Source organism: Stenella coeruleoalba (genome assembly GCF_951394435.1).
Source record: "Stenella coeruleoalba genome assembly, chromosome: 20".
Lineage (NCBI taxonomy): Eukaryota > Metazoa > Chordata > Mammalia > Artiodactyla > Delphinidae > Stenella > Stenella coeruleoalba.
In genome coordinates this window covers 35122930-35194819 of record NC_137166.1, presented here as the reverse complement: position 1 = coordinate 35194819, position 71890 = coordinate 35122930, and the positions used below count along the sequence as shown (strand labels likewise).

General features: G+C 45.8%; 1 protein-coding gene across 1 annotated transcript; it reads right to left on the bottom strand.

Annotated features, from left to right (window-relative positions):
* Positions 1–13966: 13966 nt before the first annotated feature.
* On the bottom strand, positions 13967–62160 carry N4BP1 (NEDD4 binding protein 1). The gene is made up of 7 exons (XM_079907204.1): positions 61723–62160; positions 33575–35268; positions 26170–26300; positions 24504–24600; positions 22302–22409; positions 20556–20663; positions 13967–18748 (listed from the first exon to the last, which is right to left on the bottom strand). Exons 1-7 carry the CDS (start codon positions 61918–61920, stop codon positions 18391–18393), a joined length of 2694 nt encoding a protein of 897 aa, XP_079763330.1. The 5' UTR covers positions 61921–62160; the 3' UTR covers positions 13967–18390.
* Positions 62161–71890: the final 9730 nt, after the last annotated feature.

Sequence of the window (71890 nt, the reverse complement as noted above, 5' to 3'; positions counted from 1 at the left end):
ATGGGGCGGGCCCTGCTGCCAAACGTCACCCAACCTCAGTGATGCCATGTGCTGGCCAGACTCCCACCAGCTCGGAGCCCTGACAGCGACATGGAGCATCCCACCCCAGCTCCCCGCTCCAGAGCCGTCCTCGGTTCCCGGCTGGATTCAGGTCTGCTGGGGTCCCTAAGGACGCCAGGGAAGGCAGCTTCATCTGGCATCCGTGCAGGTGGTTCGCAGGGGCAGCCAGGCGGCTGGGAAGAGCCTGTTGGGTTTTGGTTTGGATCGCATGCGGGAAGACAAGAAAAGGCAGCCTTTGTTTGGGAGGCGAGCTCTCCCTGGGCGGTGGCTATCTGCCATTTTGGGAGCCTCTGGAGAGGCTGTCTGTCGGGTCCTGCCCAGCAGCCTGGGGGAGGGGCGCCCTCTGATGCCATTGCTGATGCAATTGGCTCTCTTCACCCAAAATCTCAGAACAGCAGGGCTGGAGGGGCCCTCCAAGATCAGTTGGGCCAACCCTTCCCTCCACCGCTGGGGAAGATGAGGCCTCACCACGTGTCACCTGAGGGCAATGCAGCAGGATGATGTACTTAAACATGTAACCTGGGGTCTACCCTCCACTGCTGTCAACACTGCAGGATGTCCAAGCATCCCCAGAAGGCGGAGGTCAGGCGTGTGGCTCACCTGAGACCCAGGGGAGGAAATGAGTGGCCCGTCAGGTTTCCAAGCCTCAGAGAGGCTTTGTGGATGAACAGGGGGCTCGTTGGCAGGGCTGCGCTGGACGGCCGAGGTGGGGAGGGGATGGGCTGTGGGCTTTGAAGGAGGAAGAGGGAGGGGCCCAACCCTGGAAGCTGGACTCCCAGAAGATGGCATTTTCCCCATGGTGGAGACACAGCTCTGGGAAGCAGCTGGCCCTCGGGTGGCCGTGGTGTTGGGCCGTCCTGTCTCTGGCGGTCTCAACCACACCCCGTGGCAGACCTGGGTTTAGAGACATCTGTCTTCAGCTGGGCCTCACCATCCTAAGCCAGGGGCCCCAGCACGGGACACCTCAGCTGAGCAGTCAGACCTCGCCCCCGTGGATCCAGACGGCAACGTTCTGGAGTATTCACACAGCTCCAGGCAGGGGAAGAAGCCCCAAGACGTGGTGGGTGTCGGGTCTCTGCAACCCTGGCCAATGGGGGCTCCAAAAGGATTTCACTTTATTTAGAAAGACCAAGAAGTGTCATTGAGAATGCCTAGAAGTACAGCCTTCCTTTTACCTGGGGTGCCTCGGGCGGATCTGTACCTGTCATAGAGATTTTACAAGGTTCGTCACCAGGTCAAGGGGGTTCTCGGGGCAGCTCTTAGCTCACATCGCCTCGAGTCTCCTTCCGGGACACCTCTCCCTCTTTGCCTGGCACCTCCCTGTCAGTCCCACCCGCCTTCTCTGGGGCCTTTTTCATGCCCCTGAATGGGACGAGTCTTCGCTCCTCTGCCCCCAGGCAGGTGGTTCTCAGACCCAGGGGACACTGACGCTTCTCTCTCCATCCACTCTTACCCCATCCAACCCATCTCCACTCAGCAGAAGATGAAGTATTTAGAACATCTGTTTGGGACTTCCCTGGTGGCACAGTGGTTAAAACTCCGTGCTCCCAGTGCAGGGGGCCTGGGTTCGATCCCTGGCCAGGGAACTAGATCCCACATGTGTGCAGCAACTAAGACTTCGCATGCCACAATTAAGAGGAAACTGCCTGCCACAACTAAGACCTGGCTCAACCAAATAAATAAATATTAAAAAAAAAAAGAACATCCGTTTGATCAGGTCACTTCCAGCTTCACAGTGCCCTCAGGCTCAAAACCTAAACCCACACATGGCCCCAGAGCCCGGTGCTCTCTGGTCCCCCACCACCATTCCAGCCTCACTTTCTGTTCCCGCAAACCCTCATTCTAGGAACACAGGGCTTCTATTTAGTGCTCACACACACCCGACTCCTTCCCACCGCAGAGGAGTCCCTATGATCTGCCCTCTGCCTGGAAGGCTCCTGGAGCCTGGCTCACTCCAGAGCATCGCGCAAGGCTTGCTTCTGGGACCGTATTCACTATTTTCCAAAGATGGCTGCACCTATATATATTATGTATGTGTGTGTATATATATATATCCCTTCTCTCAGGCTCTTACAAGATGGCATTGATGCTCCTCTGCCAAGAGGGAGAGTCTCTGTTTCCTACACTTGGACCTGGCTCCATCCTTATAACTGCCTCCACCAATAGAAAACGTAGAAGTGACACCGTATGACTTCTGAAGCCCTTACAAAGCAACGTGGCTTCCTTCCGGCTCTTTCTCTCTTGGGCTGCTTACTCTTAGAACGTAGGTACCGTGTTGTGAGGAAGCCCGGGCCTCAGAGGGAGGTCGCATGAGTGTCCTAACTGCCAAGACAGGCTCACATGGGAGTGAGTGAGCTTTCAGATGGTTCCAGCGCCCAGACTTCAAGTCCTCCAGCTGAGTCCCCAGGCATCATAGAGATGGGCCATCCGCACTGGGTCCTTTCTTTCTACAGTTCTGATCCACAGAAACCGTGAGAGACAGGGAAAGATTATTGTTGTTTAAGCCACTGCATTTGGGGGTAGTTTGTTATGTAGCAACAGATCCCTTGACCAGCCCCCTGCTCCTGTCCTCCCTCTTGCCTTATGCGCACAGCACCCTATACGTTTCTTCTTTGCATCTATCTCCACTGTCATTATGTCTATTTGCAAGTTTATGTGAGTACTGTTTCATTTCCCCACTGGATGTAAGCTCCATGAGGGCCAGAACCCTGTCTTGCTGTGTCTGTTTTGTCCCGGCAGTGAGCAGTGTGCCCAGTTCTGTGTTCAAAACACGAGGCTCAAACGAAGCTGGTGAGAGGCAGGGGCCAGCAACCTCCAGCAACCTCAGGGCTGAGGCTGCAGCAACCTCAGGGCAGAATTCCAATACTTCCAGGAATCCCTTGGGCACCAGCAGGTGACAGGGAGTGAGGAGGTGCACCGGGATGGCTGGGGACCTTGTGGGTGGCAGCAGATCCTGACGGCCACTGGAGCTGATGAACTTCAGACCCTGGTCCACTTGGCAGCTCCTCCCCCTGCCTGAGGATCCTTTGGTCTCTTCCCAGGCCATTGGACACAACTTGCTAATTCCTGCAGGGGCCTTGGTGGCCCCCACCACCCGGAGCGCTCTGTCCTGCTGCATGCTCCCAAGGTCCAGGGCGGTTAGAGCCTGTCAGACCCATTCCCACATGTGTCTCCTCCAGGAAGCCTCCCAGGATGGAGCCCTTTATATTTTGGATCACCCTTGTCACCTGACACAGGAAGGCTCCATTACGCGGTGGCCCTTGGTCAGCGCTAGGGGGAGGCTATGTAAAGTCCGCAGACCACCTCAAATGAATATAAGTTGACAAAGGCTCACGGGGTTCACAACAGAACAAGCAAACGCCCCCAGCATCTTCCCTTGAGACCTTTTCCCAATCTCCTCTGTTGGACCTTTCCTCTACCCATCACCATGGCAACCTGCATCTCATGACAAGCAACAGAAACATCGCAGGAGGCACGGGAGTCACAGGCCTTCGCCTCCACCCATCCTTGGAGGTTTTCGCCCTGTCTCTTACCTCTGAGGTCTTCTCCCCACATCGTGAACTGGTTGGATGCCTGCTTGGCACCTTGTTTGGGGTCAGGGAGAGCCCGCTGGGTGACCCCTTCTCCTGCATAGTCCCTGTTTTCTTTCTTCTACTTTTCTATCTTGATGAAGATGTTGGCGGCTTTACGAGCCCACAGGAAGAAACAAACCACGATTTGTATTTTGTGATTCTTGAAACAGCTTTCGTGTCCTTGGGACACTCTAGGAGTCACAGTCCCCACCCCACCCTGCCGCCAGCCACTGCCTGTTGGGAGGCCAGCTAACCCTTGTACTGTGTCCTGCCAAGACGGTGCTTATGCAGACATGACTGAACTCTACGGACCAGCCTGGGAGGGAGGACGGCGGAGTGCTCTGAGAACGCTGGGGGCTCTGGGCACGAATGAAACTACACGGCAGGGGGTTGTTGGGGGCACCGCATCAGGGACTGACTGGGGGTTAGTCAAGGCAGCGTAGAACTCAGCCCCTCTTTCATCTGGGGCCCAGCGCCCTCCACCTAACTCTGCTTTTGTAGGACCCCTTTGTTCCTCCCTCCGCAGATGTTGACGCTTGCTTGGCTCACAAGCCACTCTGTTCAGCTACTTGAGAGTCTCCCCGTCTCCTGGTCTCTGGCACGCAGAAGTGCTGGTGAATTTGCTCTTCCTGGAGGCCCCTCGGTGCCCGTTGTTACTGGTGACTCAGGGCCGCGCTGCCCATTTCCCTGGAGGAGCGTCTTCTTAGAAAGGGATGGGCTGGCACTTCCCAGGTAGCTTTCTGCACCAACCCCGCCCTGGCAACTTCTAACACCTGTCTTGGTGGAATGGCTTCCCAGCCTTCTCAGATGGGGCTTCCGGGCAGCTGCAGCTTGCCTGAGCTTGCAGCCCAGCAGCAGCGCGGGCGTGGAGGCGCCAGAGGGCCACGGGATCCCTGGCCTGCGGTGTGTCCCTCTCCAGGGAACCTCAGACGTGGGCACAGAAGGGACTTAGCGCCTTGGTGGGCAGCAGAGGCATCGAGGCACGGAGATGTGCCTTTCTGATGTGTCAGTCACGGCATCTGTATGATCCAGTGTCCCTCCTGTGGCCCCACTGGGAGGTGGCAGTGGCTGGCCGTGCTCAGGGGAGGAAACTGAACTAGGGTGGGCACTGAGCCAGGATTGTGCGTCCATAGGTTGGTCAGCCAATGATGAAGGGGCCTGGGGCAAAGAACGCTGACCCGTTGGGGTGGCGTTAGCCAAACCAATCAGATTTGGACCAGATTAGAGAATACCGAAGGACTGGGCAGTTGAGAGCCAGAGGAGACCAGAGACGCCGCCAGGGAGATCCCAGGGTCGAAGCTGCTGCTGTTCCCATGCCACCTTGGGCAGCTCTGGACCTTGAGTCCTAATGGGTCACAACTGTGCGTCCCTCCAGCACTGCCTCCGCCCTGCCCCATGGCTCCTACCTTGGCCACTGTCTGACCAAATACACCTGTGTTCAGTGTTTTTGTTTTTTTCTCTAAGTTTTATGGCTTCACACTGAGACCTATGGTCCACTTTGGGTTAACTTCTTTTGTATATGATGTGAGATATAGGTAGAGGTTTTATTTTTTGGCGAATGGATTTTCTACGTTGCATCATAAATTATCACAACCTTAGCGGCTTAAAATGAAACACATTTATTATCTCACAGTTTCTGTGGGTCAGGAGTCTGAGCACAGCTTAGCTGGGTCATCTTAGGGTCTCACTGGGCTTCAATCAGCGTGTTGGCTGGGCTGTCTTCTCATCTGGAGGCTTGACTGGAAAGAATCTGCTTCCATGCTCATCCAAATTGTTGGTGGAATTCATTTCTTTGCAGCTGGAGGACTGAGGGCCTTGGCTTCTTGCTGGTGACTTTCAGCTCCTAGAGGCCACCCAGTTCCTAGAGGTCTCCTGCAGTTCCTTGTCATGTGGGCTTTCTAAACACAGCTACTTGCTCCATCAAGCCAGCAGGGAGAGGCTGTGGAGCAAGTTGCCACAGGATGGAGTCTCATGCAACATAATGTAATCAGGGGAATGACATCCCTTGTCACTTTGCCATATTCCGTCGGTTAGAAGCAAGTCACAAGTCCCACCCACACTCAAGAGGACGAGTTTACACCAAGGTGTGAACACCAGGAGGCAAGGGTCATGCGGGGCCACCTAAGAGTCCTTCTGTCACACGGACATACCAGTTAATGAAAAGAACATCATTTCTTCATCGACTTGTCTTTGCACTTTTGTGAAAAATCAATTGACTATATTTGTGTGGTTCTATTTTTGGACACTCTTCTGTTCCACTGATCTATGTGTCTATCCTTTGCCAGAAACATAATGTCCTGATTCTGTAGCTTTCTACTAAATCTGGAAATCTGGTAGTACGATTCCTCCAACTTTGTTGCTCTTTTTCAAGATTGTTTTTGGATATTCTAGGTTCTTTAGCTTTTCAACATAGGTTTTAGAATCAGTTTGCAAATTTTTACCAAAAAATCCTGCTGGAATTTTGATTGGAACTGCTCTGAATCTATACAAGTGATTTAAAAATTTGAAGGTTTGAGGGCTTCCCTGGTGACGCAGTGGTTGAGAGTCCGCCTGCCGATGCAGGGGACACGGGTTCGTGCCCCGGTCCGGGAAGATCCCACATGCCGCGGAGCGGCTGGGCCCGTGAGCCACAGCTACTGAGCCTGCGCGTCTGGAGCCTGTGCTCCGCAACAAGAGAGGCCGCGATAGTGAGAGGCCCGCGCACCGCGATGAAGAGTGGCCCCGCTTGCCACGACTAGAGAAAGCCCTCGCACAGAAACGAAGACCCAACACAGCAAAAATAAATAAATTAATTAACTCCTACCCCCAACATCTTCTTTAAAAAAAAACAACAAAAAACAAGATATAAGACAAGTTCTATCGTCCCACATAGTTCCCTCTGGGCCTCCCCTTGCCACCACTTTCTGATTGCTGTTCCCATAGGGTAGTTTTGTCTGTGCTAGAACTTCCCATACACGATTCATGCAGCGTGCACTTTTCGTCTGGCTTTTCTCACTCCATGTAACGACTGTGGGATTCATCCATACTGTTGCGTGCATCGTCTGTACAGCCAGAATAGTACTGTCTGAGTATCTGCTGAGTAATATTCCACCATATGGATGTTCCACAATTAGTTTGGACACTTGGGCTGCTTCCTGTTTCGGCGATTAGAATAAGACTGCTATAGATGTTCTTGTACAAGTCTTTGTGTGGACATATGTTTTCATTTTCTTCAGTAAATACCTAGGAAGAGAACTGCTAGGCCATAGGGTAGATACTCATCTAACTTTATAAGAAATTTCTGCTTGTTTTCTAAGGAAGCCTCAGTTTGTTCTTCCTGGTCTTGACCTCCTTTTCTCTGGATGAGAAAAAGAGATTCCAAGAATCAGCAAAGATTGGAGCTGTACAAGTCTTCAGAGGTCAGCCTCCGACCCCTCATCCTGAGATGGGGATCCAGGCCTGGGGAGGGGTGAAGTTTGTTCAAGGAACTCCTGTGAGACCTGGAAGAGCCAGAACTGGGACTGGTGGCTCCCGATAAACTTGCTCCTGGCTTCAGCCAGGTTGAGAGGGTGTCTGTTCTTGCAACCAAGTTTCTTGACAGAAACATATAAGAGAAGTGCAATCTCAGCCCCTGTGTACTACCCACATAGACTCACCCCAGAAGGAATGGGAGATGCCAGCTGGGTAAGGGACCCAGGCCACGGCTCCCTGAGGGCAGAGGCTACGCCACCTTGTTCACAGCTGTGTGCTCCCTGTGCCGCAAGTAGAAGCTGCTAAATGAATGGACGGTACAAGCTGCCAGAGGCTGATGTGCTGAGGGGCAGGGGGCCTTCCTGGGAGACTTCCTGGAGGAGTGGCCTTGGAGCTGATGCCTGGAGAACTATCCCTCCCAAATCTCTCAGTGCTCTTATGTCCATGGGTCTGTCTCACAGGGGGCCAGACCAGTAGCAGTGTGGGCACTCACTGGTTTTACATACTGGGACACTGACACCCCGACAGGGGAAGGAACGGGCCTGAGGGAGGCCACAGCAGAGCTGGGACCAGAACTGGCGGGGGGCAGTCCTTGACCTGAGAGGAGATGGGCTTGGGGGCGGGAGAGATGGGGACTTCTGCCCTTACAGCCACCCAGATAGCAGCCTGCATGGGCCTGGAAGCGTGAGCTTCCGCTCTGGACAGCTGGTTGCAATTACCAAGTGCAGGAGGACAGGCAGGCAAGGGGGGTGCTGCCTCCAGAGAGGGGCTAGGGAAGGCAGGGCACTGAAGAAAGGCCCTGGAATGCAGGCCAGCTGGACGGCTCTTCCTTGAATGTTCCAGCTTAAAAAAAATGAAACTTCGCTACTTTTCTCTGGTCCACCAATTGGGCATGTGATTCTGAAGACCTCATACAATTTTTAAAGATAAGAAAAAAGTGTTCTTTTTCTTGGAAAGTGATGGACAAGTGCTCCTCTGTAGATTTGCTCTCCGGAGGTGTCTCCTGGGTTCCCCTGGGCAGGGCTGGCTGGTAAAGCCCCGGGGCACACAGGGTTCCACCCAGCTCCAGGGCTCAGGTGTGCACAGGAGTCCTGGAAGCCGGCCCTTCTGATCTCTCTTTCTCTCCCCCACCCTTTTTTTTTTTTTGCGGTGCGCGGGCCTCTCACTGCTGTAGCCTCTCCCATTGCGGAGCACAGGCTCCGGACGTGCAGGCTCAGCGGCCATGGCTCACAGGCCCAGCCGCTCCGCGGCATGTGGGATCTTCCCGGACCGGGGCACGAACCCGTGTCCCCTGCATCGGCAGGCGGACTGTCAACCATTGCGCCACCAGGGAAGCCCATCCCCCACCCCCTTTTTTGAAGGGTCCTGGTCTGCTCTGTACAGAAGGAGGAGGGTGAAGCCTTCTTAAAGCCCATGGGAAGTCAAGGTCGTGGTTACCTTGGTGGGGTGGGGTGGGGGCACAGGGGGCTCCCGGAAGCTCACGTGCTCCGTTCCTTTGTCTGGGTGCTGGTGACATGGTATGATGGGTTTGGGAACACTCAGTGAGCCGTCTATTCATGATGTGTGTGCTCTTCCCAAAAAGTTGAAAAAAGGACAAAGGAACTAAGCCCACTTAATTAATAAGGGGCAGACAGCAGGCATTATCTTGCCAAACGGGGGTGACCGAGTGTATGATAGGGGAAACTGAGGCGCAGAGGAGTTAAGGAGTTCATACGCTGTCATGATTAGGAACGAATCTCTGCCCCTAGAAAAGCCACCTCGCCCCTTTCCCAAAGAGGAGCCAGTGGGTCTCCCTGATACCAGGGAAAGCCCTGGAACTCTGCGGTCACAGGCGGCAGGACGGAATCACTCCTTGGTCCTGGCTCTTCAGGGAGGAGACAAATGGAGGGCCAGAGGTGTTGCCGCAGAGGAGACCCAGCTCAGTCTTCGGGAAGATCTAGTCGTGACCATTTGGTGACAGACCACCACATGCTGTTGACTGGTGGGCCTCCCAGGAGACACCCTGGGGAGCCCAGCAGGGATTCCTCAGGCAGTGCCCTCCCTCCGCCACTCCCTTTACCCACTGCAGGAATGGAGCTGGGTTAGCCAGAAACTTAGGTCACGTTCCCGTTCCAAGAGCCAGGGAGGGCTGGAGCGAGGGTTGTCTGCAAGGTGCAGGAACAGGCTTGGAAAGGGCTTTTCCAAAGAGCAGAGCGTGCACCCCGGCTGGCCCCCCGCGGGCCCCCAGTTCAGGGAAAGAAGGCAGAACACATCCCTTAGGACGCAGCAAACCCTCTTCCCTGACCTCTCCAGCCTCTGCTGTGGCCTTCCTCTCCATGTGCTGTTCCTCTGCCAGGAACGCTCTTCCATTCACAGCCCCACCCTCTCTTCGTGGCTGATCCCATTTACCCCATTCGCACTTCTGTCTCTGGTCTCCTCGCCCAAATAGGCTGTCGGTCCCCCACCGTTGCCCATCCCAGCAGAAATGCAGTACTCAGAAGGGACTAGAGGTTGACATCAATGAATGCATGCATGGACACCCAGCTGTGGCTTCCTGAGTCATTCAGTGGAGGGACGGAGTGTGGACGCCTGGGTTCAAGTCTTGGCTCTGCAGGTCACAGGGCGGGCCTGCCTCAGGTTCCACATCTGTAGAGTGGGGGAATCATTCTTGCCTGTCCCACTGGGCAGCTGCAGAGACTCACCCAAGGAGGAAGATGGTGGGGCGCTGTGGCTGGGACTGTGACGGACGCCTGGAAAGACCAAACAGATGAGGTCTGGGTTCAGTCTGGAGGGGGCTGTGGAGAAGGGAGGGGGTCGAGGCTCGTGTTGTCAAGTCACTTCCTGTTGCGAGGGTTCTCAGGGCCAGCCCCAGGCCGCAGACTTTCCTGGGGCTCACCACGACCCTGACGGGGGCTGCAGAGCCCCAGGGGTGGTTTAGGCTGGGACGATCATTCCGCTAAGCCTCAGATGGCAGCAGCAGATGGCCCCAAGCTGGTGGCAGGGGGCGGGGGAGTTGGGACGTCTGAGGTAGGCAGCCCCTCTGCGGCCGCCAGCTCTGTGGCAGACGAGGGCCTCCTCCCACCAGCTGTGCCAGCAGTCACCCTCCAGTGTCCCCACTCAGCACGACCTCCATCTGCGCGCGATGCTCAGGCTGGTCCTCAATGCCCACGTTCCTGGTCGGGGGCGAGAAAGCTGGAGGTGTCAGGCGGCTGGAAACGCTCTGAGAGGAGACCCCGCGTCTCCCAGGGGGGCAGTGTATGAGATCTGGACGCAAGGCTTGCCTCACCTAACGGCTGAAGGTCCCTGGAGCCCAAGCCTGCCGGCCTCTGCCCTGTGAAACAGGAGGTCTCCGCGTGGCGGACTCTTCCAGTCCTCAACGGCGTGCGCCGATCCTGCTGGGCTCCCAGGGCCCACCAGTGCCATGCAGGGCAGTGACTGGGGTCTGCGGGGCAAGCGACGGGCTGTGGGAAGACCCTGGTTTGGTGGAAAGAGGCCCGTGTGCCTGGTGGGCGGCGGGCGCTCCCTTCCCTCTGTCCTTGTTCAGAAGTGTCCCAGGTAATTAGAGCCAGCTTCTGCCCGGCAGTGAGGACGCACAGCTGGGCTGGGGGTGGGGAGACCAAGCCAGTCCCAGCCGCTTGTCCCAGGAGGGAGGGGTCCCCTGGCTGCCCAGCTCTGCACTCTTCTGCCTCTGTGGGGCTTGGGATTTGGAAAACACTGAAGGTCAGATGAAGCCTGGAGGACAAGCCCTTCCTGGAGCCACTGAAGGGGGGTGTCAGGAAAGGGAGGGACTCGCAGGTGCCAGGCCCTTGTCTTAGGATTTTATCCTGGTGGCAACAACTCTTCATAGGGTGTCGGTGTGTTGAGGGCACCCCGGGATCCCCGGGGGTTCCAGACGCTGATCTCCCTAGTCTGGGGCGCGGCCTGGGCACAAGCATGTTTACAGCCCTTCCTCCAGATGACTCTGATGTGCCTCAGGATTGAAAGCCGCCAGCTGTGAGGGCAACATCCTCACTTCATTCACAGATGAGGGGACCAGCCTCATCTGAGAGGTTGCGTAACTTCCTCAAGGTCACACAGCAGGAAGTGCCAGAGAAGGGTCCACGCCCTCATCGCCAGGGCGGAGGAGCATGGGCGCTTTGCAAAGGCCCCTTAGGGCTGTTTCTCGCCTCCCCCAGCACTGTCCCAGGCTCACAGCGGCGGCTTAGGGACAGGGGAGAGGGAGGCATCACAGAGGGGCTGGCAAGAGAGCACGCAGAGGATGCGGGTACTGGGGCTCCAGCTCTACTCCTGCCACTCACCGCTGGGCCTCAGGTTCCTCAGCCTTAAAATGGGAAGAAGCGCCAGTGCCCTGCCCACCTTGGTGGGAAGGGGGCACGTGTTGTACCCTCAGGAGGGGCTGGCAAGGGGAGAGGGACCCGCTGTCGTTGAGAGACCCTCTAGTCTGGGGAGGTCATGTGAGCAAAGCAGCTTCTGCAGCTCCTCAAGGCCAGCTGCGGGAGGCCCTCTCCTTCCTGCAGCCTTTTTTGGTGGCTGAAACCCTAGACTGATCCCGGAGCCAGACAGGCGGGCAGACAAGCGCATTCTTTTCAGGGGAGGCCCCCTCCTTCTCTCTCTGGAAGCCGGGAGCGGGGAGGGCAGGCCTGCCCAGGCCTGACCCCAGACTGGGTTTCAGATTGTGGGGCGAGTAGGGCTCCCTGGGGACTTGTGGGGCGAGCGGTGGGAGGGAAAGGCCCAAAGGCCCTAGTCTGCGGCTGGGAGTCGTGTGGGAAGAGGTGGCAGGGGGCTGATTCCAGGAGCCCTGGGGCTCCTGGGCTGCAGCTCCAGCACTGGCTGTGGGCACTGATGCCCAGTTTCTGGGCAAATCCCTGCGTGCCCAGTCTCAGTTTCCCCGATGACTGTCACCAGCCCTGGAACTACAGATGTCACAAGACTGGAAACTGAGCTGTAAAAAAGGCTGCTTTCAGTTTTCAAAACCCATCAAAGGTCACTTTACTGCTGTGCATCCCCCTAAATGAAGAGGAAGGCGGGTATGACGTGCACACAGGCATACTCTGGACGGCGCTTCTGCAGTGCTGGTCAACTTAAAAAAAATAACGTGTTCCTGGCGTCCTCCCACAGGAACAGGGCTGGACACGGGCCCCACTACTCAGGAAGGTGGGAGGTGGGAGGCAGCTTCCTTCCACAGCCTCCCTCTGCCCAGCAGGCTGACAACCTTGACCCGGGTCACGAGCCCTCCATTCTGCTCCCTGGGTGGGGGAGGGGGTCCATCTCGGGCGCCATTCTGGCTGCTAAGTCGCCCTGGCACAGCCTGCCTCTCGGGGAGGTGGAATGGCTGCGGGAATTCAAACCCTGCATCCTGGACACACGGGCTTTGAGCAGTGCGAGTCTCAGCATCGCCGGGCCTTGTCTCGTCTCCTGCAATATGGAGACCTCAAAGCAGCGGCGTAAGGAGCAGATGAGGCAAGACCCGGCCTGGCGGGTGCTGTGTCAGCCAGGGATCAGCTTTCCCGCGCATCCTGTGGCCAAGCAGCGGCTCCGCTGGTGTCCCTCTGGTTCCCTCTCTGCTGCGACACCAACGGGCTCTCCAGGGAGCCGAGCCTGTTAAGGGGAGCGATGTCCTCTCCAGGTCACAGCAGGACCTCTCTGCAGCCCTGCCGAGGCTCTGAGGAGGGTCTGGACCACACTCTGGGTGAGCCAGCAGGGACAGAGAAGAACATTCAGAATCCAGAACACGAGATCGCTGAGCTTTTGGAGACACAAGATCTCTACCTTTGGGATGATCTGTAAGGGTGTGAACAGTTCCATAAGTGCCCACAGCGCTGCTGGGCAGAGCCAGTCACCACAGTCACTGAGCGGGCTCTGTGTCAGGCAGTTCCTGGCCCATTTCTTCCTCACAACAGCCCTGGGCTAGAAAAGAGGATCCCATCACCGATCTCTTACCGGTGAGCACGCGGAAGGGTACAGAAGGTCTAACTCCGACGAAGCAGGCCTGGTCTCTGCCCAGCTAGGCAACGGAGCAAGGAAATTCACATCAGGGCATTTGTTAAGGCACAACCTCAAGAGGACGGAGGATGGGCTTCCCTGGTGGCGCAGTGGTTGAGAGTCCGCCTGCCGATGCAGGGGACACGGGTTTGTGCCCCGGTCCGGGAGGGTCCCACATGCCGCGGAGCGTTTGGGCCGCTGAGCCTGCGCGTCCGCAACGGGAGAGGCGCCACCCTGCGTGAGGGTGTGGGTGGAGCCTCCTGAGGTTACTTGGAAACCGACTGGGGGGACGCTCCTGCAGTGCTGATGCTCTGGTCTTTGGGATCTTCCTAACGATACAATGAGATTCCCTCATTTGATCTGCCAAGTGTAAGGACAGTGATATGTATGTCACTCAAGACTCTTGGTAAACCCAACTTAAGGAAAAAGTGAAGTGTGTCAGGATAACAGGCACCTCAACATCTGAGGAAAGGCATGAGAGCCCTCAGGTTTCCATGACAACAGGAACCTGGAACTCATGCCACCAGGAATCATGCTGTCATGCTTCTGCTTCTCTCCCACTATAGACCAGCTCCTCCCCTGACCCAGGGCAGGAAGCAGCCTCCAACAGACCTGGGTGTGACACTCTGTAGCCTCCCCCACCACTACCAGAGGGGACAATTCCAAGGAGTGGTCCTGACTGGCCTTAGCTTGGCCAGGTGTCTGTCCCGGCCACCTGTGGGCAGGACGACAGAGCACACTGCTTGGCTCAGCCTGGGGCAGGTGCCCATCCCTAGACCAGGTGGTGTTAGAGCCTTGACGTGAAGGGAAAATGGAGAGTAGTGGGTTCCAGGAGTGACTGCTGAGAATCTGATTTCCGAAGGCCTTGCTGGCTGCTAGAGCCGCTGTCAAGAAGGCACCATCCTCCAGTTCAATTGAGCAGACTTTATTCAGCACCTATTAAGTGCAAGGCACTGTGCTAGGTACTGTGGGAAATACAGAGAGTGAACACAGACAGCCCTGCCCACGAGGAGCTCACAGTCTAGAAAAGGAGGTAAGACACGGTACACAATCAGCTGCGGTGACACCAGCCAGAGTGGCAAGTGCCGAAAGCAAGACACAAATGCTATGGGGTCACAGAACACCATGAGGCTGCTTCTGTCGGAAGCTTTAGGCGAGGGTACAGAGGACGCAGGGCTGGGCCTTTGAGCGGGGAAGCCATTTGGGAGAAAGGGCATTTCTAGCAGAGGAGAGATGCACTCAGAGGTGGGAGCTCACAGGTAACAGAGGAAATTGGGTGGCTGCAGTGAGTGGGCAGGTGGGCTATACAAAGTGGGCAGTCAGGTACAACTGGGAGGTGGACAGCCAAGGATACTAAGCTCAAGGAGGTCTGAACTTGACGCTCTGGTCAAGAGAGCCACTGATCACTGAACAAGAAGAGGGGTGTGCAGAAATGTGTTCTTAGAAGATAAATCTAGTGGTTGTGGAGTCTGGGAGGGAGAGGGGGAAAGCTGAGAGGCGGGCTGACTGGTCAGAGGCTGACGCCCACACGGAGGCCATGAGAGCGTGACTGGGCGGCAGTGGTCAAAAAGGGACAAGAGTGGGCAAGGAGATCTTGTGGCGGGGGGGCGGGAAAGGAGAGCAAGGAACAGACGCAGGCCCAGTGTCTGGGGGACAGTGGGTCTGAAGATGTCCCAGGGCTTCTAGGTAGAGCTAGAAATGAACTCGTGAAGGGCAGGGCTGGAGCTGGGACTGGAAGCCATTGCAAAGAGGGGCGGTGGGAGTCAGGGAAGTGTGCTGGCCCCTAAGGGTGAGGGCTTCTCAAAATGTGGTCCCTGGGCCACCCGCATGGGAACCATCCAGGGAGCTTGCTGAAGCTGCAGATTCCCAGGCTTTACTCCAGAGCTACTGCATAAACATCTCTGGGGGTAGTGCCCAGCAGTCTGCATTTTTACTAATAGCTGCCCTCCCTGCTGTGAGTCCCATAGCTGGTCCAAGGTTTGAGAATCACCTGTTGAACTGGCCTTTAGGTAAAAGAAGGAAGAGGAATGAAGACGTTTAGGAGTGAGGGAAATCTCAGAAAATAGGGAAATAAGGTCAACGATGTCATGCTACGGTCACTGAATGTGGACACGGAGATTAAGGATTGGGAAAAGGCCTCTGAATTTGGCAACTGGGCGGTCTCCGATGACTTTCCTAGACTATTCCCACGTGGTGGGGTGCAGGCCAAGTTTGCAGACAGGGGAGTGAAGAGTGGCAAGCGTGTGGGGGGGAAGTAGTGACAAACAGAGTTCCTTTCAGGTTATTTTAATCTCAAGGATCTGGAGGACATGGGGAATGATGGAGAGGTAGATAATGCAGAAATGGAGTCTGAGTAACTAACCAAACTACCGTTGGGAGATGAGAGGAGATGGGCCCAGGGATGGATGGACGGACGGACGGAAGGAAGGACAGGTGGGGACGTGGAAGGGCTGGTGGGGAGGCGGAACTGGGGAGGGACCTCCAAAGGACGCGGTGTCTCAGAGGTGTGTGGGAGGCAGGCTGGGCCTGAGAGGGGGTGGTGCCTGGGCCCAGGGCCTGGGGGGAGGGGCACGGACCTGGCGGTGGCGGGGTGCGCTCAGAGCCTCAGGGGCTTCTATGCGTGGATCATATTCCCCACGTGCCACAATAAGCCCAGGCAATAAAGCAAAACCACCCCTCCTGTCACGGACACCAAAAGCTGCAACAGGCCCCCAGAGTCCCTGGAGACACAGCCATGGCCCGCTACGCCTGCCAGAACAATGCTGACCCTTCATCCAGGATGGCTGAGAGGCCTTCTTACTGTTCTTCCAGCTGGCAGCCTACAGGGTCTCAAACACCGGCTACTTGACAGAAAGGTCAAACCAGTCTTTCTTCTCCCAGAGGCGGCAGCCTGGGGCCTGGGGAAGAATGCAGGCCCAGGAATCACTCCGCATCACCACCTACTTATTCTTTAACCCTGGACAACCTCTCTGAGCAGCAGACACCAGTCTGCTGAATGAGGGTGGCATCCTCTGCCCTGCCACCTACTTCATTCATTCCATGGAATGCCATGGAATACGGGATGCAGAGCCACCGCACACGACAGCCCCCTACAGCCCCAAGGCGTTACAGGAAGCACTGCTGCTGACACTCCCAAGGTGGTTTAGAACTCTTCCATGGGAGGCAGACCATCAAGAAATAGTTTACAGCATCAACACTGAGCCTAGTATTAAGAGGAGCCTGGGAACAAGTAACGGACTTCTTTTAATAATCGTTTGAAAATTGAATTGTAAAATATTAAATTTAACTAAATTTGATAGATTTAAGAACGAACCATGAATTGTTTCATTTACCAAGGTAAGTAAGTAATGCTTTTCTGACACTCCTCCCACTTGGTCTTCTATGTTCTTCCTTCCTGCAGCCGAGAAAGTGGAAAGGGGCAGGTAGAGCTCTCAGAAACAATACTAAGACCACAGAGGCTTACACAATTCATAGGTCAAAGGTCAAGTCACTTCTAGAGCCCAGAAAACTCCTGACCTCTAGGCCTAGCCAGCTCTACCTGGCATCAGCGGAGGCTCAGCCCCCTTCCAGGACTGGCAATCAAGGTATGCCCTCTAGGTCCTTCTCTGAAACAGGAGAAGTGCTGGATTGGCAAGGCTGCTGGACAAAACCCTGACCCCAAAGGTCAGAGTCACCGCAAGACCCAGCCCTCACACCTCTGCTGTTATTTTTAAAAACCACCAGTTGTGAAGCTGAGGCACAGGGGCTGGGACTAATGTCGCCTTCCGGCCTGCCTCGAGTCTTCTACCTCCACGTGCATAGCTGGGTGACTCGGGCAACCTGCCCCCTTGCTGACAAGCAGTTCCACAGTAGGATGCATCTTAAAGGCATCCAAGAGAAAACATGATTGAAGGATGACTTTGGCCACCTGGAGGACTCTGGACTCACCCCTCGAGGGATGCGGGGGTCAGACACGCCTGGAGGGAGCACTAGGGGGAGACACCTAGGTGTGCTCATGGCCAGCTAAGTCCCTTCACCGTGAAGAACGAACCAGCACCGAGTCCTCGGCAGCTGTTTCTGGGGACCGGGAGAGATGTGATCTACAAGGCAGACGTGAGACTGACCACGAGCAGCCTACGGAGAGAACAGGTATAAAATACGAAGCCCTTTGAAGGTCCAGAGAACAATAAAGATGTTAGGAATTAATTAGCCAGAAAAAGTATTTCACTGACACAGAATTTAGGCAACACTGAAAACACAATACTAAGATATCAGTTCTGAGAAAGACTCACAGACAGGAAGGGCAGCTTAGGAGGACACTAGAGAGACAAACACAGGAAAAATAAATATGGGGCTCTGGGTCCCCACAGAAGCTACTAATGCTGTTTACTGGCTTGGGTCATTCTTGAGAATAGAAAACCATTTTTTTGGCAAAGCTGCACAAACTTCACATGGCGGGTGGTCTCCCAAGGCTGTGGGCACAAAATTACTATAATGATGGGGCTCCTCACTAAACTTTCTCACATCCCACTAGTATCTTCAGAAGCTAATATGTGACTTCTAGAGTCAGTCAGGGACTGGCTGGTGAGTGTGTCTGAGCCCAGGACGAGGAATCCGGTCCACGGCTGTGGACTTGGGCGCGTCCAGACAGAGGGCACTCTGAGCCTCAGTTCCCTCTTCTGCAGGGTGGGAGGGGAGGAAGGGCTAGACTAAGTGAGCTCTCAAGTTTCTTCGGCTTGGATGTTCTGTGCGTCTAACTTTGCCCTGGTCATTAACAGCGGCTAGGCACAAGGTGCCATCTAGCGGCGCCACTTTTCACTCTCACAAATGGCTCCAATGAAAGACTCCAGAGGAGCAAAATTAACTCCTCGGGACTCTAATGCCAGGGCTGAGGGCAGAGGAGCTGGGAGGGGTGAGCACACTTCATGCTAGCGGATGTGACATAGTCATCTCAAGAAAATATAAGAGGTCTTGCCTTCCCTAAGAAAGCAACTCTTTTTTTATTTAGAAAGGCTAATCATATCCATTTGTCAATATTTTCAGCGTTAAGGAAAATAGTTTAAAAAACATAAAAATGTAAGTACACTCAAGAGTAACTGCTATTAAACAGTTCTGAACAGGCAGAAAATGTAGACTTTCCTTTTACAGAAAATGTTAAATCTGTAATAGCAGCATAATTTATATATAGAAAAAAGCTGGTTTTGAAAACCCAGATTTTTTTATACACAAAACATCTGTTTTTTTCTATACACTACAACAGCATTTCCACTGGGAAATTGGTTTCTTCACATTTTGTCACTTCCTGCTGCCATGTGCAGATACTAGACTGAGTGCATCTTCAGCCCGGAGCCCCAGTTCCCGACGGCCTTCAGTCCAACACCATGGCGGAAAGCGCGTTCAGGTCTTTCATGTATGGATGAGCTGCCAAGATCTGGTCGATTTTCAGTCTTTGCTCTGAGTCAGGGAAGATCTTCAGAAGGGCTTCCCTTAGCTCGTTGGTTTCCGCAGAAGATCTCTGTGCTGGCATGGGCAGATTCTGCTGGATGTTGGGAAGGTTTTGCAAAAGTGGGAAGCGGGACTGCTGAGGAAGCCAGTGGCTGGGTGGGGTGCCCTGAATCCGGGCTGGAGGCTGGTGGCCGGTGCTGGCTGCCTGGGTGCCAGGGACTCTGAAGTTGGGGTCAAACATGCCCACAGTTGGCAGGGCATTGAGTAGGGGCTGCATATCTCTGTGAACGGAAGCAAGTCCTGGTGAGCTGGGTTATGAGATAAACAAGAAATCTGTCTAAACATCTGCTGCTGACACCAAGGCTCAAGGAGCTGCTTGCTCTCTGGCCTCTGAAGGCAAGATAGAAGACTGCAGCCAAGGCAGGGATGGCAGCTGTCCACAGTGGGGCCCATGAGGATGCCAATGACACCAATTCCCCATCAGTCATGACAGGGAATGCTAGCTCTTCATGAGCGACTCCACCTCCCTGGCCTGCTGCTGTGAGGACTAACCAGCTGCTTGGCTCTAAACCAGGGTGTACCAGAATCACCTGGAAGCTTTCAAAAGAACTGGAAACACGGCCCTACTCTCCTGCAGGTTCTGATTCTCTGTGGAGCCTGGTTGACAGGGCTGAGAAAAACGAAACCACTTTGGGCAGAGAGGCTGCCTCCCCAGCCCCCCAAGTCTGAGTGAGACATTGGTGCCCACAACTTGAATGCACGTGAGTGTGTATACAGCGTCTGTACTGTTAAAAAGCCTCCCACTTGACTCTGCCTTGCAGCTGAGAAATGGGGCTGCCTGAACACTTCTCCCAACTTCAAAAGCTCAGTCCCTCTGTGGGGGGGGCTATTACTAACTTCTTATTCAATTAATTAACACTTTTGTGAAGAGCCATTAGGTGAGCAGGCAGGACTGACCCTGCTGCTGAGGCTGTAGAAGGAGCCGGAACTCTCCTTCCATTGTTTGACCCATGGGCCTTGATGCTTGCACACAGGCCTCAGGTCTTAAAGCCTAGCAGAGGATTTCCAAGTTCAGACTTCTGAAAGAAAATGAGACATGTGGACATTCAACAGGTGTTAAAAATGGCTGCCGTTCTCTTGGTGTCGGTAGAGAAGCAGGACCTTTGGGAACTAAGTCCTCATCTGTGTAATGAAACCCAAAGGTTCAAAAGAGAAATGATTCACAAGACCTGGGAGCTGAAATCATGCTGGTCTTGTGTGCAGAAGACAGCTCTGTGTGAACCACCCGTCCCCCCAAAGGATCCTGTTATAAATGGAAAGGATCAGCTATAGTCTCACTGCCTTAAAAAGCTGGGGGAGCTGTGCGTCTGATTCCTTTCAGTTTAGACCTCCATAGCATCCCTGTGCAAACATCTGTTGAGAAATACACAGAAATGTAGCCTGTTTTACTTTAAAAAAGGGAAAAGGTCTATCACTGGGGAATATGATCTGCCACTCAGGCACACAGGACACTTTAGTTAACAGCGTCCATTACTTGAGAATTCTGAAAACAGAAACAACCACTAGCAACATGTCTTTAAACACAAACAAACAAAAAACCCAAATCCACAACAAAGAAAACCTAAGCTATCAAATCAATTTCGGATAAATAGAGAATACTGGCTTCTCTATTGAGGTAGAAAGTAACACTTCCCCAGGCAGTGATTCCTGAAGAGTAAATAAATTAATATAAGCATAAAATATTCAAAGCAAATGATTTGGGAAAATGAACTTAAAAAAGATATTCAGACACACACCATGAACCCAAGCAGCATTCACTAATAAGTGACCACTAGCAAAATCTGCTTTGTCTTCTTAGACCTACAGAAAATCTGGCTCCCCATCCTCTCCTGGGATTAAAACCAAAAGGACCACAAATGAAGATTTGGTCTTTGGGAGACATTCCACATATATTTCACCAGCACTAAATCTAAGGCTATTTTAAAAAAGAAAACACCATTTTTAATCTTTAGAGAGAGAGTACTCACCCTGAAGCACAAAGAACTGAAACAAACTTGTAAATGCAAGACAATCTGGAAAAGGAAATACCTAAGGAAGACTTCCTTCCGAAGAAATTCTTCTAATCGAGGTCCACTTCTTCCCAGAGGATCATCAGGGACCATAAATATGTCCCCCACAAAGGTATACTGGAGCAATCTACAACATGGAGAACAAAATTAAAGGCTGCTTAACTGCCTAAAGCAAAAAACAAATACACCCCAGTTAAACCATTTTAATTTCTCTTTTGGATACAAATATTGGTCAATACAATAGAGTAAGAAACTTTTACCCTATTGGCTCTCACATTTCTTAGCAAGACTTTCAGATTTTTATCTGGGCCTGGGAAGCAGTTCCTTCTCCTGACTTTCAATGTAACTTTGAAAAATAAGACTGAAAGACTGTCTTAGGATACAACAGGTGCTTAGGATACAACAGGTGCTCAACCAAGGTTTAATTTTTGAATAAATGAGTCCATAAGCAAACCCACTGATGTTCTTTTAAAAAAGGGAAACAGTGTATGAAGAAAGAATATTGAAGGTCAGTTGAGCATGATTTATCAAGTCTACAAAAATGTTTAAAAAAGAAAAAAGTCCAAATGGCTGGTTTTCTGCTTGGACTTTGGTTTCTGCCTTGTTTTATGAATTCTGAAGGCAATGGGTTGGTGTGTGACTGAGTCTTGACTCATTTAAACCTTCCATGCATACACAGATGAGTGTCCAATACTGACAACCAGCCCAGGGCACAGATCCAACAGAAGCACATACTGTACCCAGGTCAAAGACCAATTCTGAGTTCAGCTATCAACAACAGTTTTTTCAGTCAAAATGCATATAGTAATTAACTTTCACCTGGGCATCATTTTCTAGAATGATGAACCAAAGAATCATTTTCTAAAATCCTCCACAAAATATAAATATCAGACAAGTGGCAACTGTGAAACCCCTAAAGAGGTAAGTAGGTAGTTACACTAGTTATAGAATAGTTATACTAGATATACACAGCCTTGAGGTATGTTTTTTAGATTTGTGGCATTTATGACTCATCCCTGGCACTACCATAAGAATATTGCTTTTTGTTAACTTGTCAGACGATGCTTGCTAATGGAAAGTCCTGGAAGCTTGTGTTCACTGATCTTAATGCAGCTGAACACATTCAGAGTGTCATTACAAACAAAAAACTTACAGTAGTGACTGCAAACTCCTGACTTCGTTATTTTGGATGATATTCAACATGTTTTCAATACAGATGACTAAACTTGGTAAAATGATGGTAAAATGCTCAAGAAAAGCATCAGATAGTAAAAAGTAGAAACACTCTCTCCTCTCCCAAAAGTGAAAGCCCAATCAGTATATTGATTTTGGTCCTACCCTCTTGATGAACTCATAGTTGTCATTGAACCCCAACCTTCATATTTCATAACTGAGTAAAGTCAGGAGGCCCAATGACTTGCTCAAGTATCCCTCGGCATCAGGGCAAGGTGAAGTCAGGTGGCCATTTCTGCTCCATCACAGTTAACAGAGAGTTAACTGTGCCACAAAGATGTGCCTCTTGCCTCCTGCCAGGGAAAACTGATCTACAGAAGACACCTGTAGGCACAGAGCATGCTCACACATCACCTGCTGGAGCTACTGCTTTGTGTTGCGCCCTCCCGCTTACGGAGAAGGGCCAGCCATCCTGTGGACTGGGAGCATAGTCTTATACTTTAGGCCCCCGACACTGCTTCCAAGGTGGACGCAAAACAAATAATAAACAACAAAAGACATCTCTGACCAAAGACAAAGAAGAAAATATTACCTTTTTGTAATTATTTCTCTCCAAGAGGCTGACTCAGTCACAAATTCTCTGAAGTTATCATTTGTTACAATTATGCCCCCAGTTTTGTCCGCTAAGTGTAGTAGAAACCTATGGTAATATAAAAGCGGTTAAAACGGGCAAGGAGGCAGGCATCCCTGGCTCAGAGAAGCTGTGTTATAAGAAAACAGAAGGATTTCCTCTTCACAGGAAAATCACCAAAGAATTTAACCAAGGCTGGGAAGCAGAAAGTTAAGCCCTTGTCAACTGAAGATCAATCTGAAATACTGAACATCTGAAATTACTAGAATAATTATAAATGAAGATCTGGTTTTCATACAATCTAACTCTTTTTCAAAATAATCTCAACCATAATTTATACATCTTTCTAGAGAAGTTGTATTATCAATAAAGGGTGGTAATAAGATAATGCATGAGGACTAGAGCAGAGAATGAATAAGGGTTGACAAGCCTGTGAAATCACTGTTAGGGTTTTGGTTGATAAGCTACGGTACTTTGGTTCTAAGAGGAGCTGCTTGACACAGTTGGCCTCGCAATGTTTTTTTCAATGCCTAAATTCACATTTTCTGCTCTGACTTAAGAAGAGATGTCCAGAACTGCCATTCAGTTTAGTCCAAGTTATAGATCCACTCAAATGCAAATTATGAAAAGATACATGGTAATCAAAAAGTTTAAGAATTAAATATTAAGGAGAATTCTATTTCGTTGTTGGAGATTATTCATGTTCAAGCCCTCTTAATGAGAGATTTGTGAGGATAATATGAGTTTTATCTCCTAATCAGGATAACCGCATTTGCCTGAGGCAATGTAGACAAAGATAATGAAACAATAAAGTAAGAGAATCACTACTAGAATTAAAGGTGCAAACAACTGCTTTTATTAATAGTAGTGAGTACTTAAAAGAAGATTAAAAAACAAGCCTCATTAGTTTCAGAAATCTTAGGAAACCTTGGTAAGTAAATATGATTTAGCATTTTGGATTTATTAATAAGTATCTTAAATTATTTCTAACTGGCATGAACTGTAAGTGGTAATATCTGCCCAGACGTATTAACAAAAATAGGTAGTAAGGGCTTCCGTGCATGTACTGTGAATCAGGACTCATATTCACATCTGCTAAAAACCCAGAGAGCCATATAAATTAAGCAAAGGCCTAGCCTACACACTTGCGTATGCATTCAGTTTCTGCTGGTGTGAGAATGAAGCTGCAGCGTTAGAGCATCTGAAGGTTCTTCACGAGCCTGGCGGTCAGACCTGCCTTTTCACCTGAGCACTCCACGGTCCCTACCCAGTATATTAGAGCTGGAGCAAAGGTGGGCCCTCCATCCCACTCTCCCAGTACCTTCTCACCTACGCCCCGGCCCAAAGGTGCCCCCTCCCACACTCTTCTTCATGCCACCCCTGACTCTCCCCATCAGATCTGGTCTCTCATACCAGCCTGGTGAAGGGTAAGGGGCTGTCAGTGAGAAGGCCCCCCTTGCTACGCCCCTCTTTTCAGCTCTCACCCATCTGACCATCACTCACTACCTTGGGTTACAAGCTAAGCACTGTCTTCAATGTGGGGGAGCACTGTGGTAGAACGCTGAGGCTAAACCACTAGGGGGCTTAAGTGCTAGAGGCCAGAGAGAAAGAAAGAGGGTGAGGGCAGGAGAGGAAAGAACAGGCAGCCACTGTTTAGGTTCCCAGACACTTGTCATCTCAGCACCTGTTCTCTGAGCAATGTAACAACCTAAGAAATGCAGCTTATTCCTATAACATGAGGGGCAGCTGAGACCATGTTCTATGATGTGGAAGAAATACTGAGGGCTCAGGCATCACAATGACAGACTAAGTCACTGGCCAAGTATAATCAGCAGGAGACAGAGGAATGTTTGAAAACCACTCTTGAGGCTGCCACACTAGGACAAGACAAACATTACTTTTAGGAAGTATCAAAAAGACTACAAACTCAATATCTGCTTTTACTTATAGATTCTAAGTCATGTTTTATTAAAAATTCTAACTCAGCAGCTTCTTTGGTAATCTCCTAAACCGTACAGCAAAGACCACTGAATGTATAACCTTAATGACCATAAATGTTAAAATTCTCAAACCCGAGCCAAGCGTGTCCACCGTCCGGTGGAGGAGGTGGTTGGCCCCTCACCACCCCACACCCACTTTAGAAAGGAAACCAGCCTTTCATACCTGTCATCATGAGAAGCAATTCTTTCTCCAAAGACCATCCGTGCAGGAGTTAAAGATAATATTCCGAGCTCCTGGAGCTGGGTTAAGAAGTGCTGTTCTGTTCATGGAATAAGTTGAATACACATTCAGAAAAAGGCTATCTTCCCAGATATTTAAATAAATGAAAGCACTCCCAAATGTTTCACCTGAAGAGTTGTGGGAAACCCTTTTTCTATTGACTCAAGAAGACTCAATGTTACTAACTTACTGGGACGGAAGGGAAAAAAAAAAATCAAGCAAGACATATATTAAGACAAATATAACATAAAAACTGACTTTAGCTATTTTTTAAACTTAAAACTGTTCAACTCATTTGCTTCTTAAATTAAGAAGAGTAAACCATAAACTTATATTTAATGGATCTTACCATTAAGAACTTTTTCACAGCCACATTACAAGCAGTAGAGGACAAAGAGAGTAAGGGCAAGAGTCCCTGGGAGGGAGGGCAGGGGTGGGAACAGGAAGAGTGATGGCAGTAGAAGCAGACAAACTGTTCTGTCCCGATCCCAGGAAGGGCAGGCTTGGTCTCTATTCCAAGAGTTTGTCAAATCTCCCTCTGGTTGGCATCCTATCTAATCTCTCTCTGTTATCTGTACAAATATTTACTGATTTTCATGGGAGTGGGTTGTGACAGAAGATAAAGGAGGGCCAAAGCCACAAACGAGTAATGGGCAAAAATGAAGCTAAAAGCTCAGAATCTAAGATCCCCACACCTACATTCCCTACAATGGTACTCACCACTGACTTAAGCTGAAGTGCCCAAACATGGTGTCTTTATGATTCTAGAAATGCACAGCACATAAGGCTTACAAGACTCTTACGGGGATCTTACTGCAAAAATAACTGAAATGAGTGGATCTGCCTCATTTCTCAAGTACCTTCTGTTAGGACCAATACATTCCCCTGAGTGAGGCAAATTGGGATACTTGGGAAATGTGGTTTTACCATTTCCACCTCAACAGTGACTAAGTTTTACTTCCTGCTGTAAATGTGTTGGGGGAGTCCTGTTCTCACGCTTCCTCCTCCCAATCTACCTTTTATTTCCAGGTAATCTGATGTGTTAAGCTGCCTGGCATAGCCCTTTCACTGGTTTTCCTATTACGACCCAAGAAACAAAAAACTTCAAGCTTCTCTGGAATATTTAAGGATTTATAGTAAGTTCAAATCTTTTGTGTGTGGCCTGCAGGTCAGCCACGCAGTACCATACAATTAACATAAATGACTCATATTAAGCTATTAAACAGGCTGTTAAAAAGGCATTCTCTTTGAGGGTTCCAAATTTATCAAATGGCCATTTTCAAAAATACTGTTTAAAGAGTAAGAAACCCAGGCTACTAGAAAGACATATTTAATCAACTTTTTAGAAAGTCAAAGAAAATTTTTGTGATATATAATGAAGTCTAATATAACTTTCTATATAAACAGCTATTTAACTTTCCATCCTTCCCCCAAGTATTTCTTATGCTGTAATACTCCTCAACTGATTTGTTTTTACTGGGTGCAAAGAATTTACAGTTTTGTTTTTAAAGTTGCTGCACATGACTCTATTCTAAGTAGTGTGTGTTGCAATTACAAGCCAACTCATTAAATACCTAATTAGTAATCTGGAAAATAAAGTTTGCCTCACCTGTGACATTAGGATCACGCCTTGTTCTCCACTGCGGGACAAATACAGTGATGTTTCTGTTGCCAAGCTTCCAAAAATATTCAACCGCAATCGCAATTCCACGACAAGAAAAGAACTTTTTCAGACCATGGCTATATGAGAAAAAGTAAAATTTATTTCAGTTTAAAGCATGTTTAAAGTATGTTAAGTTTCACCATGATAACTTTAATAATTAATTATTTAATTTAATAATTTCCTTTAATAGTCTGCTGCTCTGCAAAGCCAAGAGAGAACCCATGACAGGAGGTAGGATTCTTAATAGCTCTGTGATTTCTGTTGTATTTTATTCAGCTGATTTAATTGAGTGCCCTTTTGTGGTAGAAGGCAGTTTTAGCTTTAGGGCATACTTGTTTATTACACCTTTTTTTTTTTTTTCTGCAGTAAAAAACACAGGCTCCCCAAGCACAGGCTCAGTGGTCATGGCTCACAGGCCCAGCCGCTCCGCAGCATGTGGGATCTTCCTGGACCGGGGCACGAACCCGTGTCCCCTGCATCGGCAGGCGGACTCTCAACCACTGCGCCACCAGGGAAGCCCTTATGACACCTTTTATTTTTGTTTTCAGATAAAGAGACCTAGTCCACGGGCCTCTAAGAATGTTCTATGAATTTTATGAAGGAATTTGTTGCTGAAGCAGAAGCAGCTGCGATCAGAACTATTCCATGACACGGTCCTCACCACCACAACTTCCAAAGGCTTCGCGAATGCCTGTGGCTCCAGGAGGGCTGCATCCCCTTTTCTGGAGAACTGTGAAAGTGACTCAGTTTACAGCTTCCAGGAAACAAGTTGAGGGCAAGGCTCAAATGAAACTACCTGGGGGCCATGGCTGTGATTTTGTTGAACGAAGCAGAAAGCAGGCAGAAAATAAACACGGGACAGTACTGAACATGACTGAATACACTTTTTCTGCAAAAGGCCAGGCACTGTCTGCTGCGCCACGGTTGAACTGTCAACCGTAAGTAAAGGGGTGTAGCTAAATTCCATGTTTATAAAAACAGGTGGTGGCCAGATTTGGCCCCTAACTTGTAACCCCTGGTATAGAGGATTAAAAGCTGTTCCCCACCCCAAAACCTGGTAACAAATTTCAAAAGAAAAGAAGAAAAATATTTAAAATTTATTCTCCAGCAGTTAAGTAAAAGTAAAGGTTTTATTTAAAAAGTGTTTTTAAAAGTTTGAAATTTTGCAGGTAGTAATCCATTTGTCTACTCATGAGTATTAGAAAAAGGGAGAAATCCCTGTGATGTTACAGTTGAGATTAGCATAATCTGTCCTCACTGCTTCAATGATCGCCTATGAGGCAATGACAGTAAATTCTGCATCTTCAGTCCTGTCTTCTCACATCTCAAAACCACTTGGCAGGTACTTCCTTCATTTGGAGCTCTGCCTCCTCAGGCACAAAGTGTCCCAAGTCACCCCCAGGCTCTGCTAATTCTAACCCACCTGCACTGACTCCAGTCAGACTGACCCTGAAATGCAGCCATGCAGTCTCTGATTCTGCTCAGGGCCTTCTACAGCATCATTCTTCTACACAAATCCAGTGCCTGGCTTCGAGGGCACCTCCACACCTGACTAGTCAGATGGGATCTGGCCAAAGCATACCTTCTGCTTCCACCACCATCCGTCATCACACTCTGGATTTTGGCCCAGGTGGTCTTGCCATTTGACTCTTCCTGGATTCTGAGCTTTTTCTTCTCTCTTAAACCTCCTCTCCGAATGCCCTCAGGACCCAAGGCCAGTCACTCTTCTTCTATGAAGCTGTCTCTAGACACAGGCCCTCAACCATCCCTCTTCTTTTCTCTGACTTGCTATCTTGTACTGTGCACCAGAACCACAGAACTTAGGAATGCATTTAAAGTCACATTAGAGATAAAAAGAATGAAACACCTCTTGAGAGAAAGAGCCACTTGCCCAGCTTGCACTGGCAGAGGGTGGATGAGCTGGGATTAGACTGACATTTCCTCACTCCTGGGCCAGTGCCCTTTCAACTACACCCCCAGCGGTACTGTCCCCAACTAAATCTACATTCTCATGGAGCAGGAATGGGCTGGACCTGTAAGAAACATCTAAAGTCCAGAAGAGTGGCTCAGAAATGCCTCCTTTTAGAGGCTAAAGCCCACTCTCTTCTCAGTGAACCATAAATAAGAGACTGCACAGGCATCAGCTATACCCCAGAAAACGTATGCAAGTAAACAAACCCATTCTTGATGAAATAACTTAGCAGTGGTTTATTTATAAAAAAGCATTTAAATATGGCAAGAATGTAGCAATATGACATTTATTACTGGGGCAGGGGGGTAGTTTTTGTACAGGGGGTCTTACCCTTGAGATAAATGCACTAAAAAAGCTTATAAAGTGCCTTCTCAGTTTATTCATCAGACACAAATGTGTATGAACTCTTTTTCTCCTCCTTTCCTTAAATGCTTCTGTTGATGGAAACAGTAGAAACTGGGTGGAAATAAAGTCCCCAGTCCATTACCTTGGGTCACTAAGGAAAAGGAGGGAAATGACAGTAGATAAAATTCTGCTGCCCTGGACCCCTCACAAGCTTAGAGGGGGAAAGTGGAGTTTCTAGAATCATTAGCACTAAAACAAATTTCCAAAGGGTTAGTTATCCTCAGTGATAAGATCAAATCATTTTTAATACCCTGAAAAATCTCTAGCGCTGTTTTAGGAATAAATAGCAGTTCAAAATTCTGGTAGAGAACAAATGGACTCATCCATAAAACAACAGAAACAAAATCAAGTGGAGCCAAATTACTGACCTTAAAATAATACGAAGTGTCCTTGACCTTGCCTACTTTTACTCTCACACACTGACCAGGCAAAAAATGTGCTGTCTCCTAGCCTCCCTGCAATCAAACCAGAGCAACTTGCTGACAGGTAAACTCAGACCAGTGGTCTTTTCGGACTCAGAGACAAAGGGTATACATACAATAACACCTCTCTGCGTCTGTGAAGGCCAAAGCTCTGGGGTTCGCAGATCCAAACATAGAATTAACAGATATTAAGCCTGAGAAGCCAGATGTGCAGGCTCTCAAGGGAGATTTAAACTCCTGTTTCCATAAACTTGGGAACAACTTAAAATATCTGGTTGCTTTCCATATTGTAGCAGACAGTCAACTAGAAAGAGGGCCCAAAGCAGAGAGGAGGTGGGTGATAAATACCTGATAAACACTCATGGCCATCACAGAACCAAGACAGGGCAGTGTGGGAAAAGAGTGAGAAACCTTTTGAGTTACTCAGGAAAGAATAATCCCTTTCTATAGCTTCCACTTAATAAAAATAGCCATGGAACCCTGATATAGAAAGACTAGCATGAAAAATGGTTAAAATGTAGAGGCAAGTGAAGGGACAAACCTCATCTACATGGAAAATTATCTACACAGATAAGTCAGGTGCTCTTATGCTGAAGTTTCAAACTGACAGAGGCCGAGTGTTATCTGGCCTCCATGGTGATGCCTAGCCACACACAAACAATTTCCATTTACTCATCGTTTGACTCACTCGTGGTGACAAATGGGAAAAACCAAGTAGAGATATGCATAATCAGCAGCATTAAGTAGGGTATTTTGGAATTTCTCACGGTGTGTTATAAACTGCAGACACCACACTGGACAGACAAATAAACAAGGCTTTGCAGAAACCCAGGGATGGGTGGGCCTGAATGGCTCTAAGGTGGGGTTCAAACCTATTGCTTAAGAACTCAAATTTCCTTTTTAACTACTTCCTCAACTAGCTGGGTCAAATTAGCGAGGTTTACTCAGCAGTGCCTGAGCAACTCAAGACTTAGGTATCCAATGTTGCCAAGGCCTAAAAGTTCAACCTCAGCTTCTGTGGGAAGAGGCAGGGTGTGTGATGGCTCTGGAGAGTAATATCATGGGCCCAAATCTCATATCTGCATAATCTTGGACAAGATTTTTAGGCCATATCATATTATATACATTACAGATTAATTTTTACTTCACAAAACTGGTGTGAAGATGATATTTTAAAAGATAAAGTTGAGCACCTGACACATAACAAGTGTTTGTTTTAAGCTTCCAAATATTTGGGGGCTTCCCTGGTGGTGCAGTGGATAAGAATCCGCCTGCCAATGCAGGGGACACGGGTTCGAGCCCTGATTCAGGAAGATCCCACATGCCGCGGAGCAACTAAGCCCATGCGCCACAACTACTGAGCCTGCACTCTAGAGCCCGCAAGCCACAACTACTGAGCCCGCATGCTGCAACTACTGAAGCCCGTGCGCCTGGAACCCATACTCCGTAAGAAGAGAAGCCACCGTGATGAGAAGCCAGCGCAATGCAACTAAGAGTAGCCCCGGCTCGCCGCAACTAGAGAAAGCCTGAGCGCAGCAACAAAGACCCAATGCAGCCAAAAATAAATAAAAATAAAATAAATAAATTTATTTAAAAAAACAGACTCCAAGTATTTGTTCAAATGTAATCCAAACTGATTAGTAGAATAGCAGTTGGAATAGCAATATAAATGGGTGGTGAAAAATCATTTAAACAATCCTAATCTTTCTTAGTCTTTAATTCATTGATTCATTCAAGCCATCGTCACCAATTGGCTACTATGTGCCAGGCACCATGGACCTTGGGGGTAGTTCAGGGAACAGAACAGACACGCATCGCTTCTTTTATGGAAGTTATAGTCTATCATTCACATATAATATTGAAGCAGTTGATTTAGAATAATAATTTTTTCTGACTTAAAAAAATTAAGGTGAAATTCACATAACATAAAATAATCATTTTAAAGTGAACAATTCAGTGGCATTTAGTACATTCACAATGTTGTGCAACCACCATTTATATCTTATTCCAAAACATTTCCATCACTCCAAAATAAAACCCTGTACCCATTAAAGAGTTTCTTCCCAGAATAAGAGTTAATTTTAATTACTGATGTTTTCAGATCAATCTATATCAAATTAAGTATAAGTCTGTCTTCTTAGGATAATACATCCTTTGTAAAAGAGTTGCTTTTGAGACACCTGTGTTTTCAGATCAATCTACATCAAATTAAGTATAAGTCTGTCTTCTTAGGATAATACATCCTTTGTAAAAGAGTTGCTTTTGAGACACCTGTGAATTCAAAGAAAATCGAAATCCTCTCTCAAATAATCAGCTTATGGTTTCCCTTAGTGCACTAATTCAGCGGTTTTCAAAAGAAATGGTACCGTACTGAAGGGTGTTAGGAAATATGTGACACTGTTTTGGGGTGTCACAATGGCCAGAGGGCAGTACAGGCAAAGTAGGAGGGACTAGATATGCAAAACACCCTGTCCTGGATAGCCAGTGCCACTCTAAATTCCAATAGTGACCCCTTTGAGAAATATACTAGTTACCACAAAAAGGTTTTTTAAAAGTGTCATTATCACTGCTCATTCTACCTTAATTTGCATTTCTTAGTCTTTGAACACCAATTTGGGAAATCTCTCCATACACAGAAAAATGAGAAAGGATTAATATTACTCATAATCGTGACCTAAATTTTATATCATCATTTGGCTCAAGAAATTGTAACAAGGAGGAACTACTGTGGGGCTTGGACTGTGAGCGATTGAAATTGCACTTTACATTTTTACTTAGATAATGCTATGCAGCTGTGGGTCATTTGCTGGGTTTCCCCCAAAAGAACTGCCAAAAAACAAAGTGAAATGACAATAAACAGTATTATCTGGAAATGAAGACAAGTATATTACACATTTTTACTGCCTATATTAAAACTTTAACATATGAAATGCTGGCATTTTCTTCTTTTTTTGACAGCAAAGTACAGCACCATTCAAAAAAATAAAAATCAAAAGAATCCCTGCATTTTAAAAAATAGATACTAAAATATTTATAGATGGAAATGAAATGAATTCCTTCAAAATGGGTGAAAGGCAGCAGGTGGGGGTATAGGTGAAACAATGTTTGAAATGATGAAACAAGATGGGCCATGTATGTGATGGGCACATGCGAATCCCAAATGAAACCAACATGGAATTCATCCTATTATCTTCTTGTGAATTTCTTTGAAAATTCTAACAACAACAAAAAAAATCAACAAAACAAAAAATAACGAATACATAATAAATGTGTATTTTAATAATAAAATTCACTTTATTTTTCAATTTTATCAAGTATTCCTGAAAAATCAGGGGATTAACTGATCTTTTAGAACTCCTAGGAAAGAGGTCACATAAACATTCAGCAATTCAGAAAAGTACAGCTGACCCTTGAACAACACAAGGTCTGAACTTCAAGGTCCACTTAAACGTGGATTATTTTTTCCAGTAGTAAATACTACAGTACTGTATGATCCAAGGACTCAGAACAGCTTTATGGAGGGCCGAATGGTAAAGTTATTTTGCCTGGGCAGAGGGTCGGTGCCCCCTAACCTCACATCGTTAAAGGGCCAGTTGTATTTCAACTTCATTCCATGTCAGAAGGTCCTGCCAACCTTCCATGCCCCATTTCTTGAACTGCAGCTACTTAAATGCTACACCTTGAAGACTTCTTCAAAATCAGTGGAGTAACTGGTTTTGAAAACCGGAGGGAGACTACCTAGCAGTTGTTGAAATGGCGTGATAAAGATGTCCTTTAGGACGGGGCAAAAGGCTGTAGCAAGTGAAACTCAGGAGGCCGAAACCTGCCTGATGTCAAACAGCTGGTCCACAGTGAGGTGGAGACTCTCTGACCCCCAAACTCTCCTTAGTCACTATATCCAACCGCCCCTTAGAGAACAAATCCAATCCCACACTGGAAGTATAAAATCAGAATCCTAAGAGGGTTCCAAGACAGGCTAAATGGAAACAATCATTTAACTCCTTTTACTAAAAACAAATATACAAACTTTTAGTAGGAGCAGAGGCCCATAAAGAAGCCCAAACTGAAGAATTTCCTTAGAAAGGAAATTGCTATCACTCTATCAACAAAAGTATAACAGAAGTACATCACACCTATTACCCCTGCACATACATGGCTAAAGACCTGGCATGCTGTACATAAAAAGAAAAAATCTCTTTTTTGTCTTAAGCTTCATCCTCGTATTCAAAACCTAATGGTGTTCATGGCATTAAGAACCTAAGGATTTAAAAGTCTCTTTACTGCTTATCACTGGGAAACGCAATGTGAAAAGGCAAGTTTTCTATCATTCCTTGCTCTCAGAAATACAGGTTCAGCAGAGTGAAGAAAGAGTTTATACGATGCCAGAGGGTGGAATAACAAAACTTTCCCAATCAGCTGTTTTCTTCTTTCTGTCAGGTAAGGCTATAGGTCAACTACACAGACACACAGGGTAGTTCCTACAAACACATGCAATTCTGAGACATGGCTAAGAGGCCTACTGAAAACGATAATTTGAAGAGAGTGGACTTACGTAATTGCAACATTGCTCCCATCTATAACAATGTGCTTCAAATCCGTCCTCCCTGGTTCATTTTTTAATTCCAGCTTGTAGGGCACTTTCAGAGTATCTCGAAATCTTTGAACCCCAGTAACTGAGGAATCGATGTGCTCAGAAGGTCCTGCCAACCTTGCATCAGTAACTGAAGGCAACAGTTGGGGCAGCGGCATTGGTGGAGAAAGGGGTGGACAATTTGGCTTAGACTGAGGAGAGGCACAACACCTCGAGCGGTTTTCACAGGCAGACTTCATACTATTTGGAAGCAAGGGTTCTGCTTGCTGCTGCACACCATTTTCAGGAAAAACTGGAATTCTGGGCTGGTGACTTGAAGCTCCTCTTGAAACAAAATTGACAATTTCTTTGGGACTTGAAGGGGCTAGAGAGGGCAAAAGGCCATCAGTTTCAAGGTCCGTATTACAAAGGTAGCTCTGATTTGAACTCCAGATTTCTTGTTTCTGTTCTATTGGCACTGTTCTGAAAGTATTAATTTTGCAATTTGAGGTACATGGTTTCGATTCTACTTTGAATGGTAACTGAGAAAAATTTTCTACCATATTTTGCTGTGTGTGAGTCTGTGTTTTCTTTGGAGTGGAATCTGCTGTAAGCTCATTTATGCTGCTACAAACACCTTTATTTTTGGTTCTCTTGGTCTCTGGATACACAGTACCAGGTAGAAATTCTCTGTCTTCTTGGAATCTTTTATTTTCCTTTTCAATTTCCTCCAAGAGTAATAATGGTTCAGTAGACGGCCCATACTCCCTAATGACCTTTTCTACAATTTCTTGGGAATAGCCCATGGTTTTAAAAAAGTTTACAAGGATGTTGTATTCCATTTCCTCAGTAGTGTCTTTTACATCTGGACTTAAATTTTCAGCATCAGTAGAAGAATCAGATAGGTCAATGATGACACTTCCAGCTAATGTCTTACCATCATGTAAAAGCTCTCCCTCTTGAACATTTTCCAAAGAAAACTGTTTCTTGGTATGCCTTTCTTCAGAATCAGAAAACCTCCTTTTGTGACACACTCTGTCTTTGGAAAGCGCCTCTTCATCTGGCGTTACACCATTTATTGGAACAAAAAGTACATCCTGTGAACTAGAAAAGACTGTGTCCATTTGTTTTGTAAGCTCAGAAACAGGAGTCCCAGCTTTATTTCTTGCCTCTTCCTGCAAAACAATTTCATCTCTGGAAATATTCAGCCCTGTGGCAGCATTCTGTGTAAACTCTGTTTGTTTAGAATCTCTAATTTCAATTACATCATCATCTCCTGTTTCAAATAGATTCTCCTCACCTTGGGTGAGTGCCAAAAGTTCTTTTTTCAAGGAAGTGGGTAAAATCAACAAGTCCATTGTGTAACTGTCTGCACGAGCTTCAACAAATTGTTTAAATTCCCTTTTTACCTCTGATTCTTTTTGGCTGTTGGGTAGGTTCTCATTATTCTCGAAGAGCTTTACAAACTGCTGAATGTGACTCCTAGCCATGACCACAGCTTCGGCACTTCCTCTGATGCCAAGAAGACCGATGTCGAGAATGCAGAGATCCGCACAGGTGTCCTGAATCAAGCTCTTCAGAAACAGGCTCTGTGCCCCAACAAAAATGCAGTGCATGGCCTTGGGGTAACATTCTCTTTCTTCTAGTTCGGGTTCACAGATTCCTTTAATATATTCCTGTAAGGAGAAAATAAGAAATTAGATCAATTTACAAAAGCTCCTTACAGCACATTACTATGTTACACATGAAATTACCAATATCAAGCTGCACAAAAGTCAAAAAGCATGCTAACATCCTTGGAAAAAATACCACGTTTTAACTGAAATATTTAAAATAACAGATGTAAGTCACTTAATTGTTTTCAGGGAACTGAAAACTTTGCATCTAAGTCTAAAAGGTAGGTATGTATAACATTTTCAATAGTGTATCTTGCAATGTGATCTTAGGAGTTTGCCCAGCTGCACAGTGGACAATGACAAGACTGGATTTATTTATGTCTATAAAGAATAAACATCTTTGCTTGTTACTAGTCATTTATTACTACTATGACATAATTAAGAGAGAAGATAATCAAATCAAATGATTTACTCTAGAACAAACCTTGACTTTTGTTTTGCTACTATTGTTTCCAAATGAAACAGACTGATTTTTTTGAAGGCATTTAATAACAAGATCAGTTTAACAAAAAAATTCTTCTAGCTGGCTGGAACAATGTATATACCCTATATACTTTTACATCTGTTTTCCAAGAAGACCAGACTATTTAAATGTAGATCTAAATATAAAGAACCACAGAATGCTGAATAGTACTGCCTTTCTCAGATATAAAGCTACGGTTTCCAGTGAAATTTGATATTGAAAGAGGCCTGAACCAGGTAAAAAAGGGAACTGGGTTCTTAAGCAATTAGGTTGCCACTGGAGGCTGAAGTGTGAATCAAGTAAAGGTGCAAAAAGCACTCCCACAAACAATGGAGCATACTTGTTAATAACCTGGGCACTGGAGCCAGTTCCTAGGCTCAAATTCCAGCCATGCAACTGGTGACCTTGCTCAAGTTACCTAACCCTTCTGAGCCCAGTTTCTGCCAACAGTGAAAGAGAGAGAGGCTAGTGCAATCTCAGGTGTTTTGAGGAAATTCAAAGAAATAATAAATGTAAAGTTCTGACAATAGTGTCTCACACGTGCTTACTAAATAATAAACACTGTTACTTCAAATTATCAGTGAGAGCTTTCTGGACAGACATCTGTAAGAAATGAGCCTGGCGATATCTGATCTATACCTTACACTAAAATCAGAATGGCGTTATCCAAAATGGTGCTATTTTAAAAAGTTCAACCTGTGCAACCGGTTACAATGAGGCTTTACAAACTTGCACGTACTATGTACACTTGCTGTTATAATGGCCACATGTCCTCCACTAGAATTTATATACAAATGTGTACATATTCCTTGTTTACACATGAACTACAAGATTCCTACAAGGAGATGGAACACGAGAAATACAAGGAAAACATCAAGGGGAAAAGCTCAACCCACGCACTATAATAATGTTCAGTCATGAATTCTTTACTCTCTCATGTTCTTTTGGATAAACGTGGAATATCTATGGGCTTGGTGGTATGAATGAATCCTTTGTCAAGTAAGTGGCTTGCAAATATTTTCCCCTTATCTATAGTTTGTCTTTTCATCCTCTTTTGTGACAGAAAAAGTTTTTGATTTTAAGGAAGCCCATTTTTGGTTTTTTCTTCATCAAGACTTAGGTCCCAAAGATTTCTCGTGTGTTAGCATCTAAAAGTTTCACATTTAAATCTATAATCCATTTTGAGTTCATTTTTGTTATCAAATGTGAGGCTTTGTTCGAGGTTCATTTTTTGCTTATGGATATCTAGTTGCTCTAGCATCATTTCCTGAAAAGACTATCTTTTCTCTATTGAACTGCTTTTGCCTGTTTGTCAAAAATCAGTTGGCCAAACTTGTGTGGGTCTATATCTGGGTTTCCTATTCTGTCCCATCAACTTATGAATTTATCCCTTCACCAATACCAGTCTTGACTATTATAATTATCTAATGTCTTAAAATTGGACAATGATTGCTCCCACTTTATTCTTCTTTTAAAAATTATTTTTAGCTATTCTAGTTTCTTTGCCTTTCCAAATCAAATTTTAGCATAATCTTATTTAGCAATTATGTTAAACTTGCACATTGATTTGAGGACAAGTGACATCTGCTGACTCTTCTGATGCATGAACATGGTATGTTTCTCCAGTTCTCCAGATCTCTGCTTTCTTTCATCACTGTTTTATAGTTTTGAGTCCTATACACATTTTATGAGGTTTACGCCCAAGTATTTCATTTTTTTGAGCAACTGAACATGGCACTGCATTTTAATTTTGGTTCTTATGTGTTCATTGCTAATAAATAGAAATACAATTGATTTTTGTATATTGGTCATATATCCTGTGACCCTGCTGATCATATTTCTAATTCTAGGATTTTTTTCTTCTAGATACCCTGGGATTTTCTATGCAGACAATTATGTCATTTCCTTTTGGTTTTTTTTCTGATCTATATGCCTTTTACTTTCTTGCCTTATTGTACTGGTAGAACTTCCAGCACTGTGCTGAAAAGCAGTGGTGAGAGCTGACATGCTTGCTTTCGTTCAGTCTTTGGAGAAAACATTCAATCTTTCACCATTAAGTTAAACTTTTTGTAGATATTCTTCATCAAATTAAGGAAGTTACCCTATATTCCTACTTTTCTAGGAGCATGAACATGAAACATGAGTGTTGAAACTTGTTAAATGCCTTACTAAATCAACTGATGTAATCATGTTATGATTTCACTTCTTCAGCCTGTTCGTATGATAGATTACATTAACTGATTTTTCAATATTTAACCAGCCTTCTATCCCTGGAATAATCACCGCTTGGTCATGATGTATAATTTTTTTATACATTGATGGATTCTATTTGCTATATTTTGTACTGCCTTGTCTGGTTTTAGCATCGGGAAAATACTGATTACGAATGAATATAGGAGTGTTCTCTGCCCTTGTATTTTCTAGAAGAGATTGTGCAGAATTGGTGTTAACTCTTTTAAACACTTTGTAGACTTCTCCAGTGAAACAGCTTGGCTCAGCAATTTCTTTCTTGAGAATTTTTTTTTTAGTATTTATTTATTTGGCTGTGCCGAGTCTCAGTTGCAGCACATAGGGTCTTTATTGTCGCACGCAGGAGCTTCATTGCAGCATGCGGAATCTAGTTTCCCCGACCAGGGATCGAACCCAGGCCCCCTGCATTGGGAGCGCAAAGTCTTAACCACTGGATGACCAGGGAAGTCCCTTTTATGAGAATTTTATTTTTTTTAACATCTTTATTGGAGTATAACTGCTTTACAATGTTGTGTTAGTTTCTGCTGTATAACAAAGTGAACCAGCTATATGTATACATATATCCCCATATCCCTTCCCTCTTGCGTCTCCCTCCCACCCTCCCTATCCCCCACCGCCATCTAGGTGGTCACAAAACATTGAGCTGATCTCCCTGTGCTATGAGGCTGCTTCCCACTAGCCATCTATTTTACATTTGGTAGTGTATATATCTCAAAGCTACTCTCTCACTTTGTCCCAGCTTACCCTTCCCCCTCCCCGTGTCCTCAAGTCCATTCCCTGCATCTGCATCTTTATTCCTGTCCTGCCCCTAGGTTCTTCAGAACCATTTTTTTAAAAAGATTCCATATATATGTGTTAGCATACAGTATTTGTTGTTCTCTTTCTGACTTACTTCACTCTGTATGACAGTCGCTCGGTCCATCCACCTCACTACAAATAACTCAATTTCATTTCTTTTTATGGCTAAGTAATATTCCATTGTATATATGTGCCACATCTTCTTTATCTATTCATCTGTCAATGGACACTTAGGTTGCTTCCATGTCCTGGCTATTCTAAATAGTGCTGCAATGATCATTGTGGTACACGACTCTTTTTGAATTATGGTTTTCTTAGGGTATATGCCCAGTAGTGGCACTGCTGGGTCATATGGTAGTTCTATTTTTACTTTTTTTTTTTTTTTTTTTTTTTTTTTGCGGTATGCGGGCCTCTCACTGTTGTGGCCTCTCCCGTTGCGGAGCACAGGCTCCGGACGCGCAGGCTCAGCAGCCATGGCTCACGGGCCCAGCCACTCCGCGGCATGTGGGATCCTCCCGGACCGGGGCACAAACCCGTGTCCCCTGCATTGGCAGGCGGACTCTCAACCACTGCGCCACCAGGGAAGCCCCCTATTTTTACTTTTTTAAGGAACCTCCATACTGTTCTCCAAAGTGGCTGTATCAATCTACATTACCCTCTCCAGCATTTATTGTTTGTAGATTTTTTGATGATGGACATTCTGACCGGTGTGAGATGATACCTCATTGTAGTTTTGATTTGCCTTTCTCTAATGATTAGTGATGCTGAGCATCCTTTCATGTGTTTATTGGCTATCTGTATGTCTTCTTTGAAGAAATGTCTATTTAGGTCTTCCGCCCATTTTTGGATTGAGTTGTTTGTTTTTTTGATATTGAGGTGCATGAGCTGCTTGTATATTTTGGAGATTAATCCTTTGTCAGTTGCTTCGTTTGTAAACATTTTCTCCCACTCTGAGGGTTGCCTTTTTGTCTTGTTTATGGTTTCCTTTGCTGTGCAAAAGCTTTTAAGTTTCGTTAGGTCCCATTTGTTTATTTTTGTTTTTATTTCAATTTCTCTAGGAGGTGAGTCAAAAAGGATCTTGCTGTGATTTGAGAATTTTAAAATTATTAATTCAATTTCCCTAACAGCTGTAGGTCTTATTCAAATTATCTATTTCATATTGGGTAAGTTATGGTAGTCTCCACTTTTTGAGGAATTGGCTAATTTCATCTAAGTTGTCAAATTTACGTGTGTAAAGTTGTAGGATTTCCTTATCTTTTTGATGTCTGCAGGGTCTGTAGTTGATATCCTGATTATTAGTAATTTATGTCTTCTTCAGTGTTGCTGAAGTTTGTCAATTTCACTGAATTTTTTCCCTAAAGAACAAGCTTGTTGTTTCATCGAGTTTATTATTTCTGTATTTTCAACTTCACTGACCTCTGCTCTTTATTTCCTTCCCCTTGCTTACTTTGAGTTTATTTTACTCATCTTTTTCTAGTTCCTAGAGGTGAAAGCTTAGATTATTGATTTGAGACTTTTCTTCTTTTTTAATGTAATATGTGTTATAAATTTCTCTTTCAGGGGACTTCCCTGGTGGCGCAGTGGTTAGGAATCCACCTGCCAATGCAGGGGACAGGGGTTCAATCCCTGGTCCGGGAAGATCCCACATGCCACGGAGCAACTTAGCCCGTTCGCCACAACTACTGAGCCTGCGCTTTAGAGCCCGCAAGCCACAACCACTGAGCCCGTGTACCACAACTACTGAAGCCCATGTGCCTAGAGCCCGTGCTCTGCAACAAAGAGAAGCCACCGCAATAAGAAGCCCACGCACCAAAACGAAAAGTAGCCCCTGCTCACCGCAACTAGAGAAAAGCCCATGCGCAGCAACGAAGACCCAATGCAGCCAAAAATAAATAAATAAATATATATTTTAAATTTAAAAATATTTCTCTTTCATCACTGCTTTAGCTACATCTCACAAATTTTAATATATATTATTTTCATTTTCCTTCAGCTCAATGTATTTTAAAATTTCTCTTCAAATTATCTAACATTCAGAGGTCTGTTGTTGAGTTTCCAAGTATTTGGATATTTTCTTGTTATCTTTCTGTTACTGATTTCTAGTTTGATTCCTTTGTGGTCAGAGAACACACTCTATATGATTTCAGTTCTTTTGAATTTGTTGAGATTCGTTTTATGCCCAGGTTATAATCTATCATGATATACATTCCGTGGGCATTGAAAAGAATGTGTATTCTGCTGTTGCTGGGCAGAGTGTTCTGTAAACATCAATTAGAACCTGGTTGGTTGGCGGTGTTGAGTTCTCTTATATCCTTGCGGATTTTCTGTCTCATGGTTCTATCAACTGTTGAGAGAAACATGTTGAAGCCTCCAACTATTACTGTAGGTATGTCAATTTCTCCTTTCAGTTCTACCAGTTTTTGTTTTAACTATTTTGCAGCTCTATTATTAGGAATATACACATTTAGCAATGTTATGTCTTTTCAGTAAATTGACCCTCTCTTTGCTCTGAAGGCTATTTTGTCTGACAGTAATATTGCCACTCCAAGCTTCCTTTTGGTTAATGTTTACACAGTATATTTTCCCCTCCTTTTAATTTTAACTTACCTGTATCATTATATTTGAAATAAGTCTCTTGAAGACAACACACAGTTTGGTTGTTTTTTAAATCCATTCTGATAATCTCTTTTAAATTGGTGTGTTTAGACTGTTTAATTTCAATGAAAGTATCAGTAAGTTTGGATTTAAGTCTACCATTTGTTTGTTTTCTGCCTGTTCCCTATTTTTAATTCCTTTTTTCCCTATCTGGACTTCTTGTGCATTATGCAAACATTTTTTAGTATTACAATGTAATTTATTGCATTTTTTACTGTATCTCTTTATGTAGTTTTTAAAGTAGTCATGCAATCAATTACATATTTAATTTTCACAGTCCACTTAAAATCAGTAGTCTATCACTTCAATAGGAATGTATAAACCTTACCACCCATACTATTCGTGTTTTTTATTTTCTATATCTTATGATGCTTTGACATCTTGGGAGGCCTTTCAGACCTGGGGAGAGACTCACCCGCCCAGCTAGCTAATTCCTAGGAGTTGTGGCCAGCCTGCTTACAGCATGCCTTTCGAGTACAGTGCTGTGCCCCCACCCCTTCTCCTTATCTAATTCACAAATCAAGTCCTGTATCAAGCCAGGACCAGGTACCAAACAACTAAGGGCATCCCCTATGCCCCAAAGCTGGCAGGGATTATCCAAACTAGCCAATCCTAAACTGTTTACCCTGCTATGCCTTTCCCCTTACTCCTGCTTCTGCCTCCTGCCAAAAACCTGATGGCCCTGCAAGGTGAGGCATGCCCTCTTGTCTTGGGAAATGTTAAGTAATCAAACTCTTCTTTCAATGGCATTGACTTCTCCGTGCCATCACTCAGTCATCTCCATAATTTAAACTCCTGTGGGTATAAATTTTAGAACACCACCATCATATGGGTTCCTTTACCCTCAGTCTCTACCCTCCCTGCTCTCTCTTGTATGTTACAGCTATCTCATCAATTCCACGTACATACATTTGAAATCCTATCAGATGATGTCATAAATTTTACTTTCAACCATTAACTCACTTTAAAGAACTCAACAGGAGAAAGTAATCTATTGTATTTACCCAGATATAGTATATCATTTCTGTCTGAAGAACTTCCTTCAGCAATTCTTTTCCAGCAGGCTACTGGCAATGATTTTAGTGTTTTCTTCAACCGAGAATGCTTTATCATGCTTTATTTCACTTTCATTTCACTTGACAGAAAATTCTTGGTTAAAAGTCCTTTTCTTTCACCACTTAAATAATATTGTGTCACTTCTCTGGTCTCCATGGTTTCTGATGAGAAATCTGTACTCACTGTAGTTGCTGTTCCCTGAACTGTGTTTTTGTCTTGATACTTTCATGATTTTTAATGTGTCTTCAGTTTTCAGCAGTGTGGTTATGACATGCTTGGTGTGGAATTCTTTGAGTTTATTATGCTTGAGTTCACAGTTTCTTGAATCATTATGTTTACATCTTCTGCCAAACTTGGGAAGTCTTCAGCTATTATTTCTCCAAATATTTTGTTTAGCACCACACTTTCTCCTCTACTCACCTTGTTCAGATTAGATAACTTCCATTGTTCTATCTTCAAGTTCACTGACTACTCCGTCATCTCCATTTAAAAACTGAGTTCAGGGACTTCCCTGATGGTCCAGTGGTAAACAATCTGCCTTCCAGTGCAGCGGATTCGGGTTCGAGCCCTCGTCAGGGAACTAAGATCCCACGTGCCACAGGGCAACTAAGCCCTCGCGCCACAACTACTAAGCTCGCACGCCTTAACTAGAGAGCCTGCATGTTGCAAACTACAGAGCCCACGCACCACAAATACAGAGCCCACACACTCTAGAGCCTGCACGCCACAACTAGAGAAGAGAAAACCTGCACTCCACAACTAGAGAGAAACCCGTGTGCCACAACGAAGAGCCCTCACGCTGCAATGAAAGATCCTGTGTGCTGCAACTAAGACCTCACGCAGCCAAAAATTAATTAATCTTTAAAAAAATAAAAACTGAGTTCATCCAGAGAGGTGTTATTTAGGTTACTGTAGTTTTCAGTTCTAACCTTTCCATTTGGTTCTTCTTTATGTCTTCTATTTCTTTGCTGAAACTTTCTCTTTTACTATTAGCTTTAAGAGTACTTGTGATTGCTTGTTGGAGCATTTTTATAATACATGTCTTAAATTCTTTGTTAAATAATTCCAACACCTGTGTCATCCTGGCACTGGTGTCCACTGTTTTTTCTCATGAGATTTGGTATTTTCCTCGTTCTTCATATGCCAAGTAATTTTGTATTGTATCCATTTTGAATATTATGAGTTCTGTGTCTTGTTTAAACCCATGATGAATGTCAACATTTCTGTTCTAGCAGGTAATTGACCTAGTTAGATTCAGGTTGCAAGCTGTACCCAGTCTTCTGTGAGCTGTGGTTCCAATATCAGTTCAGTTTTTAAAGCCTCTGCAGTGCTATTTGTATCTGTCCCACATGTGCGATACCCAGTGGCCAATCTGGGACCTGGATGGTGGTTTTTCTATTGTTCTCAAAAGTCTTTGTTTTGCTGATAAGGAGTAGATCCATGCATGTGTGTAGCTTGGGGATGAACCTAGGAGATCACACACAACTTTGATGGAGTCATTTTCCTGAGCTCCTCCCTCTCTGCCATCTTTCTAGTGTTTTCTGATTCCCTGCGCTCTTCTTTTCAGTCCTCCAGTCAGAAAGATGGGGCTTTGGTTACCCCACTTTGCCTTACATTTCTGCAACTGTGCCTGGTCCATCCAAAGGACAGAGAGGGAGAGAAAGCAATGAGACTGGCCCCATCCTCCTGGAACCACAACCCCAACAATCAGAGAGGAAGGTTCTCCTCCTTCAGAATTTTGAGTCCTGCAAGCTCCCACTGCCACCATCATAGGACTGTTTGGAAACTGGTGTGCAATGGAATGAAGAAAAACAAAAACGGATTTTTGCACAGTATTACATGCTCCATTTTCTGCCCCTTGAGTTAAACTAGAGGGCTTCTCCAGGTGCTCCTTTTGTGCCCTAGTGCCCATTTCCACTTCCAGATTAGGCTGTATTGAGTTCAGGCTGAGAGATAACAATGGAAAAAATGGTAAACTCACCACTGGTTTGGTGGTACTGTGAATTCTGGTTTTCTTTCCCAATCTGCCTGCTACTGTTTACTTTTCAGAGTCCTTAAATACCTGTTCCATGCATTCTGTCCAGGTTCTATCACTATAGTCACAGGACTGGCAGGGTAGAGTCCATCTTACTCAGAACTGGAGCTGCTCCCTGCTGCCTGCTAATATGTAAATGAGGCTGCCTGTTTAGCTTAAGTAAGTGTATGGTTGAATTCACAGGAGTCAAATACTGCTGACTACTATGCAGCCACTGGATAAGAAAAAGTGGATTACATCCACTCAGTGGAATGCCAGCAACAGTGAGCCAGCCTGGGAAGAAGAGCTTTCTTCTCCAGATAACAGACTTCCAAAAAAAAAATATCCTCTCAAACAACGGCTAATTCTCTAATTGATCCAAGACAAAGGCCACTTATCAACAGATCCTGCCCAGACACAAGGTTTCCAACTGGCTTTTCAGATTTAGTATGAAACATTAAAAAAAAAAACCATGTCAGAAGAAAGTCTGGCAAATATGAAGACAGAAACCAATAAAGCAGAACGCAAAATAGAGAAAAACTGGAGGAAAGTAGGTAATGCAGGGTAGAAAAGAAAACTTAAACAAAATTTTAATTACTGCTTTCAAACAGATATAAGATGATAATGAATTCATAAAACAGATATCAAAATGCTAAGAAAAAAATAATTAGAATAAGAGCACTAGCAAATTACGAACATGATGGCCAAAACAGAGTCAATAGAAGAACCAAAAGACAAAGTGGAAGAAATCCCTCCAAAAGTATCAGAAAAAGAAAGAAATGAAAGAAAAGAAACTTTAAACGTCCATCTAGGATATCCTAAGTCCAAATAACTGGCATTCCAAAAAGACAGAATGGCACTTAAGAAATAACACAAATCATTTCCTGGAACTAAAATGCATAAGACCCCATGCATTAGTGAAAAAAGTTATATTAAATCTTGTTTGGGAGCCAGTGCACCCAGATCCCACCTTGAAAGGGTCCACAGAATATCCAAGCATGATTGCTTTTTAAAGGCCCACTAGAGAAAAATCCTGTGGGCGGGGTGGGAATAGGGCACACATAAAGGAATGATAATCAGAATGTCAAATTCTCAGTAGCAAGTCTGGATAGTCAGGGAAAACAGGGTAGCAATGCATTCAAAATGCTAAGGGAAAATGATCTTCAATCTATAATTCTATAACATCCACATTACATACCAAATATAAAGCAGAATAAAGACATTTCTAGCATGCCAAAGGCTGAGAAAATTACTCCCATGGATTCTTTTCTTGAGAAACTATTTTGAGATGAAGGCCACCAAAAACATGAGAGATAAAGTAATTACTAAATTCCATCCAAGAGTGGCAAATAGAAGTCCACAGATTTTAGCCATGCGGCAGATAAGCTGAGCAACCAGCTGACTGGAGGAGGGAAGAGGACTCCAGGGGTGTTCTCCCAGAAAAAGAGGCTTAAAGAATAGTTAAGATATAAAGGAATATTTATATCTTAAGATGAAAAGAATATTTGTAAAATATTAGGGATGTTTAAAGCAAATTTCATAAGTAGGTAAGAAAAGGGAAGATAAAAATCCCAGGAAAAATTAAAAGCTATACCAGAAAGAGAACATAATGTAATATAATAAAGTACTTGGCCTTGCAACAACTAGTATTTATATGTCATAATTATATAAACCTGTTTCTTGCTTTAACTAAAAAAACCAAAAACCAAACAAACAAAAAACTATGTTGGTGTCTTAGTCTGTTTGGGCTACTGTAACAAAATGCCATACTGAGTGGCTTATAAACAACAGATATTTCTTTCAGCTCTGGAGGCTCGAAGTCCAAAATCAGAGCGACAGCACGGTCGGGTGAGGGCCCTCTTCCAGACTGCGGTCTTCTTGTTGTGTCCTCACATGGTGGAAGGGGCAATGGAGCTCTCTCAAGCCTCTCTTCTAAGGGTATTAATCTCATCCATGGGGGTTCTGTCCTCATGACCTAATCACCCCCCAAAGGCCCCATTCTCCTAATACCATCACATTGGGCATGAGGATTTCAACATTCATTAATTTTGAGGAGACACAAATATCCAGACCATAGCAATTGAGAAAATGGGCCTAGTTTTTGCCTCATCATTTATCGTAAAGAAAGTGCATAATGCCTAATATTGATAAGAAATAGCAGTATATTATTTATAATTATTTAGGTAAACATCAGAACAAACAGCTAAAAACAATGCGAAGTAGTTACCTTCAGGAAGCTAGGGTGTTTGGTAGAAGCAAAGGGACTGCTATTCTTAATAAAAACTCTAGTACTTGATTTGTTTTAACCATGTGCATATATTATTTTATTACATTCCCTACTTCCTAATTTTAATAAAAAAGTTTAAAAGTGGATGCATAACATGCTGTGATGCTGTATGACAAGATTACAGAGGGCCTCAGGAGAGCTCCTATCGTGTAAGCACTAGGAAGACTGGCAGAGAAGTGCCCAATACAAGCACAGCTGTCTGACATTACCCCCAAGTAACCAAAACTATTAATGCAAGATTAACTGCATAGATTTGAGGAAGAGCTGTGCTAGGAGCTTGTTATAGCTTCACATACCCAAAACTCCTTTTTGTGTGTCCCCTAAGAGGAATGAGTAATTATCCCTTGAGATTCAGATTCAGTTTTTTCATTAACAATTTACTCTTGGGAAATTACTAATAGCAACAATTGATTTCTATACTCCAGTTCAGGAGTGAGCAATAAAGTGTACAGGCATACAGTGTTACAAAAATGTCTGGCCATCAGTTGTATTGGTAAGAAAGATTCTGTGGATCTAAGTAGTCATCATTTGCATTTGGCTGGATTTGGTACCTGAACATTTGAATGTTAGTCAAAATTGTTTCCCCTCCATCCTGCAGCATTCATATATTGCTTTACTTTACTCAGGATTTTAAGAAAAAAGGGGGGGAGCATATAATATACACAACGGTAACTTCCCTTTCGTATGGCAAAATGAATTTCTGTTATTCTACTTTCTACAAATTCAGTTCTTCTCAACTATATAACAATTCACGAATCAGAGAGAAGCTCCTGGCAACCCCTGCCATTCAGAACATAGCTAAAAGCAGAAAGGATCAAAGTGGCTATTCAAGAGTCTGCAGGTTTGACCTGGGGAAAGGGTTCTTGGCACCACTCTTCACTATCTACCACCTCTTATTTATGGGCACACACTTCAGGGACTTTATCAGATTGTCTCCCAGATTGCACATGGTTTGAAGCAGCTGAATGAAAATACAAAAGGAACAGCATAGGGTGCTACCTGCAGAGCACGCAACAGCAAATGATAATTGACAGCACAGGTGCAAAAATAAGGAAGACATAATGGTTAAAAAACATAGCAACTTGAGACCATCTATCATGAGTGTAGAACTGACACGCTCTGGCAGCTGCCAGGAGCATAACTGCACCCTGGCACAAATATAACCGAAGATACTCAAGTCCACCACAAATCAAGGAGGAGGGAGAAACTACAAAGGCAAGGAGGCTCCTAATACATTACAGATAGATTTCTAAAACTGTTCGGACCGGTAGTTCTCTGCTTTGGCTGCACACTTCAGGATTCTAAAGATTTCTTATAACTTAAGATACTCTCGCATAAATGGTGATATATGTTATCTCTAAGAGAAAAGAAAGTAGGAGGATTAATATGATTTTTAGACTTTGACATATGAGTCCTACAGAACGTACATAAATTAGAAGCACCATAGTGCCTTAGATAAAACAAACTTTTAATATCATTACCTACATATCTGTAACAGGTCCATTTTAACCTGTTAAGATAACATGTCTCTATCTGGTCACCTACATTAATAATATCACTATAAAATAAAAATAACCATTTTAGTCATTTTTCCAATGCATTTCCAACATTTGCTTTCTGTTCCATCTTTCTCCTCAATCTTATTTCCAAAATGCCGACCGAGTTCTTCCCCAGGAGGAGCACCTTAGCTGCCCCACAGGGACTTCCCTGCATGCTCACTCTGAGTCTACTTCTGGAGACACACCAGGGGCCACACTCTACCCTAGACCTCATCCCCATTACATCTGTAAATCTCTGAAATTCTACAGCTTCCAAAACTTTCAGCTCTCCTGAGCAACTTATCTTCACTCTTACCCAAATAATGTCTTCAGGTCCCCAACCTCATTTCTGTCAATTTTCTCATTTTTCGTAAAAGATGTGATTTTACCAGAGCCTGGAGGCCAACAGATATGAATTCCTTTGACTGCCTCTGTGTTTTCATCTAAAAATTCTAACTTTCACAAATTCTTCTCCTTGCTTCTGCTTCAAAGCCATGCCATTTTCCCAGACCTTGATTCATCCCTCCCCCTTTAGCCACCTACCCCGCCCCTCTGTCTACAAACATGCGTGAGCCTTCCTGATCCCCCAGAACACTTCCCTCAGCCCGACTGCCTATGCATGCAACCACTCGGTCTTTTCATCTTCACACTTTTTGAAAAAGTAGCCTAAAGCCCTTTCCCTGTCAACCCCTTGAAATCTGGATTCTGCCCCCATTCAAGCTGAAACCACTTTCCTGAATGACAACTAATGCCAAACCGAAAGGCCCTTTTCTCTGTACTCTCCTACTTGGGCTCTCTACTTACTTGGTAGGTAGCACGATATCTACCGTTGACCAACTTCTTGACAAGTTCTTGCCCTTCCACACTTCTGAGATACCACTAGCTGTCCTTACTTCCTATCTTTCTGACTATCCTCCCAAATCCTTTGCTGCCTTTTCCTACCGTACATTAAATGTAGATATTCCGTGAGGTTCTGTCTTGGTCCTCTCCCTCAATTATACTCTAATAGGCTTTTCAAGTTCCAACCGTAACTTTTATATCTCTGATGGTAACTCCAAATGTCCACCTCTAGCCTTTAATACTGTTAGGCTGCAGACTATCCCCTGGGTATTTCTACCTATCCCACAAGTGCCTCAAACTTTACAGGTCTGAATCAGAGCTCTCAGCTCTCCTCCACTCCATCTTTGGTCCAAGTTCCTTTCTATGAAACGTAGATGCCTAGATTCAAAGCTTTCTTTCCTCTTCCTTCACTTGCAATCCTTCACAAACCTAGTTGCATGTGAACACTACAACCAACACTAACCTCTTCTTTCTGTTGCCAGTCTTGTCCCACTCCACTGCCTTGTAACAGTATAAAAGCTATGCCTGAAAACACACCCTTCACCTCCTTACTCAAATACTTTCTAAAGCTCCTCACTGCGAAGGATTAATGTTCAAGATCCTCAGAATTATACTCAAAGTCTTTGTTGGTTTGGACTTCAGCATGGTTTCTTATTTTTGGAGCCTAATTTAACCCTTCCTTCAAGAATTGGCAAAAATGGGGTGGGAGGATGTTAATCTGTTTTCTACACACAACAGTATCTTATTATTTAAACAACAGCATTTATCATAACTCTACTAGACAGTGCGGGTACTGGCCTTGGTTTTAACCAGAGGTGTTTCTGCTCTTCCTGGGGGAACTAGCAATGTCAGGACACAATTCTGGTTGTCACAACTGAAGAGGTGCTCCTGGCACCTTGGGGGTAGAGGCCAGAGATGCTGCTAAACATCCTGCAGCGTACATTACAACCCCCTACAACCAAAGTATTAGCTGACCAAAATGTCAATAGTGCCACTGTTGAGAAAACCTGAAATCAATCAATAAATGTCTAACAGATACATATCAAAACAGGAATTAGGAAGTTTGGGAACACAGGCTGACATCCAGCCTAGTAGTATCAATGATGTGTGTAACATTGTTGAAGAGAGAGTGTGGCCAAATGACGAAAAAGTGGGGGAGGGTGTTCATTTTAATAGATTGCATAACATTAAGAAAAATTATCAAACACTTCTAAATATGGCAAAAGGATGGCCTCTCAATCACAACGGAGCACTCTCTTTCGCCCACCCAAAGATGATTTACTTCTCTGGGAAATGTACCTTTGTCTTACACACCATTTATTATTGATTAGGGCCCGGACTGTGATGCTACATGTCAAAATGTAGATTTCTGTCCAGCCGAGATGCCAATTATCTCCATCTGGTAGAAATAGTTATAACTTCACTGCTTTGTAAGATATTAGCCAGTTTATATCTACATGCAATTTTATTCCATCATTTCTTTTTTTTTGGTGCAGATACTCAGAGTCTCAAATAATCAGATCCTCAAAAGCTCTTTGAAACACCTTTCCGTTCCTGTTGGTTCCCTCATTTATGAGATACCTGACTGTCTGAAAGTCATGTTTATAACTTTTAAAATAAATTTTCACTTTGGCAGTCTTGTAGGACCAATGGAGATGTCCAAGTGAGCTCACCTGCTTGGAGCTATTAAACTGAGTGGCCCAAGAAGGGTACCTCATTGGCTCTGGGAGCCTTTACCTAATTTTGGCTCCTAGAGTGAATCCCAAGCAGGAAGTGAATTTTACTAATGCTGTTACCCTGTTCTTTTCCCTTCTGATTTTGTGTTTTCACTTTATGGTTCTTTGCCACATGTCCGTTTCCACACTGCCTCAGGGACCAAGTGGCTACAGACTACCAGGTCAGTCTCACACATGAATCTAGTCTGCAGGAATCTGAGTTTTAGGTGTCTGACCATGTGGCGATCTGTCACCAGATAACAGGGATCCACTTTCTGTGGCATGAGAGACTACAGGAAAATCTGGTTTTAGTCTTTTCTGTTCTTCTGTTTGTGCAAGAACATGTCTCAGGACTACTAACAGAAGAACAGCCCTTATGAAATCTGGGCCAGTTTTGTGTTTTTGGATTACTTTCGACCTGTGGCTACAATTACGGAACCAAAGCTGAAAGCTCTCTGTGTGTCTGTCTCTATAAATGAGAAAAAGCCTTTACTTCTTCATGGTGTGAATGTGAAATATATTCCTATCTCCAGGGGTTATTAATGAAGTAGATAATAAAGTTTCTTAAAGAATTTCTCTTCGGGGCTTCCCTGGTGGCGCAGTGGTTTAGAGTCCGCCTGCAGATGCAGGGGACATGGGTTCGTGCCCCGGTCCGGGAAGATCCCACATGCCACGGAGCGGCTGGGCCCATGAGCCATGGCCGCTGAGCCTGCGCGTCTGGAGCCTGTGCTCCGCAACGGGAGAGGCCACAACAGTGAGAGGCCCACGTACCGCCAAAAAAAAAAAAAAAAAAAGAATTTCTGTTCGAATTGGTTTATAGAGAACAAGCTTTTACATAAATCTATATATCTAGAACTCTTAGAAAATAAAGAAACTAAACATCCAAACTTATAATGTGTTAGCTTTTTAAGGACAAAAGAGAAACAATGCAAAATGCACAGAAGCTGAAAATTCAAAGGCATCTGTATTTAGAATCCAAATTCATGTAATAAAAATAATCCTTAGGGAATTCCCTGGCAGTCCAGTGGTTAGGAAGCAGTGCATTCACTGCTGTGGCCCAGGTTCAATCCCTGGTCCCCTGGTTGGGGAACTAAGATCCTGCAGGCCGCAAGACATGGCCACAAAAAAAAAAAAAAAAAAAAAAAAAAAAATCCTTGGACAAATCAATCTGACTTGATAATTTTAATACTAACTTAAAAATAGATGGCCTTTCTCTGATTTTATCAGTGCAGAGTACAATGCATCATAAGATTTTTTTAACTTAAAAGTTTTCTTTCATGAAGAGACTGATTATGAAAAATAAAAATTTATACATTAAACTAAATTGAATTATAACACTGCTACATTTTTTGATATCAGAAGTTATGTTGCTCAGTAGTTGTCAGCTTAAGCATAATTTCCAACATCCTTAGTTAACTTTAAGACCTTGGTTGGACCAACAGTAAATGGTTAACTAATGGACACTCTTTGGATACATGGCTAATTTCCAAGTGAGAGTCGCCAAGCATAAACACACACATTACACGTTTTCTTTTTAGTATAACCACAATGTCATTACTGCACCCAAGAAAATGAACAGTAATTCCTTAGTATCATCTAATACCCAGTCTGTATTTAATGTGTTTTTCCAGTTGCTCTGTTCTAATTATTCTGATTTTTTTCCCCACCATAATTACACAATTCTTGTCTTGCTTAGTATGTCACATATAGAATTAGTATGCACTCTTTTTGTGTATGGCTTTTTTCACTTGGCATACTATTTTTGAGATTCATCCACATTACTGCATGTCTCAGTAATTTGCTCTTTTCTATTGCTATGTAGTATACCACTCTGAATGTCTTTTACACCTAAACTATCTTCGATGTTTCGCAAAGGTCCCCAGGCAATCAATCACAAAGATTTGTCTTTCACCTTATAAGGATGCTAAAACTATTAATTTCATTGGGTTACTCTGAATTTCTTAAATCACACTTACTAACTGTGTCAAATCAAAAGGGAAGCTTGGTCTACTTCTACTGAGTCTCTTTACTTTTCATGGCAATGTAGTTACTTGCACAGGATCATTAAGAATCTGTCCTCCCTTTTACTAGGACAAAATCAGACAAATTCATTGTGCAACACAGACCATAATTAGAATGTCATATTTAAGAATAAACCTCACTTAATCAGGTATGGCAAGGTTACTATTAAAAAACAAGGATTGTAGTTCATCTATGGAACCAACTCAGGATACTGCTCTGGTACCTACTCTGTGGCATGCAGTATAAAGAAAGTCCCTTCCTGGCAGGCAAGAAATTTTAGCGTATTTTGGGAATCTTGAGGAGAGAAGCATTCATCCAAATGTATAAATGCTACAGGTGAAATATGTAGAGATGATTTTCTTGATTTTTTTTGGAGATTTGCTTCCTAGCTTTAAAATAGAAGAGACAAAAGAGACAACTAAAACCAAAAACAAATGAAAACCACCCAGCTACTGAAAAGGTAACCTAAGGTTCCTTATGAAATTTCCAGAGAGGATAATTCTCTAGTGTCAGTAATTGCTAATACCTCCTGCCATACTCTATATACAATCAGGCTAGTCTACATGCGTGTGTGTGTGTGTGTGTGTGTGTGTGTGTATGTGATCAAGAGTAATCTTTGAAGCCATTTATAACTACAAGGGCACAATTAACACAAATTACAGAAACTCTGGAAGTAAGGTAAAAGAATAGCTGCATGCTCTCTCAGTGTCATACTAGAGAACTGTCTAGCAGGCCCGACCAAGGATTATTTCATAGCTAGGGCAGCACTGTCCAATAGAACTTTCTGTAACGACATATGTTCTGTATCTGCACTGTACAAATTGGTATCCAATAGCTACATTATGGCCACTGAGCACGTGAAATACAACTGAGGAAATGAATATTTAATTTCACTGAATTTTAATTAAACAGCCACATGTGGTAGTGGCAATACACTGGACAGTGTAAATCCAGCCTTCAAACTATTTTTGTACGGGCCCTAAGAATTGTTTTTACCTTTTAAAGGGTTGTAAAAAGCAAAAACAAAGAAGAATATGAGACAGAGACCCTGTATGGTTCCTAAAGTCTGAAACTATTTATCGCCTGGCCCTTTACAGAAAAAGCTCGCCCATGTTTGTACGCTCTAGTGGAATGTGTTTTTTGTTTGACATACTATTTATATTGAAAAAGGCCCAGAATCTGTGAAATTACACATTTAACTTGCATATTTTTGTCCAGTAAAGACACAGATGATTTCTGTGACAACCCCCAAATTACTGTTTCATTATCCTGTAGGACATGAACAAGTTTTGTATCCAATCTAGCAGTCTTATTTCAACATTCTTTTTCAGTACCTATATTCATTTCCTGTACTGTTCCTTGAACCAGTTTTCCTATCCAGCTAGTTCCCTCAAAAATGAGTTATAAATAAATGCTTGGCATGTGCTCACCTTGTATCTTTAGGAATTACATTTTAATTAAAAACAAAAAACAACCAAAAATAAAGTGCTCATTTAAAAAATTCCTATTTACAAAAACAAAACTAAAAAAATGGTGAGGATTCAAGGCATATTTTGAGAAGTAGATAATATGATGTGGCAGTCGTTCCTATTGTCTACCAATATCCACGTTCTGCTTCTTTAACAAACAGAACCCAGATTTTGTTCAGGGCAGCAATGTGTCTAGTTAAAACTGAACATTTCCTAGCTCTCTTTCCTGCAAGTATTGGCCATATGACATAGTTCTGTCCAGAAAGAGATAAGGAAAAGTCTGCTGGGGTGTTGTAGAAAGGTGTTGTGGCTTCTTCCTTCCTTCTTGAAATAGAGACTTGATGGCTGGAGCTGCAGTAGGTATTCTGTGACCATGAGGGAAAGGCCAAAAGAACTGCAGAGACCTTCACCCTGACAGCTCCTAACCACTGCTCAGCCTTGGACTGTTGTTTATCTTAAGATTTTTTATTGCGTGAAAGAAAACTAAACCATTTTGTATAATTTCTATCACTGTAGCCAAATCCTGATCTATCTATCAGTCTAACTGTTAGAGATATATCATCTGCATTAACCTATTATAACAAAGTAATGACTTTATTATCTTAATTTAAAAAATACCAGGGTTAATAATGAAACATACAGTGAACTAAACACGTAGGTTCAAGAATGGATAAAGATCCCAGATGACTGGTAGATAGGGATTTTCGATGAAAAGGTGTCATAATCACAACTGACTTTTACATAGAAAATTCAGATGTGAATCCACACAGATCTTATTCATCAATTAAAGTAAGTAATTCTGTAAGCACTAAGACTGAACAAAACTTTCTCTAAGTTCAAAGGAACCTCTTAAATTAACAATTAAAAGAAATAATTCAGTTTCTTTAAACAAAAGGATTTTCCTATGTTGTTTCCATATGACATAACTTATTTTTATAAAAAACAGTTCTTTAATTAATTACTGTAAGGATTTCCCCCCTATAATTCTGTTTCTGAAATGCAAGCCTTCTAACTTCATACAATTATATTAATTTAGTAAAAAGTCAACATAGAACAAGATGTTGTCCCTGATTTAATTAAAACCCTGTAATACTAGCTGGTAAACAAATAGGGAAGAGGAAGCTACAGTCATGAGCAATCACTTTGAGCCTAGTACAATCAGCGTGAGTATCCCTTATTTCAACATTCTGGTATAACCCCAAAATATTAACCATAAAAGAGACTGAACAAACCTCTGTTTCTTGAGAAGATGATTTACAACCATGGTGAGTTAAAAACTATCATTCTAGAAAAAGCAAAAAGGCCTCCAACCTCCTTTCTGGTAAAATCAAAACAAAAAACTCTGTCACTACCCAGTATTACATCTATAAATTATTTCCTCCATGAACAAATCTACTGTTCAAGAATTCATTCATGAAACCAGGTACCAAGTTCTCCTAACGGAAAAGGAAATAAAACAATATAGGGTCCATCTTAACCCTCTGAAGTCAATGAAGTAACAGGCCACTTCTACTGGAATTGCATTTTCTTTACCCTTATCTTTCTCCTCTCTTACTCCACAAATATGCAAGCAAAAACTCAGGTAAAGGACAATCATCAACTCTTCATAAGACCCTCTCTTCTTTTCCTCTCAAATAAAAAGCAGACTGGATGTTAGCCTACCTTACCACAGTTTCTCAGGTGCATTGTAATTTCAATGTTTAAGACTGATGAGTCCTCCAAATTACTCTCCTTATAAGTCCTCCAGATTGGTGTTCTTGGTAGGTCACTGGCTATGCTTCACAGTGGCTATTCACTGCCATGAAGTAATGCCTGAAATAACACCACCTGATGGGCAGCTGAAGGTAGCAAATTCAGTACCCTAAAGGTTCAGGGAGAAACCATACAACAAGTAGCCATGCTGTTTACTTCCAATTACTCCTCTTTTGTTTGTTAACCTCCAGGACAGGCTCCTAGCTTACCAACTAACTTTAGCACCCAATTCCCTGCTATGGACCTCCATGATCTCAGCACTGCATTATCTCCAGATGGCTCACACGTCCATCCTTTAGCCTCTCACTTCTCTAAGTTAAAAGGAACACTTCCACTTCACCCATGACCACTGAGGTACCACCCCTTGGTTCTCAGAATTCCTCCAGATCCAAGATTCTGATCTATGAAATGCTTCTTTAACTACCACCTCTAGAATTCTCCAACACTTACTGAAACTGTCCTCTGCCTGCATGATTCCCTGAGTCTAGGAGGGGACACGGTCTAAGGTCCTGTCCCTCCCTTTATTCTTACAGTTCATTATGCCCTTCTGCCTTCACCTGCCTCCTCTCCAGTCTGAACCTCTCAAGCTATTAGTTCACTAACAGTAGAAGGTAAGTCTTGCATATTTTTGGACTGTCCTAGCTCAAATAAGGCTGACCATTCAGAAACAGTTCCTGGGCCCCGTTTTGCCTTGCTCAATTGCACTTCAGATTCCTTTAGTCTTTATGTGCTGGCTTCACCAACATCCTGAGTGGGGGAAATCATCACCTACTTGAGAATTTCTGGATCAAGTGATACTATAAATTCAAACCACCTAACCTTCCCTGGCCCTCACTTCAAGTCCACAGTCCTTTTTTGTTTTTTTCTAATGCACTTCCAACAGTTCCACTGTATCTGTGTTGACATACTGCACTGTCTTCAAGGTCTCACCCTCCCTCTCTGGGCATAAACTGGCATCCCACTTTACTAAGACAGTACTATAGGCCATTAAGGCCTTCAATTACCCACTTCACCAAATAGGAAAAAAAATGTGTATCCTCACTTATCTTGTCTCCTACTACCTAAAGCAGAAGTCCTAAAAAGGCAGTCCAAAAGCTGAATCTGGTCTACTGCCATGTTTTGTTTAGCATATGTGGTTGCTTCCTATATTTCTTTTTTTAGAATATGTACTTTAAAAAGAATGTATTAGTGCAAAACTTTTACTGAGATGTAATTCATAGCATACATGGCTTTTAAAACATAAATTAGCTGCCTCTTAAAACAAAACAGATTTCCCATTACAAAATGCAGACTACTGGCTTCCCTTGGGTGAGAAGATCAGACATCACTAGGCCCATATGTGTAACCAGCGGATACTGAGCATGAGCGTCTGCCCTCTCCCACAGGGCATGAGCATCTCGGTTCACCCGTTCCTTCCGACCAGCCAGCCACTTCCCTATGCAGTCCCCCACCTAGTCCCAGGGGCTCTTTGATCTAAGGGAAGGATCTAACTCTTTGCACTCCCCAGGACAGAGATCTCTTCAGCCTCATCTCTCCTCACCCAGGCCAGACTCCAAGATCCCACCCCTGCTTTGAATCTTCGATTTCTTTGTGAATGAGGCAGCTCGGTCAGTGCCTCCACTTCTTCTCTGACGTTCAATCCTCAACTTCCTTTGTTTCCATGACGTCTGCCACCTTGGACTTCAGTCCCCTCCCACTGGGCCCCTATGGACAATGCCCGCTTTTGGTTTCCCTCTCACTTTCAGACATTGCTTCTCTAGCCCTTGTAGTAATGTCACATTGCTCTAAAAGTTCTAAACACTTATCCCCAATTTCTATACTTATATCATCAGTAGCCAACAATGGACCTGATGATGGAGGCATTGAAATGTAAATCTGACAGCATCACTGCTGTTCTTACAACCTTCCATTACTCTCCGCTGCCTCCCTGCTTGGTAAAATCCATGTTCTTTAGCAGGTCGCATGTGCTTTGTGAGCTGGCACCTTCCCCCATTCCTGTCCTTCACTTGAGGAATCCATGAAAAAACGGGACTACTTCATATCCCTGTGATTTTGCACATGCTCTTCCTTCTGGAAAACTCTCATTCATCCTCCAGCATCCCACTGGGCAGAACAACCCTTCCTCTCCTATATTACTTGCACATACTTCAACTCTTAAATGTTGTTTCCAACTTTCTCCCCTACTAGGCTGTGGGTTCCTTGAGGTCCAGAGGCAACAGCTAGTGTATTTCCTGGCACAGAAGTTGTCTTTAAGTATCGGCTACCCGGTCCCACCAACCTACAGGTCAAACAACGAATCCACCATCCTTCCTGACACCAGGGCTTCAAACCTCTCCCTCAATCCCTGCATCCACTCAGTTGCCAAGTCCCAGTGAAAACCGTGTCACCCCACCCATGTCCAGTTCTAAACTGGAACAAAGTTCCTTCCACAGTTGGGTCTGCCTGTCTTCAAATACAGAGTTTCAAGCAAATCCTTCCTCTCCCAAATCCTCACTGACTCCCTACTGATAAGGCCCAGTGGCCTTAGCACAGCATTTGGGTCCCTGGAGGCTTCATCTCTCACAGGGCAGCATGACTCTTCCTACCCAGACACTCCATGTTGTTCTGGCTTCGAGGCCCTTGCTTGCAACCACCTCTACCTGGGAATCTTCCCAGATCTTCAAAGCCCAGCTCAAGTACTGCTTCCTCCAACAAATTTCCCCTTTGACAAAAGTGGTCACTCAAGAGCATGTGCCTTTTTTAAAAAAACAAAAACTTCCCAGGACATTATCACTTTCTACCAGTAGCCCCATCTCACCTCTCTCCAGTGAATGGAGCCCTAACTAACTAAAGCTCCACATTCTCCTCTACTCAAGCATTTTCTAAAGGGTAGTGAATTAACATTTTTAAAGGAGGAAAACGACACGAACCACTTGATGGGACCCACAAAGCTGCTTGGAGACTCTACCAGCTAGTTTAAAAAAGTCCTTACTCTAAATCCTCCTTCCCCCAAACCTTCTTCTCCTCCACAGCTTAACTTAAAATATTGTATACGCTGAAGATTGTTCTCCTGTTCTTAATTTTTTTAGCCACACTACGGGACATGCGGGATCTTAGTTCCCGACCAGGGATCGAAGCCGTGCCCCCTGCAGTGGAAGCACAGAGTCCTAACCGCTGGACGGCCAGGGAATTCCCTTCTGTTTTTTTTTTCAATTAATTTATTTAATTAATTTATTTTTTTTGTCTCTGTTGGGTCTTCGTTGCTGCGTGTGGGCTTTCTCTAGTTGCGGCGAGCGGGGGCTACTCTTTGGTGCGGTGTGCGGGCTTCTCATTGCGGTGGCTTCTCTTGTTGCAGAGAACGGGCTCTAGGCGCACGGGCTTCGGTAGTTGTGGCTTGTGGGCTCTAGAGCGCAGGTTCAGTAGTTGTGGTGCACGGGCTTAGTTGCTGCGAGGCATGTGGGATCTTCCCGGACCAGGGCTCGAACCCGTGTCCCCTGCATTGGCAGGCGGATTCTTAACCACTGCGCCACCTGGGAAGCCCTTTCCCTCTGTTCTTAATTTTTAAAAATCAAGTTAATGGTTTTCTCTTCCTTAAAGGAATTAAAACACACTCCAAAATGAATTAACAAGAACAAAAACCCCTTGAGTATGGCATTCAACTTTTCCCCATAAATCTCAAAGGGAAAAAAAGGATTTCTTATAAGTGGGAGAGTTAGATTATGAGTAGCACACATCAAAAAGATAAATGGGCAGGTGACACATACTACCAATATACTGTAAGACACACCTTTTCCAATTAGCTTATGCTGAACTGCATGGCAGGGATAAGCAAGGCAACTGGACTTGGGAGGGTCCAGCAGGGTTTTTCTGTAGAGCAAAAGAAGCACTTGCCATGCTTGCAGTGAGCCTTGAGTAGAGCTGAACTGGGATCAGGCAGAGTACACAATAAAAGCAGTGAGACTAGTCAGGCTACAGTGGAGATTTAAGCTGAGACCTGCTAAGGCAGAGAATTAGGAAAACAAAGTGGGGTTGAATAAATAAGTGTTTTGTAAATCAGAAAAGTTTAGAGTGAATGAGATAGGCAACAGGAGGCTCTACTAGATCCCAGGGCAGGAGAATGACTTTTTGTGGGAGGATTAGTCTAAGGCAAGTTGTACTGGGGAGGGAGGGAAGGCAATGAAATAAGGGAGAGGGCACATACCAAGAAAGAAGGTCTTAACTGCTGCAAAAATAATGGAAAAGGAAGGAATGAATGCATGTAAGAGACTTTCAGAAGCCATAATAGGACTTAGTCATGTCAAACTTTTTAGCCCTGGGGAGTGGGAAGAAATTGGGTAGCTGGGGAGAAAACAAGGAGGGGACTGGGAAGGAGTTAGACCAGACAACTGGTTCAAAAAAATCAAGAACAGGAAAGCAAACTTGATTCAACATCTGCAGTGCTTTAAGTTAAGCTGTGGAGAAGAATCATACAGTTAAGTGTCCTACCTCCTCTAAGCACGTTAAAAGCAAGCATACAGGCTTCTTTTTTAATCTAAGAAAGTCAAGAGTCACAGCTAATCAGATTCTTCAAGGGCACTGTGAAATTTCTGAAGTACGACGCCAAAAATGGATCCCTACCCCCAGTGCTCAGCATCTGGGAGGTAGGTATCAAGAGCAAGGTCTCTGGAAACAAACTCCCTCGGTCTGAATCCTGGCTCTCCCACTTACTCGATGGGAAAACCTGGAGAAACTTACCTCCCCGGGAGGGGGAGGATGTACTCTTGCAGTATTTGGGCTTGGGGAGGGAAGGGAGTAGCTGAAGGTGCCCGAAGTAAGTCTAAGTGTGAAATGCTGATTTAGAGAGAAGGTGAGTCACCTCTTCGAAAGTTTCAGTTTCCCCAGCTGTTAAAAACAGGAAGATAATAAAATCTACCTCACTGGATTTTTTAAGGACTGAATTCGATAATCCTTCCGAAGTATTGAACATAACGTCTGATGTGCTACAACCGTTCGATAAATGCTAGTGGTACACAAAATCAATACATGGAATAATGCTATTTTTAATACTATTATTAATCATCCTTATCCCTTCTTGATATTCTCTGAGTACTGTACTACTGTGATGGTTTTGTCAGATTCTCAGAGGGGTCTGACATCCCCAAGAGGTTCAGAATCCCTGTAGCGGAGACCTGGGAAGAGATAAGTGGCTGAGGTGGAAGGCCAGGAGGCTGCGGGCCCAGCCATCAGGCCCTGCGCACCAGCCCGCGGGCTGGGGGGAAAGATAACAACAGGCAACACTCTCAACGCGTTCACTCCGTGCCTGCCAGCCACTGCACTCTGCGCTCTACGCACATCACCTACTCCAATCCTCGCGACGGCCTTCCGAGTCAGCTGCTTTCGTCAGCGCCACTTTACAAATGGGGAAACTGAGGCGCCCGGGATGAAACCGCTAGCCCAAGGTCACATGGCTCTAGAGCGGAGGCTCGGGAGACCGCGCTCTCACCACCGCGCCTGGCTCGGTCAGCGCAGGAAGGGCAGGGAAGAAGGGGGTGGGGACGCCCAGGGACCCCGATCGACAGAAGGCCGCGGGGGCCGGGCTGGGGAAGGCGATCGCGCGGGGTCGGCGGCCGGACTCACCTTAGCGCTGTGCACCGCCTCTTGCGCCCCGCGGAGCTGCAGCCAGATGCGCGCAGGGAGCGGTTCCTCAGCCCCGAGCGCGCCAAGCACGGCCAGGCTCACGCCGAACAGGCCCTCGATGCGGCCGCGTCTCCGTTCCAGCAGCGCCGCCTTCTCGGCGGGCGCCGTGAACTCGTCCAGTACCGCCCGGGCCGCCATGGCGGGCGCGGCCTCCCGCGGCGGCGCCGGGGGCCGGCGGCGGCGACGCCCCCTCAGCGTGCTGCCCCTGTACCCGAGCTCGTCAGGCGGCGTCGGCCCTCCAGGCCGCCTCGGCCCGGCCCGCGCCCTGCCGCCTGGCCGGACGCCCAGCTACACCATCCCGCAGCGGCAGCCGCAGCTGGGCAACTGCGGGTAAAAAGCCCCTTCGCCGCCGCCGCCACCCCCGCCGCCGCCGCGGGCCGGGCCCCGCCGCCGCGCATGCGCCCCGCCCAACGCCGTCATTGAGTGTCGCCACCCCCTGGGGGGGGCGCGGAGGCGACGAAAGTGTACGTCACGCACAGTCGCCATGTTTGTTGAGGGCCCAACGATGGCTGTGGAGGGGCGCCTGGGTGGCCTTTGGTTAGGCCACGACGCTTTTGCGTGGCCTGGTGGATGATGTATTTATGGTTTTACAGATGGGGAAATTGAGGCTCCGAGCCAGTAGGCGGGACTGACCCAGTGTCACACAAGGGATTTGGCTTGCTTTCAGACAGCTTGAAGCCCAATATAGCACTCTAGCAAACTGAGTTATCCAGCTTCTCATTTATTGATAGATGTTTTTTTCTCTTCCTCCCTCGATCCCTCCCCCACCTCTCTCTATCTCTCTCTCTGTCTCTGTCTCTCTTTCTCTCCCTTTCCTTTGCTTTCCGTTGTTTTTTCAGTAAAAATGGTAACAGGAAGAGAAGAAAATGGGAATAATGTGTATGGAGAATTGAAAAGCAAAGAAATGATTAAGGAAAGGTCAAGAAAGTGTTTTCTTCTGGGAAGGGAGGAGGAGAATGTGTTATAGAAGAGGTACAAGAAGTGTGGGACTAGGGGCTTCTCCGTGATTTTAGTGGGGTACTTGGGCAAGTACACCCTAAGCCCTCTCCAGGTCTGTTTTCCCATCTGTAAATTCAAGGGTTGCATTAGTTATCTCCAGTTCTTTTCCAGATATTATGTTCTCTGTGTCCATGAAAACAGATTGTGGAAGATAGTGGTTTCCTTTCTCTGGGCTAAATATTGTGGGTATAGTAGATAGTTAGGGACCATGGGCGTATTACTTAACTTGTCTAAGTCGTAATTTCTCATCTGGAAATGTGGGTAACAATAGTACTTCCTACTGTGAAAATTAAGATAGTACCTGGACACAGTAAATGATCATTAAATACTAGCTATTATTATCGTTAAATTAGCAATATAGTTAAGGCTCCATTTTCACAGAAAAGCTTTGTGTGGATTATGCAACCATACTGAACTTAATGGGCCTGGGAGCCCCCTCCCGCTGTATAGATTCCCCCTTGAGGAGAAAGAAGGGGAACTAAAGATGTTGCTGTTGGAAAGGCCAAGTGGGAATGGTCTTGGTAAGAGGGATTACCCAAGGTAAAACCTCTCAAGGATCCGGGCTCCTGGGGTTTTCCATATGCCTCAGAAATTCAGACAGGTGTGGTCCCCTGGTGCCCCACCAAAGGATGACTCAGCACAGGGAAGAGAGCCACTAGGCTCACGGACTGACAACTTCCTGCTCCCCTGGGCTTTTCCCTGGGTGTCCACACAGCCAGCAGCCTTCCTCCATGAGGTAGATGACCTGAGATTGGCTGGTCAGGTGGAGAGTGTGGCCTTGCAAATAGACTGCACCCAGAGCAGGAGTCAGCACAACGTGTTATTTCCTGTCTTCCTGGTGCACTCACCTTAAATGGAATTGCTGTTGTTCAGTGATTGGACAGGGCTTTCCCCAGGGCAGTTCCTGTTTGCTCCCAGCAACTTCCCTGCTGGTGAGTCTTAATTGCTTAATTATTAGGGCTGAGAAGAGGCTGCTTTGAAAAACACTCTACAGCTCCTTCCCCTTTCCCCTAAGAAACCTGCCCTAAAACAACACTAGTAGTTCATACACACAACCACAGAAGAAAATTGGGCCTTTAGACTGTGTTCAGAAGGCACTGGGTTGGTGTATCGCCAGAGACACAGCTTTGGGATTTTTTTCCCTCTGTTTAGAACACTTGCCAGTTCATATCTGGTCAGCATTTCCCTTTAGGGAACTCTCAAGGTTTCCTGAGTGTAGGGAACAAGCAGAGAGAGGGAGAGAGAGAAATCCCCTTTTAGGAAACTCCCTTGCTTCCTGTAGTTTCTGAACCACAACTTCCGTCACTTGGCCGGTCTTGCCTACCTGGCTGGCCTCACCACCCAGGACAGTTAGCACCAGGGATAAGACCTTCACGGAGTCTATATTCCAGATACTGTAGCTGTTTGTTTTCTCTAATCTCCATAACAACCCATGAGAGGGTGTTGAGGGAATCACTTATTTCCCCTTCTCATATTTTCATTGTGAGGGCAGGCGGTGGATTCCTACCCTTTTCTCCAGCAGGGCTGACTGTGGAAGAACACATGCAGTGCCCCTCGCCCAGTCTCCCCCAGGGCAGGAGAAGAACTTCTCTGACCCCACTGACGGCTGACTTTCTGAGAAGGATCAGTGCTGGGTTGGGCCGCCCTGCCCCCAGAGAGGGTGTGTTATTATCTGCTGTCTGCGGTTGCCCACGGTGTCAGTGACTGTGTGAAGTATTTTCACTCAACCACATCCTCCAGTCCAGCTTTGTCAGTAATAAAGATGACACTTTGATCTCTAACTGTCTGACACCTGCTTTTATTTCTCAGTCCTGAATGCAGGAGGGTCAGGAAGAGTGTTTACTGGCTTCCTAAAACTCCAGCAGTGGTTGATATTTTTATCATTCCTATTTTAAAGATGAGGAAAGAGAAGCATAGAGAGGTTCTGGAACGTTCCACAGAGCTGGTAAGTGAAGTGCTAGGAATAGGCATTTGAATCCTGGCAGTTTGACTCTGTACTGGGTGTTATATACGCAACTGGCTCCCTTTTCTGCCCTTGTACAAAAGCAAGAGGAAATAATATGTTCTCATGACTAACCCCTTAATGTTTGGACCCTCCTTGCCTTGGGATGCTCTCAAAACCAGACAGACTTGAACCTGTCATATTGCTTGGCTCACCAACCAGTCTAATAAACAGACTCAAGATGGAGTGTTTCCCTGGGTTCTTTGTTTTTGGTGTAATAACACCTAGGGCTTAGAGTAAGGAACAGGAATACAACTGCGCTTCAGCCTCACAGAAAATTTAATACATTGGCAAACTGTTCAATGTCTCTTATCTCCCTTGTCACTAGTCCAAGTTACCGTCATCTCTCCCTTTGACAGCTGTGGGGTCTCTCCCACATTCTTCCTGGCCTCTCTCTAAATTTCAGGAGCTACAACTGCTGGAAGGTTGGGAGAAATTACTCTGTGGCCAGAGTAATCTTCTCAAGTTACAAATTTCATCAGTTAATCTCTTGCTTAAGACCTTACAAGAGCTTCGCATTATGCTCAGAATAAAATTCAAACTCTAACTTGGCTTGCAGCACTTGCAAGACCCACCCCCTGCTTTCTTCTCCTCCTCCCTCCACCTGGCCCAGGTTATACTGCCCAAGGGTATTTGCACAAGCTGTTGCTTCCTCTAGCTTTCTTTTCACTGACTTAACTCCTGCTCAGCCGTCAGATCTCAGTTCTGGGAGTGACTTGTTCAAGAATTCATTCACTGGTCTCTCTGATGAGTCAAGTCCCCTGGTCCCAGGCTCGTGGGGCACTGTGGCCCTCTCACTCACAGCACTAGGGCCAGTTTCACAGGCATCTGTGTGATATGACTGGTGCATGTCCATCTCCAGATGTCATCAGAACTTCAGCTCCAGGGGGCCAGTGATCTGAGCCTGGATTGAGCTAGAAGTATTCCAGGAATGGAGAGCAGCCCTTCATGGCTGGAATGTGCTGAGGCAGCGGGGCACCCGCAGGTAAAATAGGGTTGGATCCTCCAGAACCTGGTGGGCCAACTACTTTTGGCTGCGTTGGGTCTTTGTTGCTGCTTGTGGGCTTTCTCTAGTTGCGGCGAGCGAGGGCTACTCTTCCTTGCGGTGTGCAGGCTTCTCATTGCGGTGGCTTCTCTTGTTGCGGAGCACGGGCTCTAGGCACGTGGGCTTCAGACGTTGCAGTATGCGGGCTCAGTAGTTGTGGCTCACGGGCTCTAGAGCACAGGCTCAGTAGTTGTGGCGTATGGGCTTAGTTGCTCCACAGCATGTGGGATCTTCCCGGACCAGGGCTCGAACCTGTGTCCCCTGCATTGGCAGGCAGATTCTTAACCACTGCGCCACCAGGGAAGTCCTTTCCCATGTTTTTAAACAGCAAGTGCACCATTTATTTTATGTTCCAAGATCTTTCTCCTTTCCCCGGGGGAGGAAGCCTGGGGGGGGGGGAGGGGGGCGGGGTGAACCTGGGAAGAGCACTTAGGGGATATTGGTCTGGGAGGGAGATGATGGTGGCTTGGACTAGGGACTTTGGAGTGGAGACAGAGAGGGGGAATTTGAGAGGGATTTTGGTGGTAGAATCTTGACATTAAAGTGCAAGGGACTTGTTTTTCCTTCACTGCAGAAAAAACTTGCTGCTTCTGCTGCTTCTCATCATGTATTTTTCTCCCTTTATAATTCCTTTGCATTTTCATTATCCATGCTGTTGAAACTCCCCTAACATTAATTCAACCTGCTACTACTACTACAGCATTGAGGGGAGTTATTTATAAAATTCAGTCATCTTAAGTGGGACGCAATTTCTGGACCAAATTCTACTACAAAGATTGCCTGCCTGCCAGCTCCCTGATGCTCCTAATTCTCAGTATTTTCCCATCACCCTTTACAGCAGGGGTTCTCAACAATGGCACAGTCAACATTTGGGGCAGATAATTCTTTGTTGTGGGGGCCTGTCCTGTGAATTATACGATGTTTGGCAGCATCCCTGGCCTCACTCACTGGATGCCATTAGTGCCCTCCCACCCCAATTGTGCCCACAACAAAAATGTCTCCAGGTATTGTCTAATATCCCCTGGGGAAGTGGGGAGAGACTAACCCCCACCATTAGCCCCAGTGAGAACCACTGGTCTCTACAAGTTCAGGGAAAGCCCTGTCCCTGGGGCTGAGCTAATGGGAATTCAGATTCCATCTCCTACTCCCTTCTGCATACTCCCTGTGGGACACACACACACACACACACACACACACACACACACACACACACGTCTAGTATAATGAAAGCTCTCTGAGTTCCCTTTGACTTGTTGTCCTGTCTGTATTGAATGTGGAACAACATGGCTTAAGAGAGTCCTGGTCAGTCGTGTGTCCACCAGGCAAGTGACTGAACAACACAACTCCCATCACTCCTTACCCATCTGCAGAACATGTTCTTGCCAGGACTAGCTGTCTTTAAAGCCAAGCTTAAGTCTCACTTCTTCCATGAATCCTTGTTGGCCTGTTCAACTTCCTGTGGCTGGTAGGGGCAGTTGAATGACTGTTTAATTCATTCATTCAACAAATATTTACTGAGCCCCTACTATGTGTCGGGCATTGTTCTGAGTCCTGGGAATACAGCAATCAACAAAGCAAAGTGTCTACTCTCATGAACTTACTAGAAGGGAAGAGACAATGAATGAATGAATGAATGATGTAGTGTGGGGGTGTAACTGTAGGGGTTTGGACGGATCAATAGTCTATCCCCCATGTGTGGTAGGTAGTTTCCAAAGAAGGCCCTTCCCTCCCTGTATGTGCAGACTGCTCTTTACATCAAGATGCTGGGATGGCTCTGTGACTGCATCGACCAATAGGATTCAGTAGGAGTGATATTCCAGGGCTTCTATGACCAAGAAGAAGACTTAAGAAGACTGTTGGCTCCTACTTCCTTCCTCTTGGAACACTTGCTTTTGGAACAGTCCCACTTGGAACCTAGTTGCCATGCCAGGAGGAAGCCCAAGCCCAAGCAGCTATGTGGAGGAGAGCCAAGCCCCGCCCACCCACCCCCACCCCCCCAGCAGACAGCCCCAGATGAGCTCCCAGCTAGTGGCCAGCACCAAACACCAGCCATGTGAGTGAGGCCATTTGGGACCTTCCAGCCAGTCCAGCATTCCAGCTGACAACCTGGGAAGCAAAAGAACTATCTGGTCAACCCACAGACTCTTGAGAAATAGTAAATTGTTAACTTAAGCTATCGAGTTTGGGACGATTTGTTATGCAGTGATAGATAAAAGAGACACATCTAAATCCATAACCACTGACAGGCCAGCATAAGAGCCCAACAGATATTTAAACTTATAATTGGTAACGCTGACTGGAGGATATAGCTAGTTAATGCTTTACTCATGAACTAGACAGAGTCCAGTGACTGGCACAGCTGGATACCCTCAGGCCTTCTCTTCTTCCCCCTCCCTCCTGGGCAGGTGGGGAGGCCCCTTCTGTGAGACAGAGAGCAGACGAGAACTTGCTCTCTGCAGAAAGGCTGGCTCCCCGGAGAAGGCGGCCAAGCTGAGCATGCTCAGTGTCTTCCCCCAGACTCATCCGTCAGACAACTCAGTCCTCCCACAGAGAACAGGGAGTGATGGGTAGGGAGACAGGCCAACAGAGATGGTCTGACTGGTCTTCCTCCATGTGGAAATATGACGAATATGAGAAAAAGAGTGTCCCAGCAGTGACAAGGGCTCTGCCAAGGAGAAGCTGTGTTTGTGCTACTCAACACAGGCTGGACAGGGAAGACCTCTTTGAGGGGTTGACATTTGAGCAGTGATCTGGATGGGGGGCCGTGGGGACATCTGGAGAAGAGCTTCTAGGCAGAGACAGTGGTTAGGGTGTTTGCAGAGCAGCAGGGAGGCCCGTGTGCCTGAAGCTGGGGGCGGGGCATGAGACGAGGAGAAGGGATTGAGGTTTAGAGGTGGGCAGAGGCCAGAGCATGGGGGCCAAGTGCACCTGGGAAGGATGTCAGACTTTATTTTACATGTGATGGGAAGTCACCAGAAGGTGATCAATGTTCCTTGATAAGTGGGGTCTCCAGGTCACAAAGGCAAGGGCTTCAGTGTCCTGGTAGTTAGGTTTCCTGTTTGTTGGAGGTGTGGCTGAGCCAGGAAGAAGGGGCTGCAGGGCTCCTGTGTGTTGGTGAGGCCACCAAGCTGGAGGGGTGGAGACTCCAGGTGCTCAGTCACGTGCACTGCGATCGGGTCCAACACCTGGCTGGTTACAGACACTTTCAGAACAAAATGGCCAAACAAAAGGTGTTTGCTTTGCAAGACTTCTGGTCTGAGCCACATGGGCAGTGGAATTTCAGACAACAAACTTCACGTGAGTGCCTATGTAATGTTCAGGGCATTCTACAGACACTGGGTGGGACGGAGGGGCAGCGATGACTACAGTGGGCTCTGCTTGTCTTCCTGGAGAAGGAGAAGGAAGGTGATGTCTCCATAATGAAAGGGAGAATGCTGTCACCACCACAGGGAGTGCTGAGGGCTCTCAGAAGATGCAGAGACACATACGAGAAGGGGATTGGTGAAGTTGCTGTGGCATGGAAGATATGCTATACAAACTTACGAGTATATTATATACACTGCTTTTCCAAATACTCCTTGCAGGCTTAACCCTACGTGAGGAACTGGGCTATGCACCCAGCACTTACAACAGTAGGCGTTCTGCAAATTATTGATTGGCTGACTCTACACAGATCATCCTATTTAGCGCCTACAAACAACTCTATGAAGTAGGCATCATGCCCATTTTACAGATGAAGAAACTGAGACTTACGGGGGTTAAGGAACTTGTCTGAAGTCCCCGCCACCAGGAAGTGATAGAGGCAGGACTGGCACAGCAGTTCTTCAGTATTGAAGACTTCTCCGCAGAAGCAGAAAGGGTAGAGGCCTACCTCGGTTCCCCTCCAACTCTCTGGCTGGTCAACATCTAAGGGCCTCCTCACCCTGAGATGCTGTCTTTCTTTCCATAGAAAGGGTGGGGCAGGCTCACAGGAAGCTGGGTCACCACCCTTTGCCTCCGGCTTCCCAGAGTAAAAAATAACTTGCTGTTCCCGGAAGTACGTGCATACTGCAGGAAGGACATGGAATATTAGTCAAGGCTCCCTTTGTTCTGCAACTGCGGTAAAAAATGTAGCTGCCTCTCTCTCCAGCTCCGCTCCCTTCTCTCCCATCACCACCTCTTGTCTCCTCTCATTCAGAATAACTGGGAGAGCTTGTACTGGAATTCCAGTTTTTCCTAAAGTGTGGAAAACTCGTCCCTGCTGGTATGGCAAACGATCTTCACTGGGAAACAGCCAGACTTCTAAGGAATCGTAATTGTTATGTATGTCTTTCTACAGTCCTGTTTTTGGCAAGAAATACCGGGCTTCCAGTTATTACAACAATCAAATATTTCCCTCATAATTATATTTAAATTTAAAACGTGAGTTGATTTTAAGAAAAATGTTAACCGGTTAACAACGCCGGTGGTGTGGAGATACGGTCAGAATCACAAACAAGGATGTAAAGGGCTCGAGCGTGGGAAATACTCATCTTAGTTCAGAGCCCAGTACACCATCTCTTAAGAAGGGCTGTGCGAATACCGGCAAATTTTTTGGAAGAGCCCCGTCGGTGAGTCTAAGGGCTGGCTCTAGGCCGGCCCAGGAGCTGGAAGGACAGGAGTCTTGGCTGTGCCATTCCCCCTGGGGGCCTGCGTGAGCCTCCTGGCTCTGGGCCGAGTTCCCCTTTTCTGCAATTGAGGAGGTTGCTGCCCTTCCAGCCGGCGCCTTCTCCTTCTTTCACCCTCCTGCCAGCTCTGGAGCTTAGACCAGGAGACAGTGTAAGGGGAAACGATTTCATGTTTCACATGCACACTCGCTTCCTTATCAAATACTCCTTGCGCCCCTCTGTGCACCGGGCACCTCTGCTCTCTCTAGGAAAGTCGTTACTTAAGGCCGTCTTGTCTCGGCCACCAAAGCCCAGGGCGCCACCTGCTGTCCCCATGGAGCCAGTGCAGCCTCCGATTTCGAGCCCCCTTCATCCGGAGGGAGAGGATGAGAATCCCCGGGAAATCCGGGGACGCAGGTCTTTTGCGAGCAGTTGGCAAGGCCGAAAGGGGATGCAAAGTAAATGGATGTGGGCAATTGGAAGAAAAGCCTCCCACGGATGGAGGGGCCCGGAGAGAACCGAAGGAAAGTGGGCAGCCGACGCCGCCGCGTCTCGCCGTGCTTTTCTCTGGGATAAACGCTTACCACTGGCACCTCCAGGCGACCAAGGGGCAGTGGGTCTGCTCCCCACCGCATCCCCGGGTGTGGAGAGAGCAGCTGGGGAGCTGCATCAGAATCTCAATAAATGGATGATGAATGAATTTAATTGGGACAGTGCATTCTTTTTCGCTGCTTTAAGTGGAAAGGAAAGCGATGCAAGATTCAAGGTACAGAAAAGGCACCTCCTCCCCCCGCCGCCCCGCAACACACACGGAAATTGCTCCCCAAAGCTCTCTTTCTCAGCAGTCTCAGCGAGGAGGTTGGAACTCCTCTGCGTCCAGAATGACATCTCCATGTCCGTCCGCCTGGGCCTGCCACCTCCCGCCCCCACCGCCAGCGCCCGCCCTCCTTCGCCTGGTGGACGCTTGAGCAAACAGCTCAAAGTCCAGGTAGGTTTTGCAGCTGGATGCCGGGGTGCAACCAGGAGCACAGGCTCTCCACCTTAGGTGTTCTCTCGCTTTGGTCTGAGTTGGTGGTGGGGAGGGGGGGTGTTAGAATCGGAGTACTCTGGTCTTACCAGTAGATTCTGGGGCAGTAGGTTTGGAGTGGAGTCCTGGGAGGCAGTCTCCCCCGCCCCTCCCCCCCGCGATTCTTGTCCTTCAAAGGTTGCACACCACTGCACTGGCCTGAAAGGCACTCCTTTGTCCAGGCTTCTTCCAGGCGCAGTGAAAAAATAATTGATTGTGGATGGGGAACTTACTTCCTGCGAGGTACTGCACCTGGGCTTCATGAGAATTCTCATTTAATGCTCACCACTGCCCTTTGAGGGGGCACCGTCTTTCTGTACATTTTAAAGAAAGGGGAGACTAAAGCTTAGAGGATTACTTGACTTGCCCCA

What these genes read in the sequence shown, in the direction of transcription:
- N4BP1 (XM_079907204.1), bottom strand. Translation starts at nt 61,920, where the DNA reads ATGGCGGCCCGGGCGGTACTGGACGAGTTCACGGCGCCCGCCGAGAAG. An exon ending in GGGAGCAATGTTGCAATTAC is followed by an intron (nt 26,301 to 33,574) that starts GTAAGTCCACTC and finishes TTTCTCATATAG; the next exon opens with CCATGGTCTGAAAAAGTTCT. An exon ending in CGGAAGGAAGTCTTCCTTAG is followed by an intron (nt 18,749 to 20,555) that starts GTATTTCCTTTT and finishes TTCCGTTCACAG; the next exon opens with AGATATGCAGCCCCTACTCA.